Source organism: Diabrotica undecimpunctata, chromosome 3 (assembly GCF_040954645.1).
Source record: "Diabrotica undecimpunctata isolate CICGRU chromosome 3, icDiaUnde3, whole genome shotgun sequence".
In the NCBI taxonomy this organism is placed as follows: domain Eukaryota; kingdom Metazoa; phylum Arthropoda; class Insecta; order Coleoptera; family Chrysomelidae; genus Diabrotica; species Diabrotica undecimpunctata.
The window spans coordinates 14,491,632-14,562,369 of NC_092805.1; the positions used below are offsets into that span (position 1 = coordinate 14,491,632).

Sequence of the window (70,738 nt, forward strand, 5' to 3'; positions counted from 1 at the left end):
TAACAAAGACTAAACTGGCTTGATCACCAAGAAAGAATGCCAGATAATCGAGCTGTAAAAGTAGTCCAGAGATGGAAGCCCCAAGGAAACAGAACAAGAGGAAAGCCCCGTAAAAGATGGATAGACGACGTAGAGAGGGATCGTAAAACCATGAACATCAGGCAGTGGCGAAGGAAAGTATCCGACAGGGCAGATTGGAAGAACATTGTTAAGCAGGCCAAGACTCATAAAGGGTTGTAGCGCCATTAGAAGAAGAAGACTATGTCACCGTATGGAACCATATGCAGAACGGATAGTAGGAAAATACCAGGCTGGTTTCAGAGGTGGTAAATCGACAATTCATCAGATTGCAACCCTGAAACTAATTTTGGAAAAAACACTGGAATATGACATTGATACTCATCAAATATTTATAGACTACAAAGCAGCCTACGACTCTGTGAATAGAAGAGAAATGTTCAAAGCAAAGAAAGAGCTAGGAATACCAAAACAATTGGTAAAGTTAACAAAACTACTCTTGAAAAATTTGAATGTAGAGTACGAATTCAGGGGGAAGTGAGTGAGGCTTTTAAAACAAATAATGGGCTGCGCCAGGAAGACCTTCTCTCCTGTATACTGTTTAATCTGGCTCTGGAAAAAGTAATACGTATGTCACAAATCACAACCACTGGTTCAATATATAATAAATCAGTGCAAATCCTGGCCTATGCTGATAATATCAATATTGCTGGGAGAACGAAAAACGCTGTACCAGAGGCGTATGTAGCATTAGAAGAATCAGCTACAAAAATGGGTTTAATAATAAACACCAACAAAACGAAGTATATAAAAATAAGCACGCAATCACAAATCCTACGACCACTCGTTATAGAAAACAACGTCATCGAAGCAGTGAACTAATTTGTATACCTGGGAGCGCTCCTTAACACTGCAAATAATAATACCGCAGAGATAAACCGCAGAATTTGCACGGCCAACAGATAATATTTTGGGCTCAATCTCCTACTTAAATCCACAATTATATCGAGAAATACAAAAATAAATCTCTAAAAAACAATAATCCGCCTATTTCTAACATATGGTTCAGAGACCTGGACTCTAACAAAAAATAATGAAAACATGTTAGGATCTTTCGAAAGAAAAGTACTAAGGCGAATCTATGCAGCAGTGAATGACAATGGAATGTGGAGAAGACGATACAACTTCGAACTTTATAGAATATACCAGGAACCTGATATCGGAAAACATGTTAAGATAGAACATCTGCACAAAACAAACACAACCCGTATACATTCCCAAGCAAATTCCCTCATACGATCTATCCTCGGAAATAAAATCCTTAATCCACTTCACATCCATGATCCTATTAAATGTCTTCCCTGAAAAGAGGAGCAACACAATCCGCTTTTTTAAACCAAATGTCCAATTCATTGTATGGGTATGCCATATCTACTTCCTGTTATACCAGCACCATAAACCAAACCTTCACTCAAATACGCTTATAAACCCACAACATAAATTTATTCTTATATACATAATATACCATTTACCTACACATACACTTTACCAACCACACAAGCTCACAAACAAATAAATATACAAATGCACAAACCAGAAAAAAACCAACAACACACAACTAATACTTACTTACTTACTTAATCAGTAGAACCCATTTGTACCTTTCGGTGTTGGGCCGTTTACAATACAATTCATTAAATTAAAATATTTGACAGTCTTCTGAGGTGTCCTAGCTCTTAACGAACTTTCTCCATTCCTTCCTATTGGATGCCATCTGTGTTGCTTCCTGCCAAGTCTTACCCTTACTCTGCAGTATCTGCGAGATGTCACTGTTCCATTCTTTAATGGGTCTTCCTCTTCTGTTCTTCCCTATTGGTTTGGCGTCCCACACTCTTTTTACTTGTCTATTATTGTCCATCCGGGTTAGATGTCCGAACCATGCCAATTTTTTCTCTTTGATTGACTCGAGTATCGGTTTGATTTTGAGTCTTTCTTATTTTTTCTTATTTCTTCATTTCTGATTCTATCAGTTCTTTTTACTCCTATCGTTCTTCTGAGGTATTTCATCTCTGCTGCCTGAATTCTGCTCTGATGTCTTTTGTTTAATATCCAATTTTCTGCTCCATATGTTACTGTAGGTCTATATATTGTTTTGTATATTGTCATCTTGGTCTTTGTTGATATTTCTTTGTTATTAAGGAATCCTCTATTTAGTGCTTGGAATAGTTTTCCTGTGTTTTCCATTCTGTTGTTAAGATCATCCTCGATGTCTCCTTTGTTGTTGATTACTGTTCCTAAGTATTTGTATGAATTTGTCTGTATTATGTTTTGTTGGTCTATCATTACTTCTATTTGATCTTCCGTCCCTTGTTTCCTTGATATTTTCATTATTTGAGTCTTCTCTTTGTTTACGTTTAAGTTGTATTTGCTTGCTTCTAGGTTCCATTTCTCTAAGTTGTATTTCAGTTTTTCTGCAGTTTCCGCAATTAATACTATGTCGTCTGCAAATATACACATCTCAGCATTTATCATTTGCATTTTGTTCCAACCGATGCAGTATTTCTTGAATGTTTTCTTACATTCTTTCACTATCTCATCTATTACATTTATGAATAGTACTGGGCTGAGACTTCCCCCTTGTCTAACTCCTTGGGTTGTTTCAAATGGTTCTGACTGTATATTTAACATTCTTACTGTATTTGTTGTTTTCATGTATATACTCTTTGTTGCTTCTATCAGTTCTTCACTTACTTGTTTCTTCTTTAGGCTTTCCCATATATCGTTTCTTTTGACTGAGTCGAATGCTTTTTCCATGTCTATAAAGCTCAGATGTATTTCTTTATTTTTCTTTGGCTTTTTCTATTACTTGTTGCATGGTGAATATATGGTCTTGTGTGTTGTGTCCTTTCCTGAATCCACTTTGTACATCCTCTAATTTATGTTCTATTTCTTTTCTAATTTTCCTTTCTATTATGGTTTCGTATACTTTTGCTGCTACACATAGTAGTGATATACCTCTATAGTTCCTACAGTCTCTTGTGTTTCCTTTCTTGTATATAGGTATAATTACTGCATTTGTCCATTCTCTGGGTATTACTTTTCTCTTCCATATTAGGTTATATATGTATAACAATTTTTCTTTTGCTTTTACTCCTATATATTTCATCATTTCTGGTGCTACTTCATCGCTTCCTGGTGCTTTTCCAATCTTTATCTTTCTTATTGCTTCTTCCAGTTCTTCTTTTTCTATAGTTTCTGGATTTTCCGTGTTTCTCATGGATACTCTCCTGTTGTGGCTTTCCTTCTCCATTGTATTCGTTTGATTTCCATTCAGTATCAGCTGAAAATGTTCCCTCCATCTTTCCATTATTGTCTTATCGTCGTTTATTATTGTTCCTTCCTTGTTCATTATTTGTTTCAGTTTCGTTTCTTTGTTGCTTCTTAGGTTTTTCAGTGTGCTGTAAAATAATTTTAGGTTTTCTTTGCTGTTTTCTTCCATTTTTTCCCCGAATATTTCCTAACTTTTCTTTTTCTCCTTCTTAACTATCTCTTTAACTTTTGTTCTTTGTCTCTTATAATTTTCATATTTTTGTTGTGTTTTGTCTTGGATGTATTCTTTCCATAATTTCTTCTTTTCTTTTATTTCTCTTTTCACTTCATCGTTCCACCAAGATGTTCGTTTCCCTCTGTTGTTATTTCTTGTGGTTCCACATATTGATTTAGCTGTTTTTATCATCGCATTTTTAAATTTTCCCCATTCTTCTTCTATTGTTTCTGTTATTTCATGTTCATTGTCCATCTCTTTCTCTAGTCCTTCTATCTTATTCTCGTTGTTTCTTCCCTTAGTTTATAAATTTTTATTATTTCTTTGTGTTTTCTGTTTATGTTCTCATTTCTTTTTATTTCTTTTCTTTTGCTTTTGAATGTGGTTTCTAGTAGATAGTGGTCACTACCAGTTTCATAACTCCTTTTTACCCTTACGTCTCTTATCCAGTTCTTCTTTGTTTTTTGCACTATAGTATAGTCTATAATTGATTGTTCGTCTCTTGATTTGACTTCTCTTGTGATCTTGTGTATCCTTTTATGTTGGAAGTGTGTGTTCATAATCACCAGGTTATTGTCTAGACAGAATTCGAGTAGTAATTTTCCATTTTTGTTTAGTTTGTCCTCCCCATAAGGTCCGATGACATTGTTCCATTTTTCTGTTTCTTTCCCCACTCTGCTGTTCATGTCTCCTGTGATAACAATTTTCTCTGTACAATCATTTATCACTTCTTGTAATTTGTCCCAGAATTCACTCTTTTCGTTTTTTGTTGCGTCTTCATCTGGTCCATGAACACAACCCGTATACATTCCCAAGCAAATTCCCTCATACGATCTATCCTCGGAAATAAAAGCCTTAATCCACTTCACATCCATGATCCTATTAAATGTCTTCCCTGAAAAGAGGAGCAACACAATCCGCTTTTTTAAACCAAATGTCCAATTCATTGTATGGGTATGCCATATCTACTTCCTGTTATACCAGCACCATAAACCAAACCTTCACTCAACTCCGCACATAAACACAACATAAATTTATTATTATATACATAATATACCATTTACCTACACATACACTTTACCAACCACACAAGCTCACAAACAAATAAATATACAAATGCACAAACCAGAAAAAAACCAACAACCCACAACTAATAATTACACAAAATACCCACATACACCAAACACCAAATAGTGAGCACCACGTACACTCCATTCAAATAACAAGGACAGGAAGATTGGTTTTCTATGGTTTCCCAATTTCATTGCGCAATGATACCTGATCCTAGGTGAGGACATAGCCACAGCTGTCATCCACGCGTTGCATCGAAAAAAACAAAAGGCTACTAATAAGAAAAGGGCCGTTTGATCCAAGGGACTTTGTACTTAAGTAGCGGGCTTGGTCCAGCCCGCATCTAAAGCGGCAAGATTTGCATCCTTCTGACATTTACTGCTTTGTAGCCACCACATAAGTCCTGGAAAAGCGGCATCACACAGATTCGCGTTTCTCAATTCATAAGCCCCTTCCTTGAAGAGGCAAAAGAGCCTAAACAAAGTAAAAAATCGGTTGCCTGTAAAGTCGGTTTTACGGGCGAAGATTTTACGTGACAACGTCTTTTTTTAATATTGTTAATTTTAAAGAATCAATTTGAAAATAAAAACACTTATTCAGATCGAAGGTTCAAATTTTTGCTAAATAAATTTGAAATTAATTAAAATTTGTAATTGTAAATGGTAAAGTTGAAAATTAAAACATTTACTAAAATTGGAATTTGAAATTCTTGCTAAACACAGTTAAATTCTAACTCCGCGCGTGGTGATTGGTCGGTTTAGTTCGTTTGTTTGGTCGCCCTGTTTTGACAGGTTAGAGGTTATAATTTGTTATTTTAAATGTTTGACTAGCAATACGCGCTGTTTCTTCTCAATCGACTGAATTACGATTGATTGCAGAGTGATTTAAACTAATAATTTACTTAACACTATCAACATTTGTCAATAGTATGACATAACCTATAAACTCAGTTTCTCAACTTTTGTGTCAATCTAACAATTAATCAATCAATCATAGTTTACAATAATGAAATATTAGTGTACAATTATTTACCTTTATTGTTGTAGTTGTTGTAAATGACGAATCTAAGCACTCCACATTTTCACTACAGACACAGCTGACGATACTTTAACCACACGTGTGAACTTGTATTATGACGCTTTCTCGGTTTTCCAACGCCAAGAACGCTCGAGAAAGACAGAGACACAAGCACGCACCGATTCAACGCGCCTAATTCTCTAGTGCTGCGCGCGCAGCGGACCGATCATGTTTGAGTGGGAGAGAGACGCAAGGCATTCGCCGGTCCGGCGGGCCTCTCTCTCGTTCGGTGACTCATTGTAACAGACGTGAGCGGGCGTTACACTTTTTCATGAGTGACTCCGAGCCACAACCTAATTTAAGACGTTGCCACGTCAAAACGTATAGAACGAATCTGAACATGCCATCTTTAAATTGGATCATATAATCTAGGTATTAACTTATAATCTGGTCAAATGCCATCTCTTAATGATAATAAACAATGGAAATATGATTTAAAAAACATGCTATCTAGGTTCCTATTGGTCATAGAAGGTTTTTTTAAAGATTGTGTTTTTTCATCACCTTTTCAGTGAGCCTACTTACAAGCGGGTGACATAAAAAATATTAAAGTTATTATAAATGTTTATAAGCTAAACAGTCAGCTCTTTTTAAATACTCAATTTCGTTTAAAAAACATTCTCAGTGTTCATTTTTGATTCCTATTCCTTTAAACAAGCTTACGATTCTGTTAGCAGAGAAGCATTGTGGGAGACCATGAGAAAAATGGGAGTACCTGGAAAGCTGGTACGATTAACACAGGTGAGCACAGAGAACGCTTTCGCACGGATCAGAATTGGCAGCACCACGTCGGAGGAATTCCTCATTGACACCTGGCTTAGACAAGGAGATCCTCTCTCCCCCGTGCTATTTAATTTTGCACTGGAACATGCGGTAAAGAAAGCTTAACCACAACTGACAAACGGATTTGCCGTCCAAGGATCCAAAATACTATTGGCGTTTGCGGATGACGTGGACACAATTGCACAATCCACCAGAGATGCAAAAGAAGTTTTCACCCTATTCGAAAACGGAGCCAAGGAAGTTGGTCTGAAGGTCAACGATGACAAGACCAAGTACATGGTGGTTACGAAGAATCCAAGACCAAGGGTTAGACAAAACGTAACAATCAATGAATACAACTTTGAAGTGGTCAAAAAATTCAAGTATCCGGGAGCGATCATAACATCTGAAAATAAATATGAAAAGTACGTGGCAGCCAGGATCATTGCAGGAAACAGGGCATATTACTCATTAATGACAGTACTTAAATCAAAAATACTCTCAATACCAGCAAAAATAAGAGTGTACAAGACAATAATTCGTCCCACAATAATGTATGGAAGCGAGACATGGACTCTGAACCAGCGGGAAACGACAAAATTACTGGTACTGGAAAGAAAGATACTGCGGACTATCTATGGACCTTGCCGAGAAGAGAAAACAGGAGAATGGAGAAGAAGACACAATGATGAACTCTAGACAGTATATGGAGATGAAAATATGGTACGCTACATTAAAGCAAACCGAAAAAGATGGGCGGGCCACGTACTAAGATCGAGTGGCAAAAGATTCCTGAACGCCACATTTGGAAAAGGCCCGATGGCAGAAGGTCAGTTGCTCGCCCAAGAAAGAGATGGAAGGACGCAGTAGCCAGTGATCTACGCAAAATGGAAATACAGCAATGGGAAATAGCTGCTATAAATAGGACCGACAACAATGGAGGGAAATAGTGAACGCGGCCAAGACTCACAGAGTTGTAGAGCCAAACGATGATTATGATTTTTGATTCCTATTACACTTACATTTTTTGCTCACCCGCTTTCATTTTCACGGTTAAGATTCGCGAATACATTACATTCTTGTGCACTGTCTCAATATTTTATAATATGTATTGTTATTCTCTCTTCTTCCTTCGCTTATTCGTGTTTTTCTACTCAAGTGTAAATTACTAAGTAAACAACTACTCATTGAATCATATACCATCATAAACATGAGAATATAAGAAGAAATTCGTCCACTTAATTACAAAATGTAATATAGAAGCAGGAACATAACTGCCCGAAGTGATTTAAGGGCTTCATATTAATCGGACCCATTATTCATGAACTGTTTAGCAAATTCGCCTCCCGTTGTGTCATAACTGGTGCCATATATTCCACGTGTCAAATATGGGGTCCTCGACCCAATCAGTGACCTACAAAGAACCAACTTCAATACTCTATTCAACCCGTACATGTTTACACGTTGAGTTAGAGTGAAGTTAATGCGTATAAACATGCGTAATTTTAGGCCAGTAAAGAATGGTCGTGGGTTTCAAAACGCAAAAAAATAAAACAAGTGGGTCATATATATTTTACGTTTGTATTTATAACTTCCTATCATATTATTCATCAAATTTTGACGATATGTAAATATTCAGCAGAAGATAAAAACAAATATTAACTATACTACAAGGACAAGTTGTGAAGTTGTTAACTCCGCAGTAAAAAAAGAGGTTTAAAAAGAAATACTTTAATTTTTTAAAACAGGCTCTCCTTCTTCTTCTTCGTGTACCATGTTCAATAAGCCAAAATTTATAATCTCTTTCTCTCTCCAATGGCGCTACAGCCCAAATCGAACTTTGGCATCCACCAAACTACGCCTACGACCTTGCCGGTCCCGCTCGTCTCCAGGTTCGTACGTCTGGCAAATTTTGCACGTCCGCTGCCACTTCATTCTCCCATCTTTTCCGTGGCCTTCCTTTTGGTTTAGCGCCCCGTATTTTACTATCTAGGGCTCTTGTTGGCAATCTTCCAGTCTCCATTCTCACTACATGACCAGCCCATCGAAGTCTCTGAAGTTTTACGAATTCTGAGATCGGTGCCTCTTTGAACAGTTGCTCAACAGCTCATAGTTGTACCTGGATCTCCAAACTCCGTTTTCATAAGAGGTCTAAATATCTTTCTTAGGACTTTTCTTTTAAAGACCAGGTTCCAGCTTTCGTTTTGTGTTTTCTGTCATCACCCATGTCTCGGATCCATAACATACTATTGGTCTGATAATAGTTTTGTAGACCCTGATTTTCGATCTCCAGTGTGTGTTTTTGGTACGGAACACATGGGTGAGTGAAAAGTAAGCTTGTTTCCCTTTACTATTCTTCTTTAAATTTCTGGTTCTTCTGTTCCATCCGTGTTTAATGTAACTCCCACATATATGAAGCTTTCCATAGTTTCAATATCGTCCTCTAATTCAACTGTACGTCTGTTACCCCTAGCTCTTGCCTGTGTTAGTTTTTTTGACTTTTGAATATTTATTTCTAGTCCGGTCTCTTTTGCCTTTGTTTTTAATTGTGAATATATTTCTGTCGCCTCTTCTGTTCTGCGAGACATGATGCTAATGTCATCGGCATAGGCGGCAATCTGTATTGATTTATTTGTTAGGAGATGATCTCTTCCTATATTCAGCTGTCTTATCACATATGCAAGAGTCAGGTTGAATAGTGTCGGTGCCAGCCCGTCTCCTTGTTTTAATCCTTTGAATATTGAAAAGTTCTCAGTGAGCTCATTTTCTACTCGGACAGTTGCTGTTGACGAGTCCATTGTTGCTTTTACTAGTCGTATGTATTTCTGGGGGATGTTAAAGCTATGCAATATTTGATATAATTTTTGTCTATTAATTGAGTCGTAGGCCTATTTGAAATCTAAGAGTATATTGTGGATATCAATGTCGTATTTCCACGATTTGTTTAGAATTTGTTTTACTGTGAATAACTGGTCAGTTGTAGATCTTCCTTGTTGGTTTTATATTCCCCGACAATACTTTCAGTTTGTTGTTGGAGTCGTTTATTTAGTATATAAGTAAAGTTTTCCAGTCGCTAGGGATCTTTTCCTCATTCCAATAACCTTGTTCATCTCGCTCATCCATCTTGTTCATAAGCATATGCATTTGTCCTACTAGGTGTTCGCCACCTAATTTATATAGCTCAGAGGGGATGTTGTCAATATCTGGAGCTTTTTTATTCTTCTGTGCTCGTATTGCTTGTTTTACCTCTTTCATCGTCGGGGGTTCTATATTTTCTGTGTCTCACTCAATGTGATGCATGTCAATAAGCTCTTCATTTTCTTGCGTCCGTAGGAGAGTTTGGAAATATATTTTCCAGACTGATTTTATTTCTTTTGAATCACTGGTTATTTGCCCTACTTGGTTTCTGCATATATTTGTTCGGGGTTTGTATCCTTCTCTTAAATTGCGTAGATATCTATAAAAGTTTGTAATCAGATTGGCAATAATAGTTTTATTTTTATCTATGCAATATATACCCAGATGGTCAACTGGCTATGGGTGCTATCAGCAGCTCCAACGTAGTGTGGAAATGGTAGGCTTTTTCCAATTCCTTCCATTTATCTCTTTCCTACTTCAATCCCATCCAGTATAGGACGTCACTGCTATTCTCATCTCTTCTGAGTCGTCTTCGCATCTCTTATGAGGTCTCCCTGTTGTGCTTCTTTTCGTTTTTATTGTCGTCTACTTCAGGATTCTCAATGTTCATTTGTTATAATCGTACCTGGCGATGTGGCTAGCCCATCACCATTTCAGTTTTTCCACCTTCTTCACGATGTCACTGACTTTTATTCTTTGTCTTGTTTCGGCGATTCTCATGTTGTCTTGGTGATATTCAAAGCATATTTCGTTACATTGAGGTACGACTAGAGGAATTTGGGGACCGATAGCTTTGGTTAAATTAATGAAAAAAATATATATGTATCTCAAATTGTTTAAATGTTAAAATGTACGAGAAGGTTAGAAGACGCCGAAGAAGAAATATTTAAGCACTAATAAAAAATATTCAGTTGCTCCTGGACAACCTCTTCTTATTTCGTTTAAATTTCACTCCTTTTCTGCATTCAAGGTGGATTTGTTCTTCGACTAATAAATTTGTATAATATTAATATGTGAGGGTTGGTTCTTAAGAACGGAAAAAATAATTAATAATACATAAATGGGATAATAAATTACAGTGGGACAATCCCCGATACAGAGAATTCCCGTTAATTATCTTTTCTTTAGGTACATAGGAATGAACACTTAACAATTCTCTTCGATTTATTTTTATTCCGAAAGGCTAAAAGTTAATGAGTAATATTCTAATTTCATAACTTCTGTAGTCAGTTATTTCAAATCAAGTACAAGGTACTGAAACTTTTTGGTAAATATACTAAAAAATTCTTTTGTGAATTAAAATTCCTTGACTAATATTTTTATATAAAAACAGTTTGCTCGATATTTTGTTCTGTAGTCTCTATTATGTGCTGCCATCTATGCACAGAATAGTGAATTTTGAAGGAATAACGTCCTTGAAAGAGATGTTAAGTAATTTAACATGATTTTAATTAAAACACCTAGTTGAATGGGTATAATCCATTTCTAGTTGAAACGAGATTTCCGAATATAAAATAAATTCAAACGATTTACCTTACCGGAATGTATACAACATATTATACATATTCTTGAAATTTCCATTTTACCGTTGATTGATTACAAAATCAACGATTTTACCGATATAGTTTTGTTTTTTATACGTGTTCTGTGGTTTTCAGTGAACTGTACTTTAGATGATCTTTATTTACACGTACTAAATTTTATTTACTTTGACATTAGTTTGTAGAGTGCGAAGTTTTATGAAAGACTTTTCGTCAACATATTTTAAACATCAAGATATTAATGTATCTAGTTGATACTTTAAATGGACTTTACTGAAAATAATTAACAAAAAAACAGACACGAACAAGAAAGTATCAAAGGAGAATAGTAGAGATCTGAGGAAATTCTAAATCAGATAAAATATAGAGGCAAAGAGAAGCCTGACAATTCTGCGAATAAAAATCAACAAGAGTAAATGTAAAATAACCAAAATAACGAATAATTAACGGAAATTACTTCTGAGACAAGTACTTATTTATTGGAAGGCGCTACAAACCATGGTGGACTCCCAACTTTCTCAAAACTTCTTAGACACCGTTGATCCAGCGAAGACGGTATCTTCTGCCAACTGGGGTTCCTTGGTACCTACAGTTTTCTAATCGATCGTAATTGTGACATTCTTTCCGTATTATTCTGACTGTTTTGATATCACTACCAGATTAAGTTTTCTAAACATCATGGCTACTTAGCGATTACTTTTTATGTCACACACTCCGTAGATCTTTCTTAAAATCATTCTACCTTACCTTCACTCTTCCTTGCGAGAGTCCAAATTTCTGCCTCTTGGATTGGAATACCAATACTAAATTTGTAAAGTATGAGTTGTGATGTTCTACTTGGCAGCTGGGTTTTGAATATAGCATTTAATGTGAAGACCTATTCCCAGCTACTATTTTTGCCTTTTCAACTGTTATTGCATACTTGAATACACTAGTACTTCAAACTGTAGCAGTGTTCTAACTCATCTCAAGTACCAACGAAAAATCCAGATATTCCCAAAGTAGCAGTGTTAAAAAAAACATTAAGCTTAAACTACGAACAGATATAACCGCTAAAATAAGATGCTAATAGAAGCCATATTTTTATACCTAAAAAGAATACTGTCTTCAACTTATGCCTACAGCATAAGTCAATGCCTCAAAAATAGCAGTAATTCTGTGTAGTAATACACATCATCATTCTGGCTTTACAACACTGCGTGGGTCCTAGCCACGGAGTTTCAGATATCAAGACCGGGTACCAAGCAAGAACAGGAAACTTCCTTCAAAACGACAGCGGGCAGCTTATCACTGATGACAAGGGAATCTTAAAAACCTGGAAGGAATACTTCTATCAACTATTGAACGACCAATCTAGAAGAAATACATCAAACATAGAGGTACATACAGCTGAAATAGAAGACTAATACCCGACATACGAAGAAGGAATACAGGCAATTAAAAAACTTAAAAATAATAAAACACCAGGTAGCGATGGTATACCCGCAGAGAGCTTAAAACATGGAAGAGAAGCGTTTTACAGTTCTATATACAAGCTAATTCAAGACATTTGGCGAGAAGAAATAATGCCAGATGAATGGAAAGAAGGGGTTATTGTACCAATACACAAAAAAGGAAATAAAAAGTAATGTACTAACTACCGGGGAATAACACTCCTAAACACCACCTACAAAAACCTTGAAAACATCCTGCTAGAAAGAACCAAAACATACACAGAAGGATTCGTTGGAGATTATCAATGCGGATTTAGACCGGGACGCTCTACCATTGACCAGATATTCACAATGAAACAGATAATGGAGAAATGCTGGGAGTTTGATCGTGAGCTTCATCAGATGTTCATAGATTTTAAACAAGCATTTGGACTAAAACAAGACTAAAACAGGGAGATGCACTTTCACCACAACTCTTCAACTTAGCTCTGGAACACATAATCAGAAGTGCAAGAATCGAAAAACCGAATACAGTATTTCATCGAGAAGGACTAAACTTACTACTGGCATTTGCAGACGATATCGATCTAATAGGAAACACACGATTAAGGATGGAGACTTTTGTGAGGTTCGAGAGAGAAGCAGAGAATATGGGGCTTCAAATCAACGAAAACAAGATGAAATATTTGTAAATGAGCCGCAATAACCAAAGAAGAGACAGAATCGGTCAGAACATCACCATCGGTGACTTTAACGTTGAGCGCGTTAGAGAATCCAAGTATCTTGGAACAACAATAACGGATCACAAGAAATAAACAACAGGATCCAGGCTGGCAACAGATGTCTTTTTGCCCTCCAAAACCTTATAAAATCGAAACAACTAACAAGACGTACGAAGATACAGGTCTATAAAACAATCATACGACCCGTTGTGATGTATGGAAGCGAAACGTTGACGATAACAAAGGCAAACGAAGAGAGACTATGTGTTTGGGAAAGAAAAATCCTAAGGAAGATCTTTGGCCCTGTGCTGGATGAAGCATCAGGACAATATAGGATAAGAACTAACAAAGAGCTCGAAGAACTTTACCCCGACGAAAACATCGTAAAAGAAATAAAGTCCAGAAGACTCCAATGGGTAGGACACCTCAGAAGACATTCTGACGAACGAACAGTAAGACTGGTGTGGGAGGAAGTCCCAAGTGGAAGCAGACCACGCGGACGCCCTCCTCTCCGGTGGAGGGATAATATAGCAGGAGACCTAAGCACTATGGGCGTGGAGAATTGGATGGAGGTTTCTCAAGATACAAAACAGTGGAGGCATGTTGTCGAGTCGGCTAAAACCCACGAAGAGTTGTAACGCCACGGAGTAAAGTAAAGTGGGTCCTAGCCTCCTCAAGAATTTCTCTCCAGTCGTCACTATCCATCGCCATTCCCCACCAAGCACGTATTCCCATATTTTTCATGTCTTCATCGATTTTATCAAGGAACCTTATTCTGGGTCTTCCTGTTCTTATCTAACCAATGGGTCTATCCGCATTACATGACCCATCTACCTCAGACGTCCTATCTTAATATGTTTTACGATATCAGGTTCCTGGTATATTCTATAAAGTTCGAAGTTGTATCCTCTTATTCACGCTCCATTGTCATTCACTGATACATAGATTCGCCTTAGTACTTTTCTTTTGAACCATATGTTAGGACTGGGCGTATGGAGGAGATTGAGCCCAAAATAGCATCTGTTGACCGTGAAAATTCTGCAGTTTATCTCTGCGGTAGTATTATTTTCAGTGTTAAGAAGCGCCCCCAGATATACTATAACAAGTGGTCGTAGGATTTGTGGTTGCGTGCTTATTTTCATGTACTTCGTTTTGTTGGTGTTTATCATCAAACCCATTTTTGTAGTTGATTCTTTTAATGCTACATGCGCATCTCGTACAGCATTTTCTGTTCTCCCAACAATATTGATATCATCAGCAGAGGCCAGGATTTGCTTTAATTTATTAGAGAAGTAGAGTTGTATGCTGCTTTGTAGTCTATAAATATGTGATGAGTAGACTTCGGCAAATATGCAAATAAAAATGTAGAAAATATGCGCATAAATATGCACGTGTTTACCCGAAAATATGCAAATATTTTACAAAATATGCATACAAATAAATAAAAAAATCGTAAAATAGTAACAATTTTATTTAAAAAAAAAAGTGTACATAACTAAATATTTCCTACTATTCATTAAGATTTACATTTATTTTAAGTAACTACATCATTTTTAAGTATGAATAAACTTATTTAGAATTATGGTAACAATAAATGACCAAGTGGTGTTCAAAATTTTCTAACAAAAACTTGGCTTCTGTCTGAGTACATATATTTATATATGGAAAAACTTCGTTCAACATCAACTGATGTAACGGGAGCATTTTTCAAACTAACCAAAACATTTGGTTCTAAATTAATTGTTTCCGAAATATTTCCAGCTAGAACACTGACTACTTCAGAAAGAATATGGTAACCTTTATTTTTTTCCATAGTAGCTTCAAATTTTTTTAAAATATCTTTTCCAATATTACCTCTAACGTTCCGACAACATGACGCAAATTCTTTTATTAATGCTGTACTTTCGAACAATGACAGTTTTGGTGATTCTAACTGAGTAATTGTTTTTTGAACAAAACTAAAATTTGATTTTATAAATGAAAGTTCTTGTTGAAGCAAGTTACTCTGAAAAGTTTGTTTAGAATCCAAAAGAGATTGGGAACTTTCATCTGTTAACGTATCAATTATGTTCTTTATTTTAACAAAATGATCTGCATAAAAATTAGCTGCTTCTAACCATGTTCCCCATCGCGTTAAAATAGGTTGTGGTGGAAGAGGAATGTTAGGTAGCATTTCTTTATAAAGTTGAATTCTTATAGGAGATTTAAGAAATACTTTTTTGACACATGGTATTTACAAGAGGAAACTTTTTTCGTATTTCCTCTGCAACTCTGTTTAATCCATGCGCTACACAAGTAACATGTATTAAATCTGGGAAAAATATTTTTAAATTTTGTCCTGCTTTCACCATATAAGGAGCAGCATCCGATAAAATAAGCAGTAATTTATTAGAAGGAATAGTTGTCGGAAGAAAAAAAGTTGCTAATGTTTCTTGTATAAAACGCGAAATTGTTAAAGCATTTGTTTTCTCAAGTTGCTGGCATGAAATAAGATGAGATTTTGGTAAGGTATCTTCTTTAAGAACACCAATCAATAAATGAGCAATATACTTTCCTGAGGAATCAGTGGTTTCGTCTACAGATATGTAAAAATAATTATCTGCAATTGCTTCCTTAATATTAATTAACACCGACGAGTATAGCCCGTTCACATTATTTCTTCTTAGAGACCGATCACTTGGAACATTAAATTTGCAATATTTTTTTAGAAACGAACTAAAATTTACATTTGCTAATTTTGAAAGCGGTATGTTTGCAGACACTAATGCGCGACACAAGTCTTCATTAAAAGTTTCTTGCTCATCTAATTTTTTTGAAGTAGATTGGAAACATTTAGCCATTGAAGTTTGATGTTTTCCTCCTATTTTTCCTTTTTTTGCAATGTGTGAAGCAGTTCTCACATGTTGGTCTATCTGAAATTTCTTCTCACATGCTATCTATAAATAAAAATAAAAACCTTTATTTTAACCCAACCTTTAAAATATAAAAATATACAAGGTGTTTTTGGTTAATCAAATAACTGGTTTGGAAAAAAAAACACTCGCTAAGTGTTTTAAATGCAGTATTAATCCACAAATTAGTTTTTGTTACTAACCATTAGTACATCATATAACTTATTTTAAATTCAACAAAAGTTTTTTTTTTGTTAATTCAATTACAATAAAAATAATTGTGTTTTAGAATAGCTGACTTCATAAAAAAAAGTAAAGGTGAAAAATTTTTCTAAATACACACCATTGTATTGTACCATGGACAATTTTTTCTCACTAAAGGAAGCTATTTTTCATTTAAAAACAACCTACGAGTAATAAATTTCAAGTAAATACGTTTATTGGTTTTAAAGTTATTGTTGTTATTAACTAAAAGAATTTAATTTTTTTAAATTTTAACACCCTGTATCTCGAAAAGTAAATAAGTTTGACTCCTCATTAACTATATCGTTTTGTTCAATTTTTCGAGGAGAAGTATCTACAGTCAAACGTTGTAAGTGTCATTTGGAAACACCCTGTATGTATGAAATATTAGATATTTAATAGAAAATATTAGATACTTACAATTTTGCCACAGACTGAACAGTAGATTTTTCCCATATCCATAGACAGCTCTTTATAAGGTTTAATCCAAGTTGAAGCACTGGTTGTTTTAGGCATTATAAAATCACAATCTTCCTTTTTGTTACGCACAACGAGTGTTTACGCTTTGAATATCAAAACAAAAATGATTTACAAATCTGAGCATCAAATTAGAAATGTTTAGGTACCTAATTCAATAAACTGGGAGATTTTGGAAAATCCCTAAATTAGGAACAAAACTATTAGCCGTTTACCTGCTGTTAAGATACAATAAATTGTAGATAGATTTGGGGATTAGATCATAAAATGCAAATGAGCGAACCCTTAGCGATTATCCAATAACTGAATGCCTCAGTGACCGAGACTTTCTAAGAATGTTGAGGGCTACTTAAATTGATCTTCTTTGAAATTGTAAATGTTTTGTACCTGTAGAGATTACGTACTTAGATCATTTCTTGATTAAAATGACTACAAAATTTTATACAAGAATTGAAATAAATTGGTATGTTTAAAAAATTTCAAATACAGTATAAACATCTGAACTTTTATGCACTTTATGCAAACTTTTATACAAATATGCCAAAATATGAAATATTTGCATAAAATATGCACAATATGCAAAATATGCATATTTGCCGAAGTCTAGTGATGAGTATCAATGCCATTTCCAGTATAGGAAATACCAGCCCGGTATTTTCCTATTATCCGTTCAGCATATGGTGTCATACGGTAACATAGTACTGTGGAAAATAGAACATCTGTGGTTCGAGCATTCTTCAGTCTTCTAAATTTTACATAACTAAATATTACGTTTTATCCAAAGTCACTTCTAGGCCCCCATTGCTATACTCTATGCAGTTCTCAACATCAAGCCACCCTTGTTTGATCGACTGCAAAACTAAAGGTAAACAGATAAACATCATCGATGGTTAGGCCCATTCCTTGAAGACTGTTTCCAATTTCGCAGGTATATTTCTAAAGAAGTATTGAGTGACAATGGAGAGGGACTACATCTATATTTAAACCCTTTACTGGTGCATATAGGCCTTGACAGATAATTTTACGTAAGATACGTCGTTTGTGTAAAATTTTCAGACACTATCTCTGATCTATCGGTCTGATCAATCCACTCCATAATTGCATTCAACATCGCAGATCGACTTTGTATGTCATACTGCTACGTTTGAAAATTGTTTGATTGAAACGTGGTTCGAACCATCAACTAAATAAATTATTCACATCGAAGAGTGCGCAAGACCGTTTAATCGTCGAGCAGCTAAAAAGGAAGAGAAAAAGGAACAGAAAAATACTTATAACATAAATTTTATTTTCCGTAATCAGAAAACTCACTGGTTTTATTTATTTTGTATATACATAATATTTTATATAATTTTAGGTAATTTGGCAAGAGATAAATGTAATTTTAATGTTTTGTTTTTAGTAACATATCAATATCTATGTATGCAAATGTTCGATTAATACAATTTTAATAAAGAAAACCCATCAAAATAATATGTGTATTAGTAGAAAACAAATCTACAACGATTCTGTGAACCAATGTAGAATAGATTAAACAAACAAACCAATAACATTTAAGAAACCTGAGAAATTTAAAAAAGGTTACAAAAATATTAAACTTGTTTCGTTTGAAACAGAGCAGAGCAGAAACAAAATGAACAACATTTATTAAATCAAATGAATGGGAAAATTGTAAAAGTCACAAACAGTCTTTTATTGCAGACCCAATAAGAATTTTAACTGTAATATAAAGGAAGGGACATATGGTCAAGACGTACCTCCGAATATACACACTAACTATCTCAAAGTGTCATCCTCAGAATGTTATAAATTAAAAGAAATTTGAAAGGTAAAAAATTCACGATTTCTCGAAACAGATCAGACTAAGAAGAATTCTTAACTCGACCTATTTTAGTTTATTTATATATCACCAAGATTCCTTGACAAGGTGAATATTGTCATAGAAAACAAATTCTGTCAAATAAGTTAATTGGAAGAACCAGCCGAAACAGACAAATTAGTAGAGAAGACTAATTTCTAGAAAATGCTGTTTTTTTTATAAAACAAATGTTTTTTAAAATGTTTGAAATTGAAATAAGAATAATAATTTTCTCATCTTTTGCCAAATATGATATTACTTCTCTCAACAATACTAATAACACCTTGGACTGATATTTATAACATCGAAGAAATATTTTGCTAAAACGCAAAAATCAGCTATTTAAAGATTAACCTAAACTAAATTTTAATAATTATCCAAAGGAACTATTCAAATTACAAGTCTTTGGTAAGTATAATGCAAAGTAAGTAAAATACATTACTTGTTAGGTTCCCCTGAGGTTGACAATTACTATGGATCCCTCTTTATTATATGTTTTATCCTAAACAAAATATTTTTGTAAAAATTCCATTTTTTGATCTACGCTTCCAGAAATTTTCTTTTCGAATACCTTTTACAAATTATATAAATTAGGTGTAGCGATAATGACTAAAGTAAGGGGATAAATCGCAGAAAACCGCAAAACCATATAAAAACTCTGCGGGACAACACGGGTATTATCAGCTGGTACAGTTTGGTCTCCGTTCGGCTCGATGAGATAAGAATACGGCCGAGGTGGAGAGCCGTCGCTTGAGGTGTCCGGTTTGTAGAAACGCACACGGTCGCTTAGGCGATACGGTCACCGGTCTACACTCCTAGTATCCGAGACGAGACTCTTGTGGGACCACTCTACTCTCATTCCAAAAGAGCCTGGCGAGGTTGAACGGGCTGGGCCCGTACATACCTCTCCTGGCCTTGTATCAGGCGTGATGTGGGTGCCCCGGCACGTACCTACCCGCCAGGAGATCTAAGAGTGGTAGAGGAGAGATCCTCGGCGGCGACCTGTCTACGTGCGAGGTGGAAATTCCTCCGCCTGCTTAGCCTATCCGCCCGGGGGCGGGATAACGGGTAGGTGAGGTAATCGCAACACAGGTACTACGGGGAAGGTGGAGTCCCACGAGACGTTCCTTGTGTACGTAGCGTGGCACCTTCATTTTGGTGTCGGTCTCGTAGGGACAGAGGTTTCGTTAACGATCGTATAGCCGACAGGCCAGGTAGACCAGGGTTCTGCCAAATTTTATTTGGAGGGCACAAAGCATTGCAATGGTACAGTTTGGTGCTCAGCTCTTGGGGTTGTATTCTCCACAGCTGAATACTGATTTCCTATATGGCTGAATAGCGCTCACACAAAAATTATAGATATCCAGCATACAACGCGTCTAATATCTGGAACGATCAAGTCTACACCAATATAATGGTGATTCTATACATAAACATCGCTGACGCCAACTCCCAGCGTTTGCGCTCCAGAATACCACCAACCAGAAAACTTGAGTTCTAACAATATCCAAACTATGGAACATATTCCATGTCTCGATGTTTCAACGTTGTTCCAGTGGAACAACATCACAGAAACTCCACCAGGCTTTGACCTCCGGAGTTTGCGCAGACTCCCTTCACAAATGGAAGATGAGAATCTCTGCTTAATGCGACTGTGATGCCGAGAGACATACCCTCCAGCACATGAAATACAGAATTCCCTTTGAGGAAAACAATGGAGACCTGCTGGACTTTACCTATCTACACCAGAGGCGATTAAATACTTACATGAGTTAGATGTTAAATTGTAACATGTTGTGTATTCAATTGACATACGCTAAATAAATCCCTATCGACTAGATGCAGGAAGAAAAATATACACATTTTTGTCTCTATATAGTACTTCTGAAACTTAAAATTTGGCACCAGTAGTAATTTAAAGTTTTCCAGTTGAAGACTCTGCCTGGTTGTCGGACGTCGTCTGTTGTAAACCGGTCGTACTCAGCAGTTATTGTATCTTCCATTCCTTCATATTACCCATTCCAGGATTCTGGAACCCTGTATCAGCTTGTCTAGGTCTAATGGATGAAAACCATATGTTTTTGGAGTCACTTGGTAGACTTTAAAGAGTGTTTGCCCTATTAGCACATGTATGACCAATATACAATTTGTCATGTGTTCGACCGGGTATATTTTCCCAGTGAAAGTTATGTTGCCTTCGGATCTAGGCTTTTTCTGGTCGCAGATAATACTTTTTGGCACTCCCACGGCCATTTTTGGACATATTCACCTGATTCATTATAACCTAGCATGGTGACACCAGTTGCTTGATGTTTAGTATGAATCTTGCCCCTCGGGGCACAACTACAACTACACTACCTATAATATATGCTAGAAAAACTGCCCTTTTAGAGCGGCCGTTACCGGTTTCTTGACATAAATCAGAATGAATTAAGCAAAAGAGGGACCATTACATAGTCCAGCATGTACCACACTAATTTGGTGACCGAGATAATTCCAATTCCAGCGATAAGGCAACGGTTTTTTTCCTGTCGCATCAACAGTGCGATATCTATAAATGTGAAAAATAGATGTGATTAAAAAAGAGAAATAGATACAAAGGGTAGAAGAAAAAGCAAAGTGGATGAATTTTTAAACACCATGAGAAAAAATGTCTCATGAGCAATCAAAATCCAAACATATGAAAGAATAATTAATTCAACCAATGGTATTATACGCATGTGAAACTTTGATCAGAGGCCGGAAGAAAGAAAAAAAATTGAGATTTGGTACAAAAATATCCTACAGAAAATCTTCGGACGTACAAGAGATCTTCGTTGACAGAACGAGAATTAAGGGAGATCTATCGGCGACACAAAATAAAAAATTAGAACACAGAGTGTAATACGTGTTACAGATGACAAAGAAAATAAATGCCCTAAGAATATCTACGGCAGGATAAACAAAAAAGAGAAGAGGCAGGACAACAAAGAAATGGATAGAAGCAATCCAGGGGGAAACCATAGAAATGTGAATACCGGACTAGATAGAACAAGTGAAGGACTGAAAAAGTAGTAGCATTTTGTCTACTGATCTGTTGATAAATAAATCTTAAGATACTTCACAATTGTTTATAAGAACTTTTTATCTCGAACTACCTTTCCTAACACTTCCTGGATGGTAACTTCACACGTATAGACAAAGTTTCTTCTTCTTTAGGTGCCATCTTCTTAGCGAAGGTTGGCGATGACCTCTGCAAAGTCTTCCCTATTTTGGGCTTTCCTTATTAAACTTTAAAAGTCTAATCCTGTCCTTCTTCTTCTTAAAGTGCCTATCCGTTCCGGATGTTGGCGATCATCACGGCTATCTTTACTTTATTTATTGCAGCGCGGAACAGTTCAGTGGTAGTCGTGTTATACCACTTTCGTAAATTTTGAAGCCAGGAAATGCGTCTTCTTCCCGGTCCTCTCTTACCATTTACTTTCCCTTGGAGAATCAGCTGGAGAAGGCCGTAACGTTCTTGATTTCTCATTACATGTCCTAGATATTCCAACTTTTTAGTTTTGACGGTCATGAGAATTTCACATTCTTTCCCCATTCTATGCAGGACCTCCACATTAGTAACTCTGTCAACCCAGGATATACGTAAGATGCGCCTATAACACGACATTTCGAAAGCTTCGAGCCGATTCATAGATGCAACAGTCAGTGTCCATGCTTCCATTCCGTAGAGCAGAACTGTGAATATGTAGCAGTTCAATAGACGGCATTTTGTTTTTAATGATATGTCTCGACTGTTGAAAATCCTGTCCAATCTTTGATATTGCGCAGCCAGGTCATTTGTCGTCTACCCGGGCCGCGTCTGCCTTCTATTTTCCCTTCTATAATAAGCTGAAGGAAGTTATACCTGTCGTGTCTAAATATGTACACAAAGTTTAACAGATTTAATTTATATATATGAAATTAAGTATCTTGTTTTGACAACTCATCATTTATCATATTCTCATTCCGAAAATAGTAGCTGTACTTATTAACATGTTCACTAAATATCAGTCCAACCGTTTGAAAATATCACAGATTCACTTTAAGAAGATTTAACTAAATATCACAGAACATCTCTCTTACCTGTGACATTACCCTGTGATTCCTTTCAAAATCTCGCCCTTTATAAACAAATAAATATAAGTATACAACTAACTATACAACTGAATCTTTTGGCTATCTAAGGTAACAGATAAAGGTGAAAAGTAAAATAAATTAATTAAATGTGTTAAGTGTTCTATCGAAAGAATGAACTATTTTAGATAACTACAGATATTAGTAACTTGACTTGACTAAGGGATAATAATCTAGATACATAATGACAAGAAGTTTTCTTAGCTTCTCAAAACATATCCAGAAAGTAAAGACTAATTGCACATCATGCGCGGCACAGATCCCACACGTACCCGCCAGTTACCTCTGTCTGTTGCATCAGTTTGAGCCAAGTCTCGTTATTGTATGGTCACGCATCTTTGTTTAATAACATTTTGAAATTGGCGGCGCCCATTGAAAATCCTGCCAAATGTGAAGTATACAGTGTCATTCGGTTTTTGAAAGCGTAAAATGTTCGCCCAATCGACATTTATAGGCGAATAAAGGCTGTTTATGGTGATAATGTAATGAACGAATTTTCAGCGAGGAAATAGTGCGTTGTGTCAAACAAGGAAAAACCAATGCGCACGATAAAAAATGGAGTGGGAGGCCATCTCTTGCAACGGAGGAGTTAAAAGAAAAAAATTGATGACAAAATTCAGAAAATCCGGCGATTCAATTGAAACCCATTGCATGACTCTTCTCCACAAATTTCTCGATCTAGTACTAGCGGAATGGAAGGAAAGTCTCCTGCTACCAATACTTAAAAATGGAGACTCGAGAAATCCTGAAAATTATAGAGGCATTAGTCTGATAATTAGTACATTAAAATTGTTAACTGCAGTCATAAAAGATAAAATCGAGGAAAAAGCGAACATGGCAGGTGAACAACAAGGCTTCCGGAAGAACCGCAGCACAATAGACGCAACTTTTATTATCAGACAAATAATAGAGAAGTCTATTGAATATGAAAAAACCAGCATACATGTGCTTTGTAGATTTAAAAAGTGCTTTTGACAGGGTGAAGCTGAATGACATCTTAAATTTATTACAAGCTGACCAAATAGACCATCAGATAATAAGGACAATTAATGAAACAGAATGCATAGAACTAAAAGGAGGAATCCGGCAAGGAGACTCGCTCAGCCCATTGTTATTCAATATGGTGATGAATCAAATAATTCACGAAGTAAGAAAACGACACGGATACCACATTGGTGCGCATAAAATCACGATACTTTGCTATGCCGATGATGCAGTACTAATTGCTGATAACGAAGATGACCTACAAAGGAATAGGAGAATATCAGTAGAAAAAACTAAATGTATAGTGATCAGTAAAGAGCCGCATAGATGCAAACTAGAAATAGACGGCAAAATTGTAGAACAAGTAATGAAATTCAATTATCTAGGAGTAGAGATCACTAGTGACAGGGATATAAGAACAGAGACCACAAGGCAAGCATCAAAAGAGGCAAGAGTAAGTGGTTGCCTCCGAGAAACCATATGGAGAAACAAATATCTGACCACGGAAAGCAAAATGAAAGTATACAAGACAACAATAACACCAATCCTAATATATGCAGCGGAGACAAGGACCGATACAAGAAAGGCGAAACAACAAATCAACAATATCGAAATGAAAGTATTAAGATCAATAGCGGGCATATCATTAAGAGACAGACAAACCAACAGAAGTATACAAGAACAATGCAAAATTCAAAAAATATTAACAGGTGGATAAAAACAAGAAAAAAAAAACTGGAACGAACATGTAAACCGAATGGGACCAGATATATTAGCAAACATCTGTAAAAACAACAAGCCGTATAGCAGAAGACCCGTTGGAAGGCCGCCAAAAAGGTGGAAAGATAATGTGCACTCAACAACAACTGAAACAGAATAAGAGGCAGACAAACAGGAGTAATCCTAGTCGCGCGAAAAGAAGAAGAATTTATTTCTTTAAGCACATTTGATGTATGAGTTGATCAAAGTTTCCTGACAATTGGAGTAGTCCATAACTCTACAATTCAGTACTGAGTTGAAGCCTGCACGGTGATGCACTCTTGTACTCTGCAATGCCTGCTTCGAATACTGTTTTTGATATCATCCGGCGATATAGAAGTCCAAGAATTTTGATCTGATTCCACCGGCGAAGCAGGCAGTCTGCCCAAACTTCTGCCTATCATATCCCATACATCTTTAATGAGCGAAAGGTTTGGTGATCTCGCTGGCCATGCAAGAACGGTGACGTTAGCCTGATGGAGAAACATTAAAGTAACAGCAGCAGATGTTACCCTATTAGCGATTTCTTGAAGAGTCAGTCGTCCGCCCCTTTCAAATTCATTTAATTGGTAAAAATTATTGTGTGGACGTACACTAGGGATAAAAGTTGACCAATATTCGGACCCAGAGATAGGAATATACTTTTCACATGGTTTTTCAGTGCGCCGAATCCGAATTTGAGCTGCAAATTGCCAAATTGTTTCTGGTTTCTAAGAAATCCTAACCTATAAGTCCAAAAATAGCGGTTTTCAGTCGTTTTTGAGGTTACGTAATATCGTAATATATGAACGGAGTTATTTAGAGAAGATCCATGTTCAGCAGTAGACGCAAAATGGCTAATCATGATGATGGTGAGTCTATTGAGTGTTATATTCAAGTTGAAAGTGTTTCCTTCTTTTGGTTTTATTTTCAAGGCATCTGATTTGTTTTCGTTGTGTACTTTTTAGTGTAAATACCATCACTTTGGTAAAATCACTACATCGATCAACTTCCCGTTGTACTCCATTGGAAGATTTAAAGTCTTAGAATACGCTGAAGGTGTTACCATCATTTCTGAGAATTTAGTGCCTACAATTTTAAAATTATACTATAGAAACGCCCAATCTAACTGGAGCATTTGACGTTTTAATAATATCCTTACTCGGAGCGTTTTGTTATATAAATGCTTTTTGAATTATTTAGCGAGTTAAAAAACTCCGCTGTTAAAAAACAGCGAAAGATATGGGTTGCTGCAATTAATTCTACAAGGAAAAGTAGAAGGAAAACGCGGACCAGGAAGGCTTTCCTGGCTGAAAAATCTACGTACGTGGTTCAGCACAATAACCACAAATCTTTTCAGAGCAGCAGTTTGCAAAATACAGATTACCATGGTGATCGCCAACATCCGAAACGGATAGGCACTACACAAAGAAGAAGACCACAACAGTCCACCGATCTACGCACTAGAACTGTTAATAATGAAGTACCATCGAGGTCTATCGAAATTCACTGGTTTTCAATCTTGATCGTAGATTGCTACGATCACGATTGATCACAACTAATTTCGTGATGGTCATCTAACATAGTCTGTTGTGTCAGAAAATATTATTGCAGTGCGAGAATCTTGCAAAATGATAAGACCCTAAATTAACCAGAAATCGGGTTTAATTCTTTCAAAACGTGATTAACCAACACCAGAACAACGTACAGCTATCAGTCTTGAATTGTACATTACCATTTACTTGTTCTGCATTATCCGGATAGTTCATTTTGTAATCTCAAGAACATGCCTATCATTCAATATTTAAATTGTCTTTAGAAATCATCATAATTTCAAAAGCATACTTTCCTATGTCAATCTGATGTTCTGTGATACTCTAGCCACTTCTCATCCATATTCGCATAGATGACCGCAACCTGAAGGACACACTTTGTTACTCAATGTCCATTGGCGCATATGCGCCAAGTGTCCACCGTGTGAGCAACCCTGACACCAAACGTACAATCCTTTGACTACTTGATTACAAATACTACAGAGGGCGTATTCTGAGGAATGACATCTGTCGCACAACCAACCGACTCTTTGTAAGGATTTTGAACATTTGCCGCAATTGGTGTTGATACGCGTGCTTTGCTGATTGAGCTGATAGACCGATGGTAACCAAGACAACTTGATAACCTGTAAGAAAATAAAATAAATTCATTAAAATTGTTCATTCGTTGATTCATTATGTCTTACCTGAGTAACGATGTTCCACAATTTGTAACTACTGAGGATTTCTATGTATCCCATTAACCAGTGTTCCTGAGTAGCTTCATCAAGTTGCCTTAAAAACTTTCTGCAATCACCTAAAACTATAAGTATGCAAGCAGCAGTTTGAATGTCGCCTAGGATGGCGTGGTGTTTCAGTGCCTCCACTACAAGGCTGCTCGGATCCCATAACGATTTTTTAGGAATCTTCGATACCGAGATTAACGTTGGGGATGTTTCTTCATACTGAAAATGCTGTAAATAAAATTATACACATGATTACACAGGTCTGCAACCAAAAGCTGTTTGAATAATATCAATCAAATGTAATTTGATATGCGTAAAACGAAAATGATATGCTACATGATTCAAGGATTAAATTTAATTCCCATTGTCAAATGAGATTTAATGACATGGTATTAGAAAAAGGTTTGTCTAGTAACTTTTAGCACAGGTAAAACAGAATTACTTAAACAATTCTTGGTACGAAACAGTACTAGTTATAAATGGTTCACCTTAACTGAATATTTATTTTCATAAAATATAAAAAATATGTTCAAATAAAACATTATATATAATCTAATCTGAGTTATCTATGTCATCTTCAGATTCATCAGCAGTATCTTCGATTAGACCCACAACTTCGGATTCCATGAAGTTATCAAGGTTCCACATATACTGCTCTTCTTTCACTACATGCTCGATACATTTTATCCACGACTGTGAGGTCACATTGCTGATGGTAATATTAAGCAGACTTTATAAACTGTTTAATTTGCAAGTAACATTGCTCTTTGCTAGTTCATTTTTTATTTGAGCTCATATAAGATCTAACGAACTTATATGGGCGAGGGCGAACCCATCAAGACACGAAAGTTGCAATACCTGGGGCATGATATGCGTAATGAAAGATACAACATATTTCAATTAATTATACAAGGGAAAATCCAGGGCAAGAGAAGTGTAGGAAGGAGGAGAATCTCATGATTGCGTAACTTGATGGAATGGTACGGATCCACATCAATCGAACTATTCAGAGCGGTAGCATCTAGATCAGAATAGCCATGATGATTGCCAACCTCCGTCGCAGAGATGGCACGTAAAGACGAAGTTCTAATTGCTTTAACTCACAATGGTATGGCGCCAATCGAACTACAATTACGCCTCGTTCTCACGCCATTTCATCTACTACATATTTAATATATTTATCTTCATGACATCGTGCTAAGTTTAGTAACTCGATTTTCAAAATTGGTTAGTTGAATTTAATATATTTTTTTAGTAAGCCAATCCGCAATCCCGGTTTTTTTTTATATTTGGTTGGTAACTGTTCTATACGCCGGCAATGATATGGAGGATTATCCATAACAATAACAGATCCTGGTTCAATTTTTAACACAATATTTGAAAACCAATTTTCATAATGATCGCATCTATTTTCTCATGGTAATCTCCAGTCTTTTTACAAACAAATGCATTTAAACCTCCATCAACAAATGCTGAATCGCTACCAATATGGCTAATAATAAGGCGTTCTCCCTTTCTAGATGGGACTTTTAAACCTGTCGACAAATCATATAGGAAAGCTTGTCTTTTGTTTTTTACATTTAAATCCTACCAAATTTTTGTCACAATATGTCCTTCATTTAACCGTGTTTCATTTGTATAATGTTTTTTTTTTCATCTTTTTGAAATTCTGCTGTTTGTTTCAGATACTTTCTGTGCCATAAAATGATTTCTTCTTTTCCAATAAGGGTACTATTCTTCTTTCTCTTTAAATACCTAGTTCATTTCACGTAAAGTATGTAACACAACACGTCTTGATATGTTTGAAATATTTTCATAAGATTGAAAAGAAGAAGCAATTTTTTTTATAGTTGGTAATTCCTTTTTGAAATAAAATTCATGTACTGCACGACGAATGGCCTGTTTGCTTGTATCATCCAATTTGTTTCCTTCCTCTTGTCTCAACCTTCAAAGTATTACTATCGTTTGTTTCATAGTCTGTTTTAATTACTCTGTATACACAAGCTTCGGAAACTTTTGTCAAAAATACTACATAATGTAACTATATCCCTTATATTCATGTTTTGTTCTATGACTCAAAATCACATTTCCGATCATGGTTGTTTTTTCGGGAGTTAAATTGTAACGTTTCTTTTTGATATACGGTTCACTATTACTACTGTCATCACATTTATTATTTGTCACCCAATTGAATTAAACTAAATTACTCACAATTCAAAAAAAGTAAACGTAAAATCGCCTTCCACTAATAACACTACAAACAATGCTGTTCTCTGCTTTACGAAACCCCTGTCAGTGCGCTTATGAAAACGACTTACAGATAACAGACAATAAAAGGGCTACCCGAACAATGGCGTTGTTGCTAGTTACATCGCCTTAATTTACGACGATATTGTTGATCTCAGACATTATCTACCGTTAGAGAAAGATATAAACTACAACATTGCAGATAACTTCAAGTTGAATCATACATGCCGACAATATTACATTTTCCCTAGAACCCCAATCTTTTCCAAAACATTTGAACAGTTTAAAAATAGACCAGTCAAATTAGTGAATTGCATTTAATATAAATTGAGATCTCTTTTATCTGAACGTATATTCTTTGAACAGCCAGAAGAAAAAGGTTGTAAATTTTTAAGAGATTAAACAGATTCTATAATAATCCACTAATTTGTTTATTAAATAATAATTAAATCTTCCCCTTTTGTCGGTATTCCAACACCAAAAATATTTTTTTCTAAAGGGTAAACGTCCAGTTTTACTGGCCTATAAAAAACCACTAGCTACAATTGTGGCACTTTAAAGTAGGCTATGAGATCTTGCACTTGACGTTTTGAGACACATAAAATATCATATTTTGTGCCCACATAAACTGCAAATCACAGATGCCGGAGATACTATTAATCTATCTCAGTCTTAAACCCGGTATGCGACTGCGCTGCGCAGAACACTAAGTGTGCCTCTGTGACCCAAGTTATATATACACTCAGATTTGGTCCTAACCTTGATGAGACAATATCAAATCGGTTTCTTTTCGACAATTTATTCTGATTTGTGTAATGTTACTTACCAATTTTGTTATTATTATAATATTATAATCTTGCTTATATAATAATTTCGTAACATGGTCTCGTGAAAGTGCAGAACACTTTTTGTTTCATCTGTGGTGAATATACAGTGCTAAAGCAACAATTCAATATAACAGACTTTGTGAAGATAATGTATTTTGCACAATTTGTACTAAAACCTGGTGATCAAGACAAACTTTGAACTCTCCTAAAGTTTGTAAAAAGTGTGTGGAGGACTTTCGAAACTAATTTAACGGCAAACACAAAAATGGTATGGCGAAAGCGAAGGAAGCGTAGTAACTACTGCTACTTTTGCTCGTGTTATGTCAAAAGGTTTAACTCAAAATCAAAGCAATCTATTTGGCACAGAAACACCTGCGCTAAAACCGTCTGTTACCTACTTTATGAAAGATACCAGACTCAGATGAAGGCGAAGTAAAACCTCAGGGCGATCAAAACTCCAGCTCTTTGAAAATGACACTAAACAAAGTTGTTTTCCCACAGAAAGATTAATGGTTTGGTGAGAGATCCACTCAACACCATCTTCCCACAGATGGTGCTGAGTTGCTTTTAGTGGGGTGCTTTACTTAAACAAAAAAAGAAATCTAGTCTATTGTAATATTTTACTAGATTTGGATTTTTATAGAAAAGGGAACAGAAACAAAAAGGATACTCAGAACGTTAGAAATAGGAGCCTTGTGATCAATTCCTGTAAAAACATTTGGAGACAGAATACCAAATCACCAAATAAGAGATCTTTGCAAAATTCAGGTATATTGTAAGTGCAAGCAGAATTGTACACGACTTAATAGTGAGAGATTAGCCTGAATAGCAAAAGATATAAGATCACCCAGAACACCCTTTAAAAGACGAAAATATAGCTAGCAGTTAATTTCACAAATACGACTACGCCCTTAAGATCGAACAAGAACAAGGTCTAATATAATAAGGATAAGACATATTTAGAGATTCTGCGCTTTGTTTAAAATGGGAATGTCAAGTTCACAGTCATTTTAATTATAATTTTTCTTGATGTTTAACTAAAGTACCCATTATGTAGAAGATTCTGGATAATTTATCATTAAACAGTAATTCGTCTGGTAAGATGGTAAGTGAAATAACAAAAGCACTTACCGTAGGCGTATCTTCGTGTATATCCGGCGAATGATGGTTCGGAAACTGTTCAGGAGGAGGAGACCGATCCTGAATCTCGTGCCGGATAGTAAAGGCTTCGTTGGGCAAAATCCACTCGGGACCATCGGAGGTTACGTGGTTATAGCCACGATAGCCGGAATGAAAATCTACAAAATAACAATCACCTTCACATATCAAGTGAGGGCGAATTTAGGTTTTGATCAGTACAGTTCCTTATTAAGATCGCTGGTTCCAATAGTATAGGCATGCAGTGAAGACTAAACGAACAGAGTTAATGTAAATAAATAAGAAACACATGGAAATATTGGCGGTTATTACCCAACATAACAAGCAGTTATGATCTTTACATTAACAAAATAAACGCAAATCAGAAATCGATCTATGTTTTACTACAGTACATCCACTTCCAAGTTAAGTTGAAGATGAATATAGTGGAGAGTTTAGTCTGAGGGTATTTCTTCATTATCGACGTAGGAACTTCCACATTGGTCAGAAATCTAATGCATTGAGTAATATTTATAGTTTTGTACGAATTATCCACGTAATTCAAGCATGTTATTGTATTGATGAAACAGTATAAATGCGTATACATGTGATATTTATACAAGGTGTGCCTATTGAATAACAAGATTGACGCTGTAACATGATACACTTTTATTTAAATTTACTTATCACCTTGAATATACGCTTCTTCTATCCCTACAACGCTTCTTCTTTACGTGTCATCTCCGCGGCAATCATCATGGCTATTCTGATCTTAGATGCTGCCGCTCTGAATAGTTCGATTGATGTGCATCCGTTCCCTCAAATTACGCAACCATGACATTCTTCTCCTTCCTACACTTCTCTTGCCCTGGATTTTCACTTATATAATTAATTGAAGTATGTTGTATCTTTCATTACGCATAACATGCCCCAGGTATTGCAGTTTTCGTGTCTTGATGGTTTATAATATTTCCATTCTTTTGTTGACTCTTTTCATGACTTCGTTGTTTGTTACATGCTCGGTCCATGATATCTTCAGGATTCTTCTATACACCCACAGTTCAAATGCTTCCAACTTTTTAGTAATCGACGCGTTAAGGGTCCATGCTTCTATCCCGTAAAACAGAGTCGAGAAAATATAACACCTTGCCAGTCTTAAGTCTGATTGCAGTTTTCTTGCACAAAGTACTTTTCTCATTTTATTGAAGTTTGTTCGTGCTTTCTCTATTCGAACTTTGATTTCTTTGAAGTAATCGTTTGTGTGATTAATTATTGTGCCAAGTTAATTGTAGTTTTCAACTTGTTCCCAAGTTTTACCGTTAATTGTTAGGCTTTCATCATTATTTTGGGTTATTGATATTCTCATAAATTTCCTCATTTTCCACTGTTCAAAGAATGCTTGTTCAGGACCGAAATATTGTTCCTTCTAATACATGTTTCACCTTAGGATACAAGTCCCAAGTTGCAATATCAGGTAAATGATGCGGACGGTCCCTTACTGCGATGCAATATTTGACTAGAAATCTCTTGACGATTAATGTGAAATAAGCCTGCATATTGTCTCGCTGGAGAACCCATCGCTTGTCCTTCCACAATTCGAGTCATTATTAATTTACCCTTTCATTGAGTTCAACACGAATGTAAAGGTACATTAATTCATATCTTGATCTTTAGAAATCCAGTGAAGCAGAGTTTGGGCTACTTGGGTTTGGGAACATTTTCTATATCTAGAGCATGCACAGTAGCAACTATAATAGTGTAAACTTATATCGTGGGTGTGTGCTCTGTTTGGTACAATCTAGTCTTTTTGGTAATTGGTGTCTTGCGTTCTTGTTTTCTTATATGTCCAAAATGACGATATCTTCCTGTCTTTATATTCATTATTGTTTTCTTCTCTTTGAAGTCGCACGTCTTATTCATTAAAATATACAATTGTTTTTTTTTAACTATATAGGTTCATTCTTGTCCTACGGAAAGGTGATGAATACATGGTCACTCCCAGCAGATGCCTGTATGCCAGTATTGAGCCGTTTTTATCTTCGACTCAGTCATGTTCACCTCAGAGATTCTACGACTCTGGCCGAGAGTGAAAATCCGCTCCACTACGACAAGGTTTCAGGGCTCTTGGAGAGGATCACAAGTATACCACCCAGTAAGCTATGATTCCAGCGTTGCTCCTTTCTAATACTGTTTTGCTCTTCTAGTTCAGGAATTTATATTGAATTATTGGAAGTGTTTTACAAACTTTGGCTTCCGAATCACATTGTGTGTTGCCGTTGTCATTTAGATCTCTTTTTCTGATAATGTATTTGGTCCACAGAGTATGATTGCCAAAAATCTACCGTGTACAAGAAAAAATTTAATTTGCGTTTAGTTCCTCCTTATTTATAAATATATAAACCACCAATATTTCTAATATGATGGGAAATAAATATAATTTATAATGTTATACATTAGTAACATTGATTATAACTACTTAAGTTGAAGTTGAAATATTACACACAGAATTAAAGTTACATTTACCATATTTTCGTCCACTCTGTATATTATCATAAAAAATTATTTTTCTTTACCACTTTGAGAATTGCGTTTTAAGATCTTCGACGAGAATAAACATAATCTAAATGTTTATTTGTACTGCCAGATTCCTCTATTTCCTTCCCTTTCCCCCTTCGTTTATTTCGCTTTTCTCTCTCAATCCCGCATTAATTTTAAAATAATATCTGAATTAAACAACCAAATAGCCCGCTTAAAATCCATGGTTAATTAGTATCGAAGCGAGGAACATTTTACTTTATTTTCCATTTAACCGTTGGGATGGAAGGTCAGGTCGAATTCTCATTTTGGCGGTGTGGGCGACCAGTTGCGTCGCACCGAGACAATCTCGGTGCGGGAGATGCCTCACTTGCATGAGCATACATTTGCCGACATACTAATCCTGTCAACTACCATGTTCCCGCATAATTTTCTGAGCCTGCACCCATTTGTACCAAAATTTGGCTATAGGTTCTACTTACCCCCAACTTGAAAGTTGATCCTGTGGGGTGCTTTTACCCTGGGGGGATGCCACTCTTTCTCGGGGGAAAATTTTTTTTAATGAAAAATAACACCGGTAATGAATATATTAACCAATTTTAAGATTTTATACATTTTTTCTGAAAGTATACTTTTCGACCGCAAGTGAAAATGTCAATTTTTTAACAAAAAAAAAGCACTTTTTAAACGGTTTTTTGCGAATTACTCAGTTGTAAAGTTCAATTAACGAAATTAACATGGTACATTTTATATTTAAAAACATCCATAAGCCAAACCAGGGCCAAAATATGATATTGATCTATATTTATTTGTATCAAATAAAAATTTATATTTATTTTCCATCAAAATAAATAAATAAATAAAAATAACATGCACTAATATTAAAAAAAGCGTCATGCCAAACCAGATTTGCACTCCTGAAAGCCAACCCCATGCAATTGACTCCACTCACACCATGCAATATTCCAAACCTCTCACTTTTCTTCAATTCGCAGACAAATCGTCCCATACCCGAAGTGAATGTTGTAGACCTAACAAAATAACGAAATGCGACTGGTTAACTCAACTAACCTGAAGTCAAACTGTCAAGTTCCATGTCTAATTCGTTTTCGCCGAAAGAGAAATCTCCTTTAGGAAGTCCGCTTCTGATGTTTAAATACGTCGGAAAGCCGTTGTAAGTACCCATGTGGTCGACTTGATCCTCATTTTCGGTCTCGTCATCGCCGCCGCTAAACTGAGCAGCCTGTGTATCGCTAGCAGCTGAAAAATAATTAAATTTAGTACACTCAAACTAGTATTATAAGAATACACTGAATTCTGACTTTAAATTCAACTTTAGCGAACCCAAAAACCTTGTAATGTTTTCCCATGACACTTATTAAAACTTTATATATATATATATATATATATATATATATATATATATATATATATATATATATATATATATATATATATATATACATATATGAAAATTACTTAGTTCTCGGGAAGAACCGCGTTGAGAATTTATTACTCGACGTTTCGGCACCCATTTTGGAGCCATTATCAAGAGTGATACGGTTCCGTTCGAGTTCGGGGTCTCAATCTGCCTACTCCCCTCACTCGAGACGTATCAGTATCGTGTTCTGAATAAATACAAGAACTGTCTCTCGGCACTGAGGTCTCAATCTGCCTACTCCTCAGTGTCGAGTGACTGTTATCATATGCGAGCAAAATACTTCTCACCATCATCAATGAAAAACTAAAATCAACATATTTGTGCTTTGTTGACTGCTGGGACTGCTAAAATAGGATAAAATATGGCATGCACTTAGGGAAATCTAATCTATTTATTACAAGAACTGTGTGTAAATAGTACCGCTAATGGAATAGGTCTCAATTTTAACCTCATTAGGTCTCATCAGAGCGACATATGCAGTTGCTGAGTTTTGCAGTTAGTTTCACCAAGTGGGAAATCTTAGGATTCCTGGTGTTGAAATCTAGAGTTTGACAGGGATGTATAGAAGTTGGAAATAGGAGGACGAAAAATCAGAAACCTAGGACATGCTGATGACACGGTTATGAGCCCAAACGCATATGAATTAGACCAAAAATAACACATTTTTTAATTAAAATTTATTTACTATTATACTATTACTATACCATTATAAATTAAACGGATACAATTAAGCTCATTTGATACTATGTGGTGTCAATTAATCAACAATATCTAATAATTTTATTAACTACAATAATAATTATAAAATAAACAAAAAGAAAAACTAACGTTTGGCACAAATTAATTGAACATCACCCAATCAATGATAAATAACTATCATTATAAATGAAATAGTAAGTAATGAACATAGATACTTACCCTTAGATTTTTGATCAGTCTCCAAATCTCTAATAGTATTAATGCTGTTGTCCATCTGCATAACTGTAGAAGCTAAATTATTCATATTACTATGAGGTACATCTTCTCGGTTTGAACTTCCGGAATTTATGGAATTCTGCATAAATTCTTCCCCGTACATGGTCTTGATAATTTTCCAAATCACAGATATCTATAGAGGAAAAAAAGTAAAAAATAAATTTAAAATTAACTAATGTATGATAATTTGTAAAACATGGCAATTAGGGCAGCAATATCTTGACTCTATATAAACTATACTCAGTTATACTAAGTTACAAACTAAAATTTATAGGTACCATTCTAAACCTCATATCATACTTACATGTGGTTTTCCAAACTCTCTCGCTACAGCTGAATTATGTTCACAAAGCTCTGATATACTCCTACCATGCAGTACATAATTCTTAGCCAGTGCTAAAATATTTTGTGATTCATAGTTCACCATTTCTTTGACATGGAAAAAGTGCTGCAACATACTGGATGCATGGTGGAACTGGTCTATTGCCTGGGTTGTAGATATTTTCCTAGACACAAAATGATATAAATAGTGACATGCAAATGGGGTCATAAGTATTTTTGGGATTCCAAAGGCTACACTGAGAAATCGTAATTTAAGTTATAAAGTATGGATTTCATAGAAAAAGCTAAATATCTTTTTGAGATTTATAATATAATCAAGCCAGTGTTGTGTTTTGAGGTTGTTTGTCCCCTTGCTTTGTTAAGAAAGCATAGGAAAACTTTTAAGCATTTAGTTGTATGATTCACCACTGTTTTATAAGGTTACCAAAACCGCGAAATTGTCGTAATGGAGGAGTTATTCATGCTCGGTCGTAGTCTCTAAATCTATGTGGTGAGCATGATTGAATGCAACTTAAAGACAGCTCAACTCTGACTACACTGTATCAGCCAGATAACATGTCTCATTAACCTCCTCCCGCCATAAAAGGCTTTGCTGTAAGTGACCATCCATTCCCTAGTTTTTCATGGGACAATAATATGCCAGTAACAATCAAAACAGTCGGTTATTAGGGAACTGTGGAATTGGATCCCAGCACAGGCCATATTTCCAAAGATGAACTGATGTAATTTAGTTAAGGAAATCCATGATCAAACTTAGCAAAAACTGAAATAACTCCAGCTACTGCCATGTGATGGTTACATTGCTGTTATGGCAAGGAATCACCTACCAGTTACAAACATAGACAGAATATGCAAAAAAAGCTTTCAAGTTACACTGTGGAAATTTGTAAGATGCCAAAAGACCCTTTACCTACAATGTACCATGGAAAAATCAAGGAAAAGGCAGAAGAGATAATCTAGTCAGACAAGACTATAAGAAATTAAGGAACATGAAGAATGGAAAGAAAAATATTGAATGCAATCAATGAACTAATGAAAGAGAAAGCTACAGAATAAATAATTGTAAAAACTAAAAGGTCATTAAGTAATTTTTTGTTTACTATCTAAATTTACTTGATATGTATGCAGATCTGATTTCAAAATATATATATTTAACCATACCTCATTAATCCTACTGTAGCTTTGGCCAAGGAAGTAGGAGTAGTTAAACCAGCAACAGGAGTAACAGCTGTTGTTTGAAACGGAGACAATTTCCTTGCAAATATGATCTCGCCACTGTTGTTAATAGCCAAGCCTTGAGGGTTTGCTTTAGCTGCTGGACGTGCAGCATCATTGAAACTGTGATGATAGAGAGTGGAGTCCTAAAATGCAAAATAATACAACATATAGATAATAACAATCTGACATCATACAAATGGCATTTGGAAAATTTCTGTCTTTGTTAGTTTACTTCTTTCTACTTTAAATTGTTACATATTATCTCAACTCCAAGTATTCCAGAAAATTAATATAAATAAAAGGTACAAACTATATTTTTTCTTCCTTCAATTTAATAGCCATTGCAAGGAAATTGATTTAAAAGCTGAAAACAACATATATTCAAATGACAAATAAATTGAACTTACCCTTCCACTACTTAAAAAAATATCAGGATCACCTCTAAACTGCACTCCACTGGCACTTTCTCTGTGTTCATTGAAGGCTGCAAACGGAATGTATGGCCTACGGACATCCCAGACATTAATACTACAGTCTATCACCAAAGCGCAACTTGCAATATGGTATTTTCTTTGAGGCCTCCATTTTACATGACCAATAGATGCTATGGTATGTATGGTGTATTCTAAAGTAGGTTTGCTGGTAAGATCCCACACCTATAAAAGTATGATAAAATATGTAAAGTTAATCATGATTAAAATAGATTAAAGGTTGCATGATCATTTCAATGTTTGTACCGATTCTACTTAAGAAAATACCTAATGGTGAACCAATTTTTTGATGTAGATAGGATTCCACATTACCTAGATTAGACTTTTTACATTACAATATGCAAGGAATCACCACAATTTCTGTCATACACAGGATTCCATGTTAGAGAGTAAGTTACCCACTAACTCAGCTAGAATTAATGTTTATATAGTTTCTAGGTTATTCACAACTATTTAAAATTTATCAAATACACTTTAGATCTAGTAAGTGGTAATTCGATGTTTAGTAATATTGTACATTGGTAAAAAACTGTTCCAAACACCAAAATCTACAGAACTAACTAAAAACATGACCATTAAGCCACGAATTCTAAATATATTATGCTACTAAAGCTATGTATAGTATACACCATAGTATTTTAATACTACAGTATACTCCCTCTATAACGAACACGACTATTACGAGGTTTCGCTTATAACGAGGTACATTAGATGCCCCATAAAATTTCTATTGAACTATAACCCTCTATAACGAGGCAAATTTGGTTATAACGAGAGAAAATAAAATTGAAAAACGTGTTTTTTACGTTTTTGGCCAGGACGTGGTTATAAATAAATGCCTTTTTAACGGCCCCGCAATAAATATAACTGCCGCCCGCAATAAACTTCTTTACAATAAATACAACTGTTTCACATGTTTAGAAATTATTATAGATAGAATAATACTGGACAATTTAAAGCAGTTAAAAAAGACAGAATTCTTCCAATTGCAGAAGCAATAGTTTATGTTATCCTCGAAAATGGGCTTTATACATTATGTAATTGGGAAAAATGCAAGTACAGATTTTTTGTTTTAACCTATATCATTGACAATAAAAAAAAACTCTTTTTTGTTTTAATGTATTTCATTGACAATAAAAGTAAACAACTTTTTTTTCAAAAATGCCATTCAAACAATATTTATTAGCATCTTATATTGCTCCAAATGGTTTCATTATAGAAAGTTAATGTTTTAGAAAACTATATATTCATATTTATGCACAGTATTATTGTTGTCTGATATAACGAGATCGGCTCATAACAAGGTAATTCGTCCGCTATTTCAGTTCTCGTTATGGAGGGAGTCTACTGTATATAATCATGTTTTTACCTTTATTGTCCTATCTCTACTAGCTGTAGCCAACCAAGTGACTTCTGGATGCCAGTCACATGCAAATACAGGTCCACTGTGGGCTGTATACTGCTGCTGACATTTTTCTGGTTTTCTTATGTCCCACAATTGAACACTACCATTATCTGAGACTGCAGAAAATGTGTAAGGACTGTGAGGACTAAACTGTACATCCCTGACACTCTCAGTGTTGCTAAAAGAAGTAAAAAGTTATGTTAGAATATGTGAAGTATCAAATACAAATTAATGACCGGAATGAAACAATTAGCAGTTAAATCAACTAACAAAAAGGTCTAAATGCCTCCTATGTACCTTAACTGAACACCCCAATAAATCAATCCAGCCAAAGGGCTATTATACCCATAGTTTGTAGCATGGAATTCCATATGAAACAATGACCTGCCTGTTGTGTGTAAATTTCCCACCCTCAGACCAAACCATTCCAGAATATCAAAACAATGCATAAGATCAGTAAAACCTTGTATGGAAATATATGAGATCAGTCTTGACCCTTAACCTAAACAGTGGAAGAAGATGTAAGATGTTGTTGAGACCTTGAAATCACAATCTCAATTTCCAATAACAAACTCTCAAAAACCTTTTCTGCACTGCTTCTAAAGAATCAATGTAGCACTGGTAATAAGGTGAACTAACAAAATATCCATAGCCAGTTAAGGCATAAAATAGGATACTACATACCAGAGTCAAATAAAGAATCCTACAGGATATTACTGAAAATTGCCTTGAGGTCCTTGGCATAAATCACAAGCTACTACTTGTAATATCTCTTATGTGTGCAACAAATGTTAATGATGAGTCAAATATAACACCAAGATGTCAAATTTAGAATTACTTCTCCCCAGAAAAATTGACAAAGTAAACAGCTGAAAATTATCAACATTGTTTTTATACAATAAAACACAATAAAAAACACATAAAAACAAAAAATAAAAATTAATGTTATTTAAAAGAATTTATTGATAAAGCAAAATTTGCTGACCTGTAGAAAATTGATACAGCACTCTTTACTCTAATATCAAAGTACCTCATGGTACCATCTTGTGATCCTGATATTAGTTTATTGGGCTCAGAAGCATGAAAGTTAACTTTGTTGACTGTTCTTTTGTGATCCTGATAGTCTTGTTCTTGCATTGCTTTGCCCATTTTTGTGAGATTCCAAACAGAAACATGTCCATTTGTTGCAGCAGTTGCCAGATAGTGATCTATGAAAATTTAAATTTGATTAAACATTAAACTTTATTAAGATTACATTAAATTACCATCAGTGGGACTCCAAGATACATCGTTACATGAAAATCCAACATTAAGATGTTTTGAGCCTCTTACATTACATATTTCTCTAAATTTGTCATCCTCTATAGCATAAACTTTGAATACTAAAACAAATAAGTCCATGAGAATACGTCACGTTTTAATAGATGAAATTTTACCATTTCGTCCACCGATAGCTACTTGAGTATAATCCCTATTTAAAGCTAAAGCATTGACTGGACCTTCTTGAGCAACATGAAAGGTAGACATCCTGATCAAAAATTATGCACTCAAACTAAAGGAATGTCCATTTGATTAAATTATTCACTTCGCATGTACTCCATTTCTAATAGACTTAACATAAATGGTAATTATGCAAATATCATATAATGGTCTAAATGTTCAATATTTATAGAAAATTCGCACATTCACCTTCCACCTATCACTAAACCTAAAATCCCAAATCAACATAAACATAGGCACATTTTGACATTCTTGCTTCTAAAATAAAAAAATTATTTCTTTGTATGCTTTTTAATATTATCTAAAAACTTTTATTTAACAAGAAAGTATACGAATCGTTTGTATCATTGTTTTATTAATTATTTGTTAATACGCATTCTATAATTTATTCATTTTTCTCATAAAAAATACAAACACTAAAAAATGACTCATTATGTGACAAATGTCAATTGTAAATAGTACTGGCTGTCTTCTGTCAAATTGCTCAGTAGTTGTCAATTAAATGTCAACGGATAGGTTGTGGTGCAAAGTACATTGTGATAAGTAAATTTAAATTAAACGGGAAATGTGTATTATTTAACATAATACATGTGCTAAACGAGTACAAACTCGTTAACTTTCTTTATTTTTCATTTATTTACATCTATTATTCCTTTATTTTTTGTTATGGTGTTTGTGATTTTTTCAACATTTTGGGGTGTCAAAGTATGAGATGCCAAAAAGTAAGTAATATTTGCATACTTTTGCTAAACTATCCAATAAAAACTTGTTAACAGCGTCGTTAACTGGTATAAATTAATTGTGGGAACTTTAATGAATCATTTAATTTATCATGGCCAACAGGATCAGATTAACTTGAAACAGTTGTTTCTTGTAGTTACTCAAAAAATTCAGTATAGGTCATGGTTGAAAATGTTTTTGAATCAAAACAAATTCTATTATCTAATCAATTTGGACTTGAACATAAAAATCAATGACAACACTGATGACAATAGGTACCATAAAAAATTATAGTAGTTCATCAGGGTTATATAATGTTTAATAACAATTTTATCTAAAATTATAAAGAACAGTGTATATAAATATTACTTTATTGTATTTTATTGTAATTGATTTAGGAATAAGTGTAATATGTAAAATTTTAGTCAAAAATGAGTTATTTTAGTAATGTAAAAATTATTGGAATTAAACATAATTTCATATTTTACAGTTTATTAGCTTGTTATTCAGAGCATAATATTTAGTTTGTTTCATTTGAAAAATTTATTATAAATTTTCAAAAAATTCTCTCCAGGTATACTCTTTACCTCAACTTAATAAAAGTTAGGGGATTTTATACCTTTGGTTGGTTGCTAAGTTACATTTTTCAACTGTTGATATTTTCTCTGGCTATGTCATTTTGGTGTAAAGATCAAGGATACTTTTTACATTGTTCATAGAGTACTATTGTTTTTTTTACTGTCAATTAAGTACCTGTTTGTGCCATGTTAAAATTAGTCATGTCAATTTGAGGAACATGTAGTGAAATACTTACTTATTTTTGTTGTAAACTGTACATAAAAGTTTTCAGGTGTGGAATTTTATTTAAAAAATACTACTTAGATATTACTTTATCATCTTGTAATGAGCTTATGAAGTCCAGTTTATTAAATAGTAGAAAGTGAAGTAAAAATTAAATATAGAATTCAGGTAGATATTATTATATACTAAAAATTCAGATAACAATAAATTAAGATGTTTGAATTCCTCTATATCACAACTATCAACAAGAAACTGAAAAATAAAGATAATATAAAGTTTTGCAACTTAATTCTTAAATGATTGGCCAATCATTATAATTGCAAGGTTATTTCAAATTTGATCAAATATTACCTAATCAAAGGACATGATTCAATTGAAATTTTTACTCTATTATTAGCAATTATTGAATAAGTGCATTAGGATTTTCAAATTCTATATATCGTCGGTATACTGCGAAAACCAGGTAAATGACAAATTTTAAAATATTGAGTTAAGTATACCAAAATTCTCAGATTTTTCCGCTCTACATACAGGTAAAACCCAATAAATGATACGACTTACCATTCAGCAGATAATTTGTGTAATAAACAAATAAGTTACACCTAATCAACTTTTCATTTTCAAATACAACAATATATCGCTACTTACTTCCATAAAATTAAAGTTCTGTTGCATGTAAAACAAAGTAAGCCCACATATATTATTATGCCGGACAACAATATATTTCTACTACTGCAAACCATATTCAGTAAAAAGGTGATAAGAGTCTTTAATACATTTTACGTGTATGATTTATTAAAATTTCTCTTTCATATCGACTAGTAAAAACCTTTAAGTACACTTACTTCATTCTACCTGAAAACGGGTTGAGTTAAAATTTAAAAATGGTTACTAAGCTAAACCCATAAATGATCTTTATAACACATACACAGATAGAATAACTCAAGACAGCAGTTCAATTCTTGATGATTCTGAGAACAATATAGTCTCAATGATGGAATCCATTTTTGATAGTGACTTTTCAGATGTAAACCCCACATATCAGCCAAGTGAAGAGGGATCACTCTCTCTAGGAAGTCTATATGATTTACACACTTTGATAGCCTAAATGATGAGAAAAAAGATACTGAAATAGGTGCACCCACGAACAATTTAGTGTCAACTGAAATAGCTAGTTGGATATTAAATCTACTTCTTGACAAAGTATGGAAAGACGTACGTCCACTAAAACGTTGGAGAAAAGCTAACCCCAAAGATTGGGTAATAAATGTCGCAAAAAGGAGGCGTGCTGAGGGTTTGCCTTATAAGATAAAAAAAGACCATAGACCAGCAATGCCAAAACAATTAATTGTTCAGAGTGCTTTTACAAATGTGCCAGTGATTTCAGCAAAGATTACAGACAAAGACTATGTTGTGATTATTGAAAGTTAGAATATATAGGCCAGGAACATTTTCTTATTGCACGTATTAAAACGGAGCCACCAAAGAGAGTTGTTGCAGTTCGTTGAAGTTTAAAAAACCACGTGCATTTTCCAAAAAGTGTTACTTTTCTTTGAATGGTCGACATACAGCTATGCGAAAAATTTCTTTGTAAGACACTTTGTATATCAGCGTCGTTAACACAAGATGTTGTAAGAAAAACTGATATTCTAGGCTGTTATGCAGATACGGATAAAAGAGGCAAGCATACACCGCCAAATAAAACAAGCAGTAAAACCCGAAAAATCGTGAAGGCTCATATTGACACTTTTCCAACCATGGGCCCAAATTATATTCGTCAAAGTTCAAAGCCTAGATATTTGGACAAAAATTTAAGTATAAGAAAAATGTACCAACTTGTTATAAATGACTATGAGCAGAAGAAACTGGAAGGTGTTAGCGAAATTACATATTGAAGAATATTTTCTAACGACCATAATTTAAGCTTTTTTGTTGGCAAAAAAGATCAATGTTTAGTTTGTAATAAATATGATAGGGCTAATCCAACTGACAAATCTGATTTAGAAGAGAGTTACAGAGAAGATCAGAAAAGAAAAGAAGTATGTAATCTTAAAAACAAAATGATAAGAAAAGATCTAATGAACAACGGGATTTTGTTTCAGTTACTTTCTATCTACAGGCCGTACTACAGATTCCAAGTGGATTGACTGGAAAACTATATTATTCTCGAAAATTATGTGTCTACAATTTGTGTGTATTTGTGTGACTGGTCAGAAATTAACGGTAGACAAGGAAGTTCTGAAATAGAAAGCATTATACTCCATTACTTATCAAAATGTGTTCCAGAATATGTAAGTGAAATAAGTTTATTTTCTGATACCTACAGAGGACAGAATCCGTTTAAATATTATTGAACACAAATTTTTAGAGTCTGGACATTCCTATATGGAAGTTGACTCTATGCAGAGTAGTAACGAAACCGTTAAAAAACACAGATCTATCTATGGGATGCCAGATTACTTGTCTGTTTTTCAAAATGCAAGAGTAAATAAAAATATCAAGGCTGATGATAAAAAAGTATGTATAGAATCATACAAATGTAAAGAATTTAAATACTACGACTTTTATGATTAAAAAAAAATTGTCACACACTTTAATTAAAAACCGGACAAAAGACAAAAACGGCGAAAAAATAATGTGGTTGAAGATAAAAAGAATGAGATTCGTGAAAGGAGAGACAAACAGAATGTATTTTAATTATGACATGTCAACAAGCTTCAATTATTTCCTTACTGATACTGCACGGCAGTCAACATGAAAAAAGCACGCCAAGTTATCAACTAATTCAAGCAATCTTGAAGAACTTAAGCGACTTTATGATGCACATTTGTCAATAAGCATAGCAAAAAAGAGAGATTTGGTACAGCTATGTGATAAGGGAGTGATACCAAAGGAATATTACGGGTGGTATCGTAATTTGAAAATGGGAAATGATGTAACAGACATCTTGCCAGAGCCTGCTTTCAGTAACGAATCGGACAAGGAAGCCTCATAATAATAATATTGTTATTATTATATTCGAAATAAATTTGATTTTTTCTAAAAAACTGCCTGTCATTCATATAAACAATAACTATAACTACACACAGCTGTTAATAAAATTTTCAGGGAAAACCAGTTAAATGTCATAAATATCGACTAATACCTTAAAACATTGCTATTACCTAGTAAAAGCCTCATATCTCGATCACAAAACTGGACAATATTATACTTGGTTTATTATATTTGTGTTAAATATGTTATTTGAAGAGTAATTGATTTATTTAGATTTACAGGTAAAACCAGGTAAGTGATAGCATTTCCAACTTAAATTTAGGATTAGTCAGATAGGTGTCTTAACTTCTTCAAACTATTGATAGAATATCATTTCAGATATATGCATCTTTCACTAGAATACCTAATATCAAAAACAAGCTGACTGCTTAATTCACAATATAAAACTAAACTTTAAAAACGTTTTTTCTCGATTTCAGTATTCCGACATTTACCTGGTTTTCGCAGTATACCGACGATATGTAAGCAGAATTAAGAACTCATAATTATAAGGAGTTATCAAAAAATGTCAGGGCTAATGCTTAAAAACTTTATTTATTTAAAAATATTATAAAACATACATTATCCTCTTCCAAGAATCCACTTTCGCAACATATACTTTTCTCCAACATTGTTTCCACTACTGTAAAAATCTGAAAATGGTTCTAAAATGGTATTTAGTATCTCCAGCTTTTTACGTTAAAATTTTCTAATAAGTTAAAAAAATAACATTTCAAAGGTCTTTTCAGTTTGATAAACTGAAATCTACAGGTAAAACTTTCTCATGTACTGTTCGCGTCATAAAAAACTGGTACAACTCTTATAACCAAAAATCATGTTTTTTAAGTTGTGTAGGTTGATCTTGTCACATGTGTAATTCTAATTTCTAGGGCATCATTGCCAGTTTAACGAAAATATTATATTAAACCAGCTAAAAGCAGGGCTGTGCGACTGGCCACAAAACTAAAACAATATCGAGCTTCCTGGATCAGTCAATCACATTTATTTAAACATGGATAATAAATCTGGACCCTGAACTAACCGATAGTTTCAGGGTCACAAAGGGCGTGAGACAAGGCTGCATACTAAGCCCAATTCTATTTAACATCTATGGTGAATGGATAATGCGGAAAGCTACTGAGGACTGGAACAGTGGCATCACCATTGGCGGGAAGAAGATTTGCAACTTGAGATATGCAGATGAAACTACTATCCTCGCTAGTTCTGAAGCTGAATTGATTCACCTGCTACAACGGATAGAAGACGTAAGCTTAACGATGGGCCTTAAAATAAACAGAGATAAAACGAGAATCATAATAATTGACAGAGCTAACAACAATCAAAATCATCTGGTCATGATAAACAATATCGCTGTTCTAGATAAATTTGTGTACCTGGGCTCATTAATAACCAACAAACGAGGCTGTACTGAAGAAATAAAGCGGCGGTCAGCAATCGCAAAAAGCGCTATGGCAAAATTAACAAAAATTTGGAAAAGCTATGAAATAACTACCGATACAAAAATGAGACTAGTAAGAAGTCTAGTTTTTCCAGTTTTTACTTATGCATCGGAATGCTGGACCCTTACTGAGAAAGACAAAAAGAACATAGATGTATTTGAGATGTACTGCTGGAGACGAATGCTGAGAATACCATGGGTGGCCCGAAGAACAAATGAATCCATACTGGACCAGCTAAACATAAAGAAAAGACTAAGAACACAAATGTCAGAACAAATAATAAGCTATTTTGGACATGTCCTTTGAAGAAATGGTCTTGAAAAACTTACCATTCAGGGAAAAGTAGAAGGCAAAAGAAATAGAGGTAGATCTCCCACACGATACACGGACCATATTGTTGCTACCATTGGCGCTCCATTGTCAGAATGTGCTAGAATGGCAGAAGATAGAAAAACGTGGAGGAACATTGGGAAATTTAGCTAATAGCTTCATGATATCACAATACCTGCATCAGGTCAACGACTAAGAAGAAGAAGAAGAATAAATCTGGATGTATAGATTCAATCTTTAGAAGGAACATTACAGTGAGATATTGGATTGCAATGTAATACTGTCACGTTTTGAAAAGTGTTTATTCACCCCAGATATTTTATAGTTTATAATCTAATTGTTCATAAAAATAATCTATTTCAGCTTTGATTTATCTGCAGTTGGAGCATACTATACTATGGAGCACCATATTAATGTTCACTGGCTTGCCCTGTATTTGTAATATTATCATTCTACCCGAAAAGGGAACAAAATTTACAATGGCTGTTTGGATTTTCCTGGAGATAATTATCCCAACTCTGTATAAATGAGCTCAGGTGTCATTTCCCCAGTAATATATATCATTTAATCCATGACTAATGTTTTACTGAAACCAGGCCAGTGCATTTCACTTATGCCTAATATTTCTAAGTTCAGTCTGTTCATTGATATTAAACTATAACTGTTGCTATAAATGGAAACCAGTAGAAAAATTGTAGTATGCATTAATTTGTGGCTTGAAAGCTATTATTCCTCCTATACATTACCATTAATTATTCACATATTATCTTACAAGGAACCAGTTTATATTTTTATTATTGATAAGTATTAAACTTCCTTTTAAAGAGGTTTATGTATATTGTAACTGTTAAATTTAAATGTGACATCATTTATGCTTTAATTTATTGGTGACATGACTTAATCATTTGAACTTATACAGATGTATGTAGAAAATAAAACATGGGTCATATCAGATAAGTAACAGAATACATTTAAGAAAACTGTAAAAGAATCCTTTATTGTTGAAAGCAGGAAAACCACATTTTGTCAATTATGAGAAAAATGCAAAAAAATGTTCAAGCTATATTGAATTATTTTTGATGGACTTTTTTTTGGTTAAACCTAAAAAATCATTTGCTACAAGAAATATTTTTTATTAAGAATAAACTCAAGGCAAATAAAAGAGTACAGATTATTCATGTTCATTTTTTAATTGTCCAGTTAATAATCTTATAAAGTGGTTTATGGTTTTCCCGTATTTTAATACCAGGTTGATATGGGTTATTGTGGTTTCTTTAATCAGAGTATTGCTTTCATATACCTTACCTAATGGTCATCTTTCATGTAATAATCTTTGATGTTCTATCTCTATTCCTATTTGAATATTTATTTTTATAGTCTATGTTTTGGTTATATACATTTAGATCGTATTTCTTTGCTCAAGGTTGCATTTTTTAAGTTAAACTTCAGTTTTCATTCTTATTCCATTATAAGCACTATGCCGTTTTTTAAATATTTTTGTTACATACTTTCAGTATCTCCCTATTATATTTATAAAGAGTATTGGGCTCAAACTTCCTCATTTTCTAACTCACTTGGTTGTTTCAACTGGTTCTAATAACATATTTTGCATTCTTACTGCATTTGTTGTTTTCCTGTAAATAATTGTTTCACTTCACTTCGATCAACTCTTGGTTAACGTGTTTCTTTTTTAGACTATCGCATATACTTTCTCTTTTGATTGAGTGGAAAGCTTTTTCCATGTGTTATACTAGCTACCTGTTCAATAAACCTCCGTTCTTCTTCAAAATACCAGTGATTGCAGGCATTTACCGGAACCGTCTGGTCGAGGCTAGCGGTAAAGATTTTACAATGTTGACGTCACTGAAGCAGCTACCTGTCCAGATGTCACGATGTCTGGAAGGTGGAAGGACCTGGAAGTTTCGAGAGGCATAGGCTACAATATAAATACAGAACGAATTACATTTTAGTCAGGCTGATAAGAATTTCGTACTGTAAAGTCTGAAATAAATATTATAAATTAAGTAAAGTCTGAAATAAATTAAGTAGTTGCGTTCTAGTTTTTAGTGTTAGTTTAAATAAATTAAAATAGTGTTAAAAATAACCGTAAAATAAAGACTCGTTGAAATAAGTGTTAGATTATAATAATAAATTAAAAGATAATACAAATATTACATTGATGTCAGAAGATTGGGATATTTACATCAATTTTGTGAAAATGGCTATGGAAGAGAATGATTTAAAACTAACGGATCTGCGCCGAGAATTGGAGGATAGAGAACTGAATTCTGTTTGGAAAAAAGCTGATTTAATCTAACGTCTGAATAACGCCCTATAAGAAAAGGGTTTTGATCCAGAAACTTACGTGTTTCAGGACAAGCATGCTGATGTGATTTCATCGATTAAATCGTTGGAAAACAAAGTTTCTGGTGATATTTCCAAAGTTTCGACAGACATTGTTTCCCTGGAAAAATATTACCTCTTTGGAAACCAAAGTTTTTGCTAACATCTCTTTGGAAATCTCTAAGGTCACTACTGAGATGTCTTTCCTCGATGATAGAGTATCTTCGTTAAAAAACCAAGTTGTTGCCGATGTTTTGGCTTTCGAAGAAAATGTAAGAGATTGAAAAGAAGATGGAAGAAACAGGGTTAACAGGCAGAGAAAATTACAGTAGAGACAAAAGACGACGAGGCGAAATGTAAGTTGGATCCACGGCCGAATTTGAAGGGCGTGAAGGCTCTATTCGTGTTACAAGTCCCAACTTTCGACGAAAAATCGTTATGGAACAACTACATGAAACATTGCTGACTATGCTCTTCGAGGAGATGCCTTAAATATGCTTCTGTGGAGGAGACAGATGATTTCAAACAACCAAACAAGAGACTAAACATGCGATATGGTCACGAACATTTGGGACATGTCTACCAGTAGCAGTTTAAAAATCGAAAACAAAAGACAGATGAGGTTCTTCAAGAATATGTGGCCGGGTTAGTACGATATGCTTATTCAACAGCTTCCTAAGACATGGGTTTTTAAACATTTATTGATGGTCTTCGTGATCATGAAATGCAGAGAAAACTGCGATTGGCTCGTCACAAGACGCTGGTCGATTTCTTGTCCGCCGCCCTAGAATAAGAATCAGCTACACAGGCCTCTGGCAGTTATAATAAATTTAGGAGTACGAGGAAGAAGATGAAGGCAAACTTGACCAGCTTGTTAATATGATGAAAGGTATTACATCCAACAAAACGAAGACCATAAGCTACTGTAATTCTGGTGAAAGGAGATACGCATGAAGTTCAAGTAAACACCGTAAGTACAACACAAATCAAGAAACTCGCCAGCAGGAAATACTAGAACAGGAAGACCTTAGGGGGACAGCGTCAACCCGGAACTTTTCCAAAGACCATACTAATAGCTTCTTTAAAATGTTATAAAGATAGTGTATCTGCAGATGGAGAAATAAATGGTAAAAAGCATACATTGTTGGTGGATACCGGAGCGACCAGGACCATTATACGCCCGACAGTTACAGATAGCCGTGAAAAACTTTTACTAACGAGGTTGAGACTGTGGTCCTCCACAGGTGAAAATGCCAACATTCATGGAGAAATCCAGATACAATTAGGAATTGGGACAGTCTTTGTCCATACTGTCATAGTTTCTGACATCGAAGAGGATGTTATATGGACGTAATGAATTTGCATGGATTTCAATTGGGTTTTAGGAATAGTGTAACGATACCTGTATGGGTGGAAAGTGGGGGCTTGAAAGATAAATAGGAAATCCAGGTGCAAGTATTTTAATGCTAGGTATTTTAAAGGACACGACGGTGAGCTTTGGGACGAGGGTCTATAGTTTTGGGATGGGGATATATTTAAAAAAAAAAATGGGAATTGAAACGTACCCGTGAAAATGACAGAATTTGGTACTAAAAGACAGGGGACAAATAAAGGACGTCACCTAGTCCTTTGTTGAGGGATGAGGAAAACTCTAAACTTGACCTATGAGAAGATTGGTTGGAAATATTGGAAAGATAAAAAAAATACACTAAACTTCTCTAAAACACTAAAATGCATGCATAGTCAAAAATAAATAGACACAAACACACTTACCTGATATTGTCGCTCTAAATTTCTATCAGATTTACCTTCGTATCTGTTACCAGAAGAGAGGAAGATTATGATAGAGTATTAAACAAATAATTGCTACAAATTAACAATTTTTTATTTAAAAATTTTTTTTATTAAAAATCCTTTATAAAAGGTATATAATTTAAAAACCCAATCGGGCTATATCACAACAACAAAACGTTTTCGGAATCCATGTTCCATCATCAGTGCACCTAAAAAGTATATAACCACTTAATTAAAAAGAACGTGAGATTTAAATTTTGACCAAGGTTAATACAAAATGTGGTTAATACTTACTAAGTGGGTATACATGTATTGAGCCGCTAAATATGTGGGTAAAAACCCGTTAAAAATATATATATATATATATATATATATATATATATATATATATATATATATATATATATTTAGGGATTCTACAGTATTCACTGCCTTCCCTCGCTCATCGTTTAGTCCTCTCTTACTCATGGCGTCGTCTACTTCGTTCCTCCAGGATTTTCGGGGTCGTCCTCTTTTCCTCCTTCCTATGGGGCTCCATTCGGTTATTCTCTTTATCCATCTGCTGTCGCTAGTTCTTCTTACATGTCCATACCACTTTAGTCTTTTTTGTTCTATATATGTTAGTATGTCTGTTTCTATTGATGTTCTTTGCTTTATTTCGTCATTACTTCTCCTATCCATTCTTGTTACTCTGCAGCATCTTCGCAGGCATTCCATCTCTGTTGCTACTATCTTACTGCTGTTTTTCTTGTTTATGATCCAATTTTCAGCCCCATATGTCATAATACTTCGCACTAATGTTTTATAAATCTGCGTTTTTGTCTTCATATTTAGGTGTCTATCCCACCATACTGAGTTAAGTTGTCGGATTGCTGTTCTTGTTTGTCCTAATCTTTGTGTAATTTCTTCCTCTGTTGTTGCCTTTTTCGTGATTATAAACCCCAGGTATTTGAATTTATCCTTTCCTTTGATTGTTACGTTGTCATCAATCTGTAGATCTTCTATGTCTTCTTCACTTGTAGATAGGTACTCCGTTAAAAATTATTATTCAAATTTAGTTTACATTATATGGTGATACATTCTATTATGTTAAAGTTACCATTGGATTTGGTAACATGGCGACGTATGACTCCACGTGAAGTTGCTGGTCCTAAGACGATGGGTCTAAAATGATTATTTTAAACATATTCCAAAATGTTTAGATTATCAATTTCAAAAACTTAAAATTCCTGTAAGACTTATTAATGTTAATGATTACCCAGTGACCATTAAGAAAGAGCCAAGAGTAGGGATCTGTGTACCTGTGATGTCCATAATCTGTCATTCGTCCGATAATTATAATAGTAAACGACAAATTCGACCAAGTGATTGCAGTTGCTGGCCAGTCTCTAATTCAGTTGGAGAAACGGAAATTAAGGGAATTTCTTCGGTGGTATGGTGACATCTTCGTACCGAAAGAAGGAAAGACGGAATAAACTACTGTTGTCAAACATAAAATTGATACTGGCAATGTTAAGTCAATTCGTCAAACATCTCGACAATTACCACAGGCGAAGAGGGAGGAAGCTGAAAGGATTGTTTAGGAAATATGAAGGAAGACGGGGTGATATAACCTGAAGTAAAATTATATAAAAACAGTAAATGACCGTACTGAATTGGACATTTACAAGACACATGAGACAAAAGAATATAAAATGATTAATAAGTACAGAAGAGATTTTCGAAATACAAAAGATAGACAATGCAGTTAATATCGTGAAAATTTAAAAGTGATAAACCAATATTGTATACTGATTAAGATGTATCATAATAGTTTATCATGATGGTACCGATAATTTTTTTTGAAAATGTTTACTTGATGATCTCGCAGGTAAATTGACTCTTATCTGGAGCATTTAATGCGAAAACCATATGTATAATGTTTGATTTTGGTAAGCACATAAAATAGTCACACAACTCATATCTTATCTCTTGCAGAAACCTACATATCCGATTTTATTGTATCAAGGATTGTGTTATAGTGATGTCTGACGCTATAATCGCGAAATTTACGTTCTTTTGTAGTGGGAAAATCTAAGGTGTAGTTCAAAGAGTATAAGAGAGAGGATCGCTTTAAAATGGCATATTTTCTACAAAAGCAGAATTGATAAAGTAAATTAGTTGGAGACAAGTAAAGTAAGTAAATACAGTGATATAAAAGTAATGATTAATAAACATGAGGTCAAGATGACTTCTTCCCGTAGTAACAATGAGTACTAGCTTTTACTTTTAATTCCATACACAACAAAAAGTACTATCATAGTTCCGGATTCCAAATCACTTTTATTTTTATTCTTCTAGTGCAGAAGGTTGGGTATAACAATTCATTCAACAATTCATTTTTATCTTACCCGGTCCAGCTGCGAATGTTTCTTATCCAGGATATTTGTCGTTTACCAGGACCCCGTTTTCCTTCAATATTACCCTTCATAATCAGCTGCAACAGCTTGTACTTATCATTTATAAGTATGTGACCCAAATATGCTGTCTTTATTCTTTTAATAGTGAACAAAAGTTTTCTGGCTCTTCCCATTCTGAGCAACTTAATTTCTTTCGTAATATGATCTGACCATGGTATTTTTAAAAGTCTCCTTAAAAACCACATCTCAAAAGTTTCTAGCTTTCTCATTAAGTCAACATTAACAGTCCAAACTTTGGTATCATAAAGAAGAATAAAGTGGTTATAACATTTTACCATCGGATATCGAATTTGCAGATTGAGTCTTTGGTTACTTAGAAATTTCCTCATTTTCTAAAGACTGCCCTCGATTGTTCTATCATCATCATCATCTTTGGCTCTACAACCCTGTGTGGGTCTTGGCCTGTTCAAGAATTAGTCTCCATTCCCCCTATATTTCGCCCTGGCTTTAAAATTTCTGACCCCTAGATTCCTCAAATACGCTACAGAATGGTCAAGTGCTACATATGGTCCATCTTGCTTTATGGCATGGAAACGTGGACTTTGAAAAAAACCTCTATCAACAAACTTGAAGCATTTGAAATGTGGTCATTGAGAAGAATGACGCGCATACCTTGGGTGGATAGAGTTCGAAACGATGACGTCCTTAAGAGAGCCGGCGTGGAAAGAGAACTCTTTGAACTAATTAAAAAACGCAAGATTGGTTACCTTGGGCACATATTGAGAGGAGCAAAATATGAAATACCACAGTTAATCCTACAAGGGAAGATCGAAGGTAGGAGAGGAGCCGGCCGCAAAGAATTATCCTGGTTAAGGAATATTAAAGAATGGACAGGAATACACAATACAGGCGAGCTGTGTCACGCCTCCAAGAACAGAATTCTAGTAATGAGATAGTCGCCTACGCACTTTGGTGTATGGCAGGTTAAGAAGAAGAAGATTCCTCAAGTCATGAGTTTTAAATCTAGATCTTGGCCTGCCTCTCTTCCTGGTTCCTACTGGCTCTTGGTATAATATCTATCTTTGGGGGTCTCCAGTGTCCATTCTCTCAAGGTGTCCTAGCCACCTTAGTCTATTAATTTTAATAGACCGGACGATGTTGCATTTTTCATAGCATATCCCGCTTTCTTGTACTCTTCCGTATATGTGGCTAAGTATTCTTCTTTCAAAGCAGCCTAACAGTTCTTCGTCGCTTTTTACCATAGTCCATGTCTCTGACGCGTATGTCAGGACAGGTTTAATAGGAGTTTTATATATTAGTATCTTGGTTTTTCTGCTAATTATGTGTGATGTTAAGAGCTGCTTTAGTCCAAAGTAAGCTCTGTTCACCAGGTATATTCTTCTCTTAATTTCTACGCTTACTAGGTTGCTGTTATTTAGTTGCGATCCAAGATATATAAACTCCGAGACCCCTTCGAATGTGTGTGCTTCTGTCACCAGATCTTGTGGTGCTGAGATTGTTCTATTCTTGATCTGATTCCAGATTTAGATCTTTTAGACTCCCTAAGTATTTAATTTTTTCCGCTTGTTCAATATCGTCATTTTTTATCATATATAGTACTATATGACTTTACCCTTCTTACTAATAACCATTGTTTTTGTATAAATAAAAATAATAATGTATAACCATTCTCTGAATCTATGGTAGCAGCCCAGGATAGAAGCCGATGGAAAGAGATAGTTGCTCGTATTAGAGTACTAATTCAAAATTAGCTTATATTAAATCCCTTACATTAGATTATTCACCTTAATAACTTTTAAAGAGCATTAGTAAGATATTTAACACTGACTTTACGTATTTTTGAATTTACGATATTTTTTAACTGTTTTTAAAATAATTAAAATGTGAAAGGTTACAGGAGATATAGATATAAATATCAACAAAACTTTCATATATTAATGACCTGTGCGTACACAAGATATTTTGATTTTGTAAGAACTCTTATGCAGAAGTTAAATTTATATTAAGCCATATTTTTGATGAAATGCGTTTTTAATACAAAATGTCTTTTCTTTAACATATTTTCTTTGACAGAGGGTATTAAACTTCTTCCTCTTTATAACAGTGGCGTGCCGTGACGTTTGAAGAGAGGGATGCAAATTAAAGGAAATTATAAAAAGACTTACTAACCTTTTTACTTGTAGTGCAGCTCTATTCTTCTGTCATCCTTGGCAAACTCGTTTATGACAGACTCTGGGATTTTCAGACATTTCTTTAATAAGTTCTTTTTCAATTAATAAAATCGCTAAATTAGCTAGCCTCTCCTCACTTGTGGAATTTCTGACAAAGTTTTTAATCCGCTTTAGTACAGAAAAACTTCGTTCTACAGACGCACTTGTAGCAGGTATTGTCATCACTAGACTTCGGCAAATATGCATATTGCATATTTTGCGTATTGTGCATATTTTATGCAAATATTTCATATTTTATCATATTTGTATAAAAGTTTGCATAAAGTGCATAAAAGTTCAGATTTTTATACTGTATTTGAAAATTTTTAAACATACCAATTTATTTCAATTCTTGTATAAAAACTTTTGTAGTCATTTTAATCAAGAAATGATCTAAGTACGTAATCTCTACAGGTACAAAACATTTACAATTTCAAAGAAGATCAATTTAAGTAGCCCTCAACATTCTTAGAAAGTCTCGGTCACTGAGGCATTCAGTTATTGGATAATCGCTAAGGGTTCGCTCATTTGCATTTTATGATCTAATCCCCAAATCTATCTACAATTTATTGTATCTTAACAGCAGGTAAACGGCTAATAGTTTTGTTCCTAATTTAGGGATTTTCCAAAATCTCCCAGTTTATTGAATTAGGTACCTAAACATTTCTAATTTGATGCTCAGTTTTGTAAATCATTTTTGTTTTGATATTCAAAGCGTAAACACTCGTTGTGCGTAACAAAAAGGAAGATTGTGATTTTATAATGCCTAAAACAACCAGTGCTTTAACTTGGATTAAACCTTATAAAGAGCTGTCTATGGATATGGGAAAAATCTACTGTTCAGTATGTGGCAAAATTGTAAGTATCTAATATTTTCTATTAAATATCTAATATTTCATACATACAGGGTGTTTCCAAATGACACTTACAACGTTTGACTGTAGATACTTCTCGAAAAATTGAACAAAACGATATAGTTAATGAGGGGTCAAACTTATTTACTTTTCGAGATACAGGGTGTTAAAATTAAAAAAAATTAAATTCTTTTAGTTAATAACAACAATAACTTTAAAACCAATAAACGTATTTACTTGAAATTTAGTACTCGTAGGTTGTTTTTAAATGAAAAATAGCTTCCTTTAGTGAGAAAAAATTGTCCATGGTACAATACAATGGTGTGTATTTAGAAAAATTTTTCACCTTTACTTTTTTTTATGAAGTCAGCTATTCTAAAACACAATTATTTTTATTGTAATTGAATTAACAAAAAAAAAACTTTTGTTGAATTTTAAAATAAGTTATATGATGTACTAATGGTTAGTAACAAAAACTAATTTGTGGATTAATACTGCATTTAAAACACTTAGCGAGTGTTTTTTTTTCCAAACCAGTTATTTGATTAACCAAAAACACCTTGTATATTTTTATATTTTAAAGGTTGGGTTAAAATAAAGGTTTTTATTTTTATTTATAGATAGCATGTGAGAAGAAATTTCAGATAGACCAACATGTGAGAACTGCTTCACACATTGCAAAAAAAGGAAAAATAGGAGGAAAACATCAAACTTCAATGGCTAAATGTTTCCAATCTACTTCAAAAAAATTAGATGAGCAAGAAACTTTTAATGAAGACTTGTGTCGCGCATTAGTGTCTGCAAACATACCGCTTTCAAAATTAGCAAATGTAAATTTTAGTTCGTTTCTAAAAAAATATTGCAAACTTAATGTTCCAAGTGATCGGTCTCTAAGAAGAAATAATGTGAACGGGCTATACTCGTCGGTGTTAATTAATATTAAGGAAGAAATTGCAGATAATTATTTTTACATATCTGTAGACGAAACCACTGATTCCTCAGGAAAGTATATTGCTCATTTATTGATTGGTATTCTTAAAGAAGATACCTTACCAAAATCTCATCTTATTTCATGCCAGCAACTTGAGAAAACAAATGCTTTAACAATTTCGCGTTTTATACAAGAAACATTAGCAACTTTTTTTCTTTCGACAACTATTCCTTCTAATAAATTACTGCTTATTTTATCGGATGCTGCTCCTTATATGGTGAAAGCAGGACAAAATTTAAAAATATTTTTCCCAGATTTAATACATGTTACTTGTGTAGCGCATGGATTAAACAGAGTTGCAGAGGAAATACGAAAAAAGTTTCCTCTTGTAAATACCATGATATCCAGTGTCAAAAAAGTATTTCTTAAATCTCCTATAAGAATTCAACTTTATAAAGAAATGCTACCTAACATTCCTCTTCCACCACAACCTATTTTAACGCGATGGGGAACATGGTTAGAAGCAGCTAATTTTTATGCAGATCATTTTGTTAAAATAAAGAACATAATTGATACGTTAACAGATGAAAGTTCCCAATCTCTTTTAGATTCTAAACAAACTTTTCAGAGTAACTTGCTTCAACAAGAACTTTCATTTATAAAATCAAATTTTAGTTTTGTTCAAAAAACAATTACTCAGTTAGAATCACCAAAACTGTCATTGTTCGAAAGTACAGCATTAATAAAAGAATTTGCGTCATGTTGTCGGAACGTTAGAGGTAATATTGGAAAAGATATTTTAAAAAAATTTGAAGCTACTATGGAAAAAAATAAAGGTTACCATATTCTTTCTGAAGTAGTCAGTGTTCTAGCTGGAAATATTTCGGAAACAATAATTTAGAACCAAATGTTTTGGTTAGTTTGAAAAATGCTCCCGTTACATCAGTTGATGTTGAACGAAGTTTTTCCATATATAAATATATGTACTCAGACAGAAGCCACAAGTTTTTGTTAGAAAATTTTGAACACCACTTGGTCATTTATTGTTACCATAATTCTAAATAAGTTTATTCATACTTAAAAATGATGTAGTTACTTAAAATAAATGTAAATCTTAATGAATAGTAGGAAATATTTAGTTATGTACACTTTTTTTTTAAAATAAAATTGTTACTATTTTACGATTTTTTTATTTATTTGTATGCATATTTTGTAAAATATTTGCATATTTTCGGGTAAACACGTGCATATTTATGCGCATATTTTCTACATTTTTATTTGCATATTTGCCGAAGTCTAGTCATCACTAAGTCACATAATTTTGAAACCTCACTATATGCTTCATCCAGTTCAGTTTGTTTAAGAAATGTCAGCATTTTAGAACCAGTATCAGTTTGTACAGAGTGTTGAGAAGCATACAAAACGCACAGTTGGGAATGCAGGGAAAGCATGTTAAAAAGGGTTTGCATAATGTTTTTTAAAACAATTAAAACCTCTTCCGGGAAACTACAGTTGGCATATTTATTGAAGTTGCATAACTCCACAAATCTTAACTCACAAAGGTTTTTAAATCTTTCTTTAAGCTGTTGGGAAATATTATCTATTATTTCACAAAAAAGTCGATTATAAGATATTTTTGTGTCGCCTACATCGTCAATTCTAATCCGTTTTCTCTTGGGTTTCATCTCTTTGAAGTCGCAAGTTTTTTGCCACATAATATCAAATTGTTCCCTCTGTCTGTTGATTTGGACTTAGAATTCGTTAATTTTTTTAATACAAAATCCAATATCATTCGATTTGGTCTGCAATACATCAAATAAAATGTCTGTATAAGGAAATATTTTAGAAAATACTTGAAGCAAAAAATTAAAATCAAAATCTCGTTTGACTAATTCCAAATAACCTCTTGAGGAATTTACAGTTTCAGGGTCCCAACGGTCTTTATGCTCCAAAATGCTTTCAAATAACTCTATTAGGGATTACCGATATTGGGAAACTGTTTTACTAACTTCCCATTGTAGTTCCATCTGGTGGGAGCTGCTCGAGGGAACCTTTTCTGAAGAATGACATCTAAAGCATGTGTCCTTTTGGACGATTTAGAAAAAAAGCAGCCATTCCGCTCAAGGTTTGGAAAAATACTTTGCAAGTCTTATTGAGTGCGACTGATTGCGCTAGAACTAAATTTAGCCTGTATGCAAAGCAGTGCACAAAAATTGCATTTTGAAACCTCTCCTTAACTTTGGTTTGAAGTCCTCCCAGGTGCCCAGCCATTACGGCAGCTCCATCATAACTTTGAGCGGCAAGTTTGGAACCACAGTCCAGTTCCTCAACTATATTACAAACATGTCTATATATACCTTCTGCCGATCTATCTGCGGTTATATCCAAAATTCCCCAAAATCGTTCTTGTATTTCACCATTATTTTTGATGTAACGCAGAACAACCGACAGTTAACTCAAATTGACGATATCTGTAGTTTCATCTAGAACAATGGAAATAAATTCTGCTTCTTTTATTTCTTTTTTGATTTTTTGCAGAACAATATTTGCCACAGACTTAATCAAATCGTTTTGTATCCTATTCGAGATACCTCGAAATACAGTAGATTGATCTAAGTGACTTTTTAGTAGTTGGTCATATTCAGATAAAAAATTTGCTAAATCCACAAAATTTCCCCTATGTGAATCAGTTTCTTTAATATTTCACGATTTTTTTTACTTGCTCAATATGCATGCGGTGACTAACTTTAAGCTGATTATCTAGAGCGTGATCAATTCGTGTTTTCCCAAAAGTCTTTTCTTTTATAACTGCTTCTAAATGCGTTTTACTTAAAATGTGTCGTTTTATAGATTTGTGCAAATTATTTAAATCTAAGTAACCCGTACTATTCCACACGTTTTTCTCAGTTATATTAAATAATATACACGGAACACAAAATAATCTCGGGAGAGTTTTACAACCTGTCAACCACTTAAAGGAATCGTATATATTTTTGTTAAAATAACGTGTACATTTCGTCGACTTGGTTTGAATTTCCAGTAATGGTTTTGGCCTGCCTACAGATATAATATTACACTTTTCTTGAAAGTTAAATTTTGAAAATCCACATTTTAATAAATCGCACACAATACAGCACTGTCCATTACTGTTTTCCTGGCAGGATTGAGAACTTTTACACGGTTGGGGTAAATCTGAATTCATTTCGGAAAAACTACTCAAAAAATCGCCAAGTCGCCTTGCCTATGATAAGAAAATCTAATATTGCATCCAATATTGTTAAAAATGCCGATCCAAACCTATACAAATTGGGCCCGAGAGTCGACGTGTGCTGCCGAATTGAAGCGATGCTAGCGCGAGCAGAATGGTTTCAGAAAATGCATCCAAAGATATTACAGTCACCGTGCGCTGTTGCCAGTAATTGTCATTCGTAACGTAATTTAATGATTTCTTGAAAAACATATTTTATCTTTAAATATTTGAATTATTACAAATTAATTTGAAATATGATTATGTAGTTTTAACTACTGATAATAAATTTTAGATTTTAGGGGATGCAATGTATCCCTTGCATTTATGCACCGCACGCCCCTGCTTTATAAGCAATTCTCTTTATTCATTTTGGCGGATCGATACCTCTATAGAAGGTTCTTCTTCTTCACGTGCCATCTCCGCGACGGAGGTTGGCAATCATCATGGCTATTCTGATCTTAGATGCTGCTGCTCTGAATAGTTCAATTGATGTGCATCCGTACCATTCCCTCAAGTTACGCAACCATGAGATTCTTCTTCTTCCTACACTTCTCTTGCCCTGGATTTTCCCTTGTATAATCAATTGAAGTAGGTTGTATCTCTCATTACGCATAACATGCCCCAGGTATTGCAGCTTTCGTGTCTTGATGGTTTCCAATACTTCCATTCTTTTGTTGATTCTTCTCATGACTTCGTTGTTTGTTACATGCTCGGTCCATGATATCTTCAGGATTCTTCTATACACCCACATTTCAAATGCTTCCAACTTTTTAGCAGTCGACGCGTTAAGTGTCCATGCTTCTATCCCATAAAGCAGAGTCGAGAAAATATAGCACCTTGCCAGCCTAACTCTCAAGTCCAATTTTAGTTCTATAGTTCTATAGAAGGTTATCAAGGGTTATTTGCGCGGTCGTCTGATATTTCTACCGATTTTTGATCGCTACTTGGATTAAACCTTACAAACAGCTATCTATGGAAGCTACTAGAACTACTAGAATACAGGAAAATAACAGTCTAAAAGTTCTACGTATAAAGCTAACGAATGGGAAATGCGAAATTCATAAATTAAGAAACAAGCAAAATGAAATCATATTACGTAGAGACGAGTTAATACAGGTCGTCGAAGAGTTTTACGACGACTTATATGGAAGTAAACGAGAAGATCAAACAGGAATACAAACAGCCATTTCAAAGAAGATCATGAACGAGGTTCCGAACTAATGCCAGAAATAAAGGTAGATGAAATCAACAAGCGTTAAGAAAAATGAAAAATAACAAAGCCCCAGGAGAGGATGGAATTGTAAACTTGCAGCGCAGCAGTTAACGCCATATGGTAAGCCGAGGCCATCCTTAATAGACCTTTTCGTTCCTCTCAAGCCTCTTATGCCCTCTCAAGCATCTGCCTATATTTTTCCTTCTTAATTGCCGATATCCAAACCGAAGATCCGTAAAGTATATTAGAGTTAATTACACCACAAAGAACTACTCTAGTTTGCCTTTTTGCGTTTTGAATAGTCGGACCACCTGTGTTTGGCAATAATGTGGCCAGCTTTGCTATCTTCTCTGCTTTTTTGGTACGATTTCTAAGTGCCTGCCAAGTGTGCCGCGAACCACAATCTTCTATCTGAAAATCGGTCCCATTTTTATTTGTAGAACCCTTCATGATGATCTACTCATCTACTCGCTGATTCTATTCAGCCCTGTATTTACCTTCCCTTTAAAGACTCCATTATCGTTAGCCGCCACTACAAGAACAAAATCGTCTGCATAAATAATCGTCATCATTCTCGATCCCGTAGGTAGTCCTACTCTTAGCACGCCGTCATACAGAACGTTCCACATGGTGGATCCTAGAACTGATCCCTGTGGAACACCTTTTTGACACTAATTCTGTCTTTAGGTTCATTTTCGATTTTACTCTCTTTCCTGTAGTCACTCACTATATTAATAGAAACAAACCTATTATATTAAAAGTAATGATATCGGTCTATTTAAGTTCCGATAATAATTATTTCAAGAATCATTTTTAACGAAATTGAAGGATAATTCTGATTTTATCTCGTTCAATTTCAAAGCGAAATGTTTAATGAAAAGTAAAAGCAAGAAGTCAATTAACTTTCCTTTGTGAACTAAAATATATAACGATTTTTAACAGTATCTTCCTAAATAAGTGATGTTTTGACAATACCTTGGTTTCACTATTAACCATTCTCAGTTATTCCACCAAAAATATAACAGTTGGTTAGTGTTGACTAAGCTATAGTTATTTCACCTATGCAGTTAATTAAGTTTTATAGTTGAAAAATATCTGAAAAAAGCTTAAAAAGAAATTAATGTCTCAAGCAAATAAAAATTTCATGATTTACCGCAAAAATGCTAAATACTTGAATGTAAGAGTATATTAAATATATTTTAAAATTTTTTTTATTATTTCATACACTAAAAAGGCTTTTTGGAATAGTGTTACACGTTGTGTGCCGTTCGAATAAAATTTTGTATGAAAGGCCGATGACACACGGTGTACAATACGTCGTTCATAAATACTGAAATTTTAACACTAAAATGATACAACAGGCACCGAACAGAACATTAATTAAAAAAAAAAGATATTTCAGACAAAAAAATAAACAAAGTATAAAAAGACAATATCTATGTCTATAATTTTTTGTGAAATTTTGCGAAGCAATTTTGTAAACAAAGCCCTGGTTCTCCTTCGCATGAAGAACAATAGTATTGGGTACAGGTTCGAGTCCTTTGTTTGTTGCATTCCTAAGAGTAGTGTATTTAATTAAAAATAGAGGTAGTAATTTATTGTAATTATTGTAATTTTTATAAAGAAAATAGCAAAAATTACGGGTGTATACTAGTTCACTCCCGCGGTCAGATTTTAATATCCCACAGAAAAGGGGCATAGGTAAATTCGTTCCGGCCATATATTTCTTAGAAAAGATATTTGAATAATGTCTTCTCAAACTTTGTATTTACCTATTAATACAACACTACCATCATTGTTTAAAAAAGAATGAGTCTTTTTTAAACAATGCTAACACTACTTTTTACTTAAAAAAATATTAGAATTATAACGATAATATCACTAAAGTATTATGATGTTAGAGCTCATATTCCCTTGTTCAATAGTTGATTGGCATGCGTTTACACTTACTTAAAATAGATCACTTGAGAAAGATAATCAGCCGAAACAGCTGTAGTGATAAGAATTTAAAATAAATTTTGTGGAAGTTTTGAAAATAAAGTTTTCAGTGTTTTATTGTTACATAAAATGAATTTCCATCAAGTAACGGTCGAATCCATCAATTATTTATCGGTTTCTATCGCTAAATTTCTCATCTCTACTAGTTTCATCTCTTTTATCTTACAACTTCATATGTTTTCCATCGTTTGCGTTATTTTGCCGGTTATTAGCGCGCTTATCACTGTATTTATATAAATATGTAACTACCAATATTTTATATAATTTCTAATATAAAATACAAAAGCCGCAGTACCTATTTTGGGCGTGCATGATTTGGACGCTAAATTTAAAATTCGACACTGAAAAATAAAATTACCTGTTTCTGCATACATGATTTGGACGCTGGGTGTAATTGAAATGTAAATGGAAAGTCAGGTAATAAAATTCTAGAGATTAAGCTTGATAAGGTTTATTTGTCACTTTGAAATAAATATGACATACATTTTACGAAATGGAATCGATCGATACAATTAGTTTGATACTCATGTATCCTATTTCTAACGAACATAATTTTTTTCTACTCTTTGGATCTTTAAGTTTATTACTTTCACTATTAATTTTAATGTAAGTTTCAGTTTGAAAATTTTTTAAAACATCAATAAAATGGAAAATATTTGGATGAGCATGGTAAAAATTATCATTAAAACGCGAGTGGAACGATTCACAAGCATTAGTTGTTAATTGTAAACTCTCACTCATCGCAGCCCACATCTCCGACGGAAATGTTGCGTGGTCGCCAATGTAGTTGTCCAATAAGTAGTCGGAAAACTTTTCAATTTTTGAATCCTTTGGTTGAATAGCCATAAAATCATATATGAAAGATTCTTCGGCTTCTGAGGGAGGTAAAAATGGCAGCCCAAAAATATATTTCAGCCATTTAGATATTCCACTGTCTGCCAATTTATATTCCCGAATTAAGCCACAACCACCGATATTACGATACCAAGCTTGCATAAGATGAAAACGGCACCCTTTAATGTGCACATTTGGAAATTCAAAACGCGCAGCATTGTGGATAGCAATTTCAAAATCGGAGAAAATGATTTTTGGATTGAATTTTAGCAATTACTTCACATTTGCGTTTCAAAACATTAAATAGTTTTATATAGGTTTGTTCCGATTTGTCGGGAAGTAAACTATAACACAATGGTATATAATGTCCATTGATAAATACATGTATGGTAAAAAATTGCTTGAAATATTGAGCACAGTAACTAAATGTACCGTCCATATATATCGTTTCACTGCCGCACAGAAAACGCATGTTAGTGTTACACGAGAAGATGATAATGTTAGAACTTAGTTCAACCGCAAATATAAAATTCTCGTCTTTAAGTGTTTTGATATTTATAATATTTACCGCAGCAATAGTTTCTTCTTTACTTTTGGGCAGTTTCGGTTGAGCCATTCGCCGTTAACTGTATATTTGATTTCTTATTAAATTAACGTCTTTAACAGACATGTAGCTCAAGCAATGTACATTTGCTTTCAACGCACTATGTATGATTTTGGACGGCCTTTCGGTCAAATTATCCTTAGCCTTCCTTTTGGCACTGCTAGGCACAATCTGTCTATTAAGCGTCTTGATATCACACTCGTGATTATGTTCTAGATTACTTCGAATCACTAACTTTTCTGGCCCTTTCGTGAATATCTTCTCTTTACACGACCGTTTTACGCACCTCCAATACGTTTCTCCCGATTTTAGTACTTTATCTTGAGAAAAAGTAAAACTGTTCACTTTGAGCAAAATTTTACCACGATTACTTACTAACGTTGAAATTTCCATGTTCACTTTTCACTATTCTCTGACAAACTAATAACTAGTAACTAAGTAAATTTCAATGACCATCATTAAACCCTAATTATATCTAATATCTGGTACCTGCGATAATCCTTCTGGCAGCGTCCAAAACAAGGGTACTTTTAAGACCCTCAGGTACTTCAGCGTCGAAAACATGCCCGCCCCCTATTTTAATGGTGTTAATTTTCCTAGAACTTAATAGATAAATACTTAATCCGCTTGACCACGGGAGCGAACTAGGTTATGGTTTGCGAAGCGAACTAGTATGTAATTAAGAGGGTTTTTTGACCTTGGGAGCGAAGTAGTGTGCTCCGAAAATGGGAGAAGTGTTTTTTTTGCATTTGTTACTTAAGAAATGGTTGCATGCTGGTTTAGAACATATTCTTAAACAATACACAAATATCTAATGACAATCAATTTTTTGAAGGGTTCGTAAAAATTAAAAAATGACGCTTCTTTTTAATGATGCGCAGTGTACTTCTGCGAAGACGGCATTTCAGGCATCTGTAGTTTATAAAAAAGTACTTGTGTAATCGGAAAAAACAATTTTAAATGTTTTATATCGTTTGGAATGTCCTCTATGAGAACAAGTCTACACTTATTCTCATATAGGAGTATCTTTTAACAACATAAAGTATTCGGACATCTTCGGACAAGCATCAAGGGTGACGGTTATTTAATATAAAATAATACAAATTTATAAATTTATATTTGGTTTTTCAACACTTGTAATATGCAGTAATACATTCTTCTTTAGGTGCCGTCTTCTTAGCGAAGGTTGGCGATGACCTCTGCAAAGTCTTCCCTATTTTGGGCTTTCCTTATTAAACTTTGAAAGTATAATCCTGTCCAATCTTTGATGTTGCGCAGCCAGGTCATTTGTAGTGTACCCGGGCCGCGTCTGCCTTCTATTTTCCTTTCTATAATAAGCTGAAGGAAGTTATACCTGTCGTGTCTAAATATATTTCCAAGATAAGACGTTTTACGCTTCTTGACAATTTCTGTGAGTTCACGTTCTCTATTCATACGCCTTAAAACAGTAATACATACATACAAACATATATTTGAAATTTGAACCAAACTCAGCCTTTTATTTTTGGTGGAATAGTTTGAATACACCATGAAATACTTAAGATTTGATCTCCTTAGTGTTTATTAACCGTAACAGAACGTACACAATAAACAGAGAACATTTTATTTATTGTTAACTATAAAGCTCAACCTCGAAGTTCAGTGGTTTGGAAAAACTGAAAATAATAAAAAAGTGGGAAGTAAAACATTTGTTTTTTTTTTAGTTTGGCCGATTAATTAACCAGAGTACTAAAAAAATTTTCTCCGCTTTTAAGTAAAAAGGTAACTTTACCAAAGCATGCATTGTTTCATGTAGTACTGAACAGGAAAAACAGTTGTATTAAATTTGCCTCTCTCTACAATATAATAACACCACTTTTGCTATTATAATTCTTATCTGGGCTCACAAGTCGGGATGAGTCTTAGCTGCTACCGCTATCGCCCTCCATTTTCTACGATCTTGTGCTTCAATTTCCCATCGTTGTACCCCAATCCTAGACAAATCTGTTTCGACATCATCCTTTCATCTTTTCCTGGGACAATCTACTGATCTTCTGCCATCTGGTATTTAAAACAATACTGTTTTTAATACTATGTTGTCTTACCACATGATCTTCCCATCTTATCTGGTTGATGGTGTCTGATTATGTTTTCACTACCATACAGTCATCAATTCAGCATTATGCGTGTCTCCTCTTCTATCGTCTCTTTGACTAAGGAGGAGGAGATCAAATATCATTACGAGAACCTTTCATTCAAACATCAGTAGATTATTTATTTCCTGTTGGTTGTGGGTCCAGGTTTCACTGCCCTAAGTTTCACTGCCATAAGTAACAACTGGACGAATAATTAACTTGTACAGTATTAGTTTATTTTGTATTTTTAACAACGTAGATCTCAGTGATTTAAACAGCATTTATTCTTGCTGAGATCTCTTTTTCTACTTGGTTGTCTTCTGTGATTACCGTCCTCAGATACTTAAATTCCTTTACTACTTCGAAGTTGTTATCATTAAGACTTATGTTCTAATTCTAGGTCTTCGATTTTGGATTACTACTGTTAGTTATGCTAACCGCTTGGTTAACGACCTCTGACCTTCCAGAAAATACGAGCGTCTGCAGTTATTTTTCTAGACTCCTCGCCGCTAAAACATGTCTCTCTATCTGGCCCCCTACTTGAATGGAACTTACTAGAAGACAGGTAGCTGCTAAAAGTAACGGTACTCACGAAAAATCTGGTTAGGTCTAGAAGCAGGTTCGGATTCGAGTATTCCAGAATAACGGAATAAAAATGTATAAATATAGACGATTTAGATTTTAGAGTTTAGTCTAAAATAAACTATTGTATCGCGTAAGCTGCAAAATAATTAATATTGTGTTTCTTTTTTATGAATTAGAATAAGTGTAGAAGACTGTAATAAATTATATAGTGTAAATAAAGGTTAATCAAAACATTTCACTACCATGTATTTCGTCTTTTCTTTATATATTCACAGATCCCAGAGACCTAGCTTACCTACTTCCTCCTTGAACTATGAAAACATCTATGTTATCAACAAAAACCAACACCAGTTTTGGACCTTGATTGACAAAACCCTCTGTCAGCTCGTGACGATATTTTATAGACGAAATTGAACAGCAACGGTGACAAGGGGTCTCCTTGTCTGAGTCCTGACGTTATAAATACTAAATGGCGTTGATGTTCTGTTTCCTACCTTTATTTATGCATATGAGTTTGTCATGTACATTTGTGTTAGCTCTTCTAATTTTCTTGGTATTCCCATGTCTATTTCTATTTCTAGCATTGCCATAACCTACGATCTGACAAATGTTAGGAGCCAGAGTTTTAACCTTGTTTAGGCTTTACGCCTCTTCAAGGAAGGGGTACTCCTTTTTTTTTGGAGTAATGGCGGTGAGATAAACGTGATGATTGTTGTACTGGTGGAGAAGTAGTGGACTACTAGGGAGCTGGGGTTTAGAAGATGGCGTGATTGTGTGAACGATGTATAAGGAGCGCACAAGAGGAATTTGCCAAGCATGTCAGACAGGTACTTCAGTGGTTACCAGCCATACAGTAGGAACGGCTCTTTATCAGCGTTTTTGGCTTGCAGTGGTTAACTGCGATATTTATTAGGGAATGATTCTAGAATTTCAAAATACTCATTTTACCTCGGCGATTGCAAGGAGTCTTTAGTATTCGTTTGGCACTGTTGTTCGAGCCTGCAATGGTTCTTAGGACATACCTCTTACTGAGGGATAGGATTCTGTTCTTAATTGGTGTGGTATTTGCCAGTGTATGTATGTGTGCTGATGAATATAACCTGCTCTGCCTCATGCAGTATCTAAGAATTTTTCTTTCGGTTGCCGTAATGGCATTGATTTCGTAGGTCTTCAGAGAAGCATAGACGCATGCCTTGTATTCGATAATGGGTCTGATGAATGTTTTGTAGGTGTGCACTTAAGTTTTGGATGACGTCTTGCCCAGTTTACCGGACAACACTGCCAGGAGTTTAAACCTCTTTCTCATCTTATCTAGGGTATCTTGAATGTCGATTTTCCAGTTGAGGGTTCTAGTAAAATGAACTCCCAAATAGGAAACCGGGTTGAGAATAAGTTCCTCTCCTAAAAGGGTTATTTGCCCCTGGACATCGCGACACTTTGAGGTTTTGAATAAAATTGCTTGTGTTTTGGAGGGATTTATCGTCACTCTCCATTTGTTGCACCACCTAATGACTCTATCAAGGTAGTTTTGCGCTCTTTCGAATACAGACAGTTGTCTATATTCTCTGTGTGATCCTGACGTGAGGAGAGCGGTGTCATCAGCGTATAGTAGAAGGGACTCCGATCTATACTGTGGGCGGGGGATATCACTGTTGTAAACTGTGTATAATACTGGTGCAAGTATTGACCCCTGGGGTACTCCAGCTTGTGGAGTAAAGGGGGTGGATAGGTGGTCAGCTACTTTGATCCTTATCGTCCGATTAGAGAGATATGAATTGATTAGTTTAACGAAAGGAGTGGGCAGTTGAGCAAGGTGGAGTTTTTCAATCAGATCTGTGTGCCAGACCTGATCGAATGCAAATATTAGAAAAAAACTGGAAATTCAACCGGGTGTACACCAAATCTTCGTAGATTTCCAGCGAGAATATGATTCCATAAAAGGACTATTATACTTAAATAAATATTTATTTCACATATATCTACACTAATTCTCATAGAAATTGGCTTTGAAGATTCTCCCTTCACTGATATCATTACTCAGATCTTTCTCTGTTGCTTTTAATTTTCTATTTCTTTTACTGTAATAGTACGCTTATTGGTATATATGACTATATTTTCAAATTGCATTTGTTATATTTAAGTGCTTATATGTCTAAACTTCCTTGAAGACTCTTTAAAAATGTCTCGTCTTCGTTA

The 70,738-nt window shown here is 34.5% G+C and overlaps 1 protein-coding gene across 2 annotated transcripts; it reads right to left on the reverse strand.

Moving 5' to 3' along the window:
• Positions 1-22,507: 22,507 nt before the first annotated feature.
• On the reverse strand, positions 22,508-41,257 carry Wdr24 (WD repeat domain 24). 2 transcript variants are annotated; one of them, XM_072525326.1, is made up of 12 exons: positions 40,985-41,257; positions 40,814-40,930; positions 40,534-40,756; positions 39,513-39,726; positions 38,060-38,308; positions 37,596-37,795; positions 36,397-36,598; positions 36,036-36,225; positions 34,748-34,936; positions 31,136-31,302; positions 26,892-27,158; positions 22,508-26,831 (listed from the first exon to the last, which is right to left on the reverse strand). In XM_072525326.1, exons 1-12 carry the CDS (start codon positions 41,073-41,075, stop codon positions 26,541-26,543), a joined length of 2,400 nt encoding a protein of 799 aa, XP_072381427.1. In that variant the 5' UTR covers positions 41,076-41,257; the 3' UTR covers positions 22,508-26,540. The 2 variants fall into 2 exon arrangements, with proteins under 2 accessions (XP_072381427.1, XP_072381426.1); XM_072525325.1 differs by having other exon boundaries at positions 31,136-31,320.
• Between the last annotated feature and the right edge of the window lie 29,481 nt (positions 41,258-70,738).

What these genes read in the sequence shown, in the direction of transcription:
- Wdr24 (XM_072525325.1), bottom strand. Translation starts at nt 41,075, where the DNA reads ATGTCTACCTTTCATGTTGCTCAAGAAGGTCCAGTCAATGCTTTAGCT. An exon ending in GCTACAGTAGGATTAATGAG is followed by an intron (nt 36,599 to 37,595) that starts GTATGGTTAAAT and finishes TTTTGTGTCTAG; the next exon opens with GAAAATATCTACAACCCAGG. An exon ending in TACACGAAGATACGCCTACG is followed by an intron (nt 27,159 to 31,135) that starts GTAAGTGCTTTT and finishes TTTTATTTACAG; the next exon opens with CATTTTCAGTATGAAGAAAC.